Here is a 65,768-nt window from a genome sequence, read left to right as displayed (position 1 = left end):
ACATGAATGGATGACTTCAGTCACATGACTGGATGACTTCAGTCACATGACTGGATGACAGTGAAGATGCCAATGTAGAGGTTGGGGAAATAGTCTCTGAGAATCCAGCTTGAACCAACGCCCTCCTTGTTCTTCAAAAACCCAAACAGCGACCATCAGTCTCCCTCCAATCCTGTACTTGGGTTCAATGTTGCTGTTCCATTTAGCAGCAGTAGGTGTCACTGTGATACCAGGTTCAGTTCAAGAGTCCCAACTCCAGCTCATGTTGGTGACCTCAGTGAGTGGCAGGGGAAAATGGCGCTTCAGTGGATCATGTGGATCAACTCATGTCTGTCCTCACTGCTCCACAGGTCTGTCAAATGTTCTGTAAAATAGTTTGACCCAGCAGAGCTGCTAGATTAGGAGTTGATGGGAGTTGTTGCAGATACCAGTGTCCAAAGTCCAGCTTGAACCCAGTTTGTGCACTTATTTGTCAAGCTAGCAGAGATTCTTTTCACTGCCAAGCTAAAGTGACTTCTGTCAACAAAGGTAAACATACAAAAGGATATTTCTACTGTCAGTTCAAGATTTTTATCAAACTCCTTTTTCATAGCTTCAACCTTCCTCTTGTGTTTGCTTTCTGTTCCCATCTCTGATGTTAACGGGTCAGTTTTGACCCTCGTCTTCAATCAGCTGTCAAATAAACTAAAAACAATTTTCTATCATCCAAGTTGTTTCCCATCTCCTGGTTACCTTGTTAGGCTTCCTTATCCATGGAAATATTGATGGGAATATTTTGTTGTGGGCCTCTGGACCTTTTTTTCGTCAGTAAACCCTCGATTTCAGTTAAAAAATGATCAAATGAACCTCAAGAAAATCATAGAAATAAACAAAATGTTGTGTTTCCTGACCATTACTGAGGGGTGTTAGAACACATCTCTGACATGGATTGGTTTGATTTATTATTCATTTTAATATTATTAACTATTGTATCATCCATGGTGTTATGGGTCAATTTCGACCCTCATATATTTACTTCAAGAAAAAGGCAAAAAAGTCTCTTTTTTTTCAGCAATAGAACTTTAATACAAACACAAAATGAAAAGCAGAAATGGAGTGACTGCAGGAACAGGAGCTCCATGGAGCTCAAAGGAGTGATCACTCTCAACTTTGAGCAGTCCTGTTCAGAGTTTTCCAACAGGGCTTTGAGAGACCAAGAGTTCCCCAGAGCTGCAAGGAGGAACAAGAAGGAGACTTGGAAAAAGAAGGGAGGGAAACCTGTTGATGTGTTATGAACTTAAGTCACATAAAGTTCTCCATTTATTGAGTTTGTATTTTAAAACTTAATTGTGCAGTTCAGTGTTGAACAATAAAGAATGTGTTTATTGGTGATAAAGCATTTCAAGCTTTAAGTAGGAGGAATTGCTTTCTTGATCACCCCTTGACTAAAAACACCTACAAAATAAAACACACCACTGCTGTGGGCACCCACCTCATGGGAGTCAGGCCCCTGGTGGTCATGGCCCCCAGGAGCCCTGGTGGGCGTCCCTGATTTTCATTTCTGAAAGGTGGCAACCTGACAGCAAACAAACCCATCCTCTGAACCAGGAGTCTCAGTTGAGGCTGCATCTGAAACCAAAGACTTTGTATGAATAACTGTCAACCCACATTCTTTGTCTGGACTAAAAGTTAATTAGTTAACAGTTAGCTAAGCTACCTGTGGTCAACTACTGATTTAAAAAAGGTCCAGAGGCCAACAACAAAATTTTCAAATCATCCAATCATGTGACTGAAGTCATCCAGTCACGTGACTAAAGCCATCCAGTCACGTGACTGAAGCCATCCAGTCATGTGACTGAAGTCATCCAGTCATGTCAGTGATGTCACTTGGCAGGACTGTCATTGCCGTCACATTCTAGAAAAGAATCCAGACTCCACATGTGGCTCCCATGATAACTGATGGACCTCTGGTTGGAGGCTGGACGATGATGTTTGGACTTGAAGGAAAACTCCTTGTCCAAATTCCATTGTGTTCAAATTTAAAGTCCCACAATAAGAAGTAGCTGAATCTGACAGGTGAAGGTTTGGAACTACAAGATGGTTGATGTTTTCTTGACTTGATGCTCTGACTGTCAGGGTAGATGACAGCTTCTTTCTGCTGCTGCATCTGAGTGGCTATGATGTGAGGTTTTACCTCCCAAGGTTGTCTGGTTCCAGAGGAAATTTGAAAATTCCAGTCCCCAACCTTGGCTGTTCTGAAACTCTTCTCCTGAATCACTCCTGAGCTGCAGCAAGAAAAAATACCAGTGCCCAACCAGATCAACTTCATGGCTGCTAACAGCCTCAGACACTTGATTTCCATCAATCTGGAGCCAAGAAGGCCCTCACCTGTGGTTCTCCTCCAGGAGGGTCCAGGTTCTGCCATTGTGGCTCCTTGTGCCACTGCCAGAGAGTCTCAGCTGCACACTGCACAACATTTCAAGAGGAGATTTACATTCCTTCAAATGTCCTGACATCTTCTTCCAATGGTTCTGTTCTATCTTTATATTTTAAAATCAATCACACAATGAAAGCTGCCACAGCTGGTTTAAGTGAGAGAACACACTAAGAGATTTGAAACCAGTAAAATATGCTTTTCTGTGTGCAAACTAGTGAGGGGCATGGAAGGATATTTTACCACCAATACAGAACCCAAACTTTAGTCATGTGATGAGATGGCGACTGTGAAGAGTGATTATGAAGTTAATGGACAAAATGTGAATTGAAAGTAAATACATTAAAAAATACTAAATAAACAAATAAATAAAAGAAGGAGCACAAATGACATTTTTCTGCACAAATTTACTGGTATTAGACTGCATTTTTGGTTCATGAGTAGATGAAAGAGTATCACATATATATTATATACATGTGATACATGCACGTGGCTTTGGACGAAAGCTTATAGAAATTGTAGAATTATTTAAATGTACCAAGTGGACTGTTTCAGGTTTCTTGAAGATGCTTCAGCTCTCATCCAAGAGGTGTCTTCAGTTTTCTTCACTGATGGGAGGATTTATAGCTCTGTGGGGGCGGGACCTTCTACAGAGGTGATTGACACATGTGAGCTCTGGGTGTCAGAGTTGTTTTGGTCAGGTTGTGAAAGGGAAGTTGACTCAACTGGTATCTGTGTCAGTTAAAAGCCTCACAGTAATTCCATAATGTAGGAGTAGAAACCAGAGTCGCTCACGACGAGGATGGGATTCGAACCCATGCGTGCAGAGCACAATGGATTAGCAGTCCATCGCCTTAACCACTCGGCCACCTCGTCTGCTGACAGCAACCCTGAGCTTTTAAACACCTGAACTCTTTGGAGCCTATTTTTCAGAAATGGACCCAGCAGGAGCCACTGAACACAACTCTGACATAATCAGGCTTCTTCCCAGCAGCATCGTGCTACAGAAGGCAGAATACAAACCATCGATACATCATCAGAGTGAACACCAGCTGATGTTTACAAGTTTAATTCACCTTTTACTACAAAATGACATCCAAGCTCAGATTCTCTTGTCCTGATTGAACAAGTAAATGTTTAAGAAGATGAGAGTACCAGACTTTTTCATCCAAGGAAACAAGCATCCTATCACTGTCCTATGCAGAGTTTCTTTAAAAAAAAAAAGTGAGACAACCTCAAGATTTTCTGTTTCCTCTTGTTGGATTTTGCCACAGAGAATCAGAGACAATCAAAAGCTTGTTGGACTTTAACGTTGGAGGACTGAACAAGTCATGACATCATCAGTTTTACCTTCACAGGTGCTTCATTTACTTTACTTTCAATTTTACAGAGGTAGAACCTGAAATCAAAGCTGTCTGTCAAAAGAAGTGAAAGCTTCCCAAGCTGTGATGTTCTTGTCTACAAACTGTCTTGTATGGAGCTTCAATCTTTAATAAAAAGAATAAAAAGAAGATAACACTTGTTGTGATTTGGCGGTTTAAAAATAAAACTTACGACTTACATGGAAACTGTCTGGGGGGGGTGGAGCCTCCATCAGGTATGTGTTTGATGTCTGAATTCTGTCTCTGATGTCTGAATTCTGTCTTTGATCTCTGGGTTCTGAGCATTGATCTCCTGCTTCAGTCTTTGATCTCTGACTGATCCTAAACTAATCAAAGGATCACATCAGCATATTGGTTCAGTTTACAGATGGTGATTTTACCTATTTGAAGCCTTATTTTGTGTTTGATGGACATTTTTAAAATCATTAATGACTTTTTGACTGAACATCCTGGACACTGTGGTGCCTGATGAGGAGACAACTTGGGTACAAAGTTGAAGAGGAGGGTTTTTGGAGAGGGGATATTTTTGCAGTGTTCCAAGTCAATAATAACTGTGGAAAAATGTCATCATTTTTCAAAATGTCCTCACGAAGATGGTTTGAAATTCTGTCTCTCCCTCATCCTCAGCTGCTGCAGCACTTTAAAGAAAACCTTTGACTCGTGGATCTAAAAAGATCAGATGTTGTCTCCTCCAGAACATCAACACTTTAACGTTGTTGGCAGGACTCCAACCTGAGCAGGGAGACCCCAATGGATTTCTAGTCCATCGCCTTCACCACTCGGCCACAACAACCACATTCACACACACATTTGTAAAAGATTCACATTTACACAATTCTTTAAAATTGTGTCACAAGCCCATTTGTGTGAGGTCCTATTTTCTCTTTTTCAGCATTCCTTTGTTTCCAGGTCTCTAATAAGTGCAGAATTACAAAGACAAGCAAGCTTGATCCATCCTGGGCAGGTGATATGAGCCATTGACCACTGGCCAGAGACCCTGGCACAGACGTTGGGGATGGATAGAGAGCATTTCTACAATTATATTCTACATTTATAGAATTCTACAATCCTACAATTTCATTGAGCAGACGCTTTTGTCCAAAGCCACTTGCATATTTTTTCGGTGAGTTTGGCTCCTGAGCTCAAGACAGTTGTGACTCATAAAGGACAGCTTCAAATGCAGCTGTGAAGCCTCATTGTCAGCTGGGAGGACCGACAGGTGTCTCCCTCTAGTGGCTCCTCACAGCAACACGAGCCTCATTTCATTCACATGCATCCACCACCTCACGACCAAAGGCCAGTTGGGCCTCCACAGACAGGTGAGTTTCAAGTGTTGGACAAAGGTCTTTAAGATGTTCTTATTAATTCTATAACATCTGAGATTAAAATCTATGGAATTACAACCAACAAGCAGTCAAACACCTGATCAGATGCTCCTTCATGAGGCTGAGAAGAATCAATCTAAACTGGGATGAAGAAAATTAATTGAGAAGAGAAACCTACTGATTGGATGACATGGACCCACCTGATCCATGTCAGCCTTGTTGGAGCAGAAAGAGGTGGATCAGAGGAATCAGTGGATCAAGACTCAGGTGTCAGATGAAGAATCTCTTTATTCACAATTGAGTCAGAGAAATCTTCCAACGTGAACGTGACAGACCATTTTATACCAAAGACAGGCTGTGTGTGTGTGTGTGTGTGTGTGTGTGTGTGTGCGTGTGTCCCTACTGACTGGAAACTGAATAATAACCAGACTTATTTTTGTTATTGACCAAGTCTGGGTGACTCACTAAATTCATAACTGAAGTGATTATTTAATTAATAAACAAGACATTTGTCCAAAAGTCATGATCAAATTCATGTAAAATCTGAGCAACGAGGGTTTGAAAATGTTCAAATGAGCCAAAACAATGTCCTGGGATCCAACCAGGGACCTTTAGATCCACACCAATCTTCCCTGACCTCATAGAAACTGGAACATTTCAACAAATAAATTCAAATTCAACTAAGCAGCAACTCTAGAACAGTCAGAGCACTTGCTAATTCCCCTGTTAGCTCCAGATCAGACAATGCAGGCTCACCTTCACACTTGGTTGTACGACCGTCACCAGTTGAATCTTCTCTGGTTCAACAAACTCTGGGGACTCAAGACACAAATCAGCACCGGTGCAGGTCCAGATCCAGATGTTAGCTGATGGGGACAATGGCTTAAGGGAGCTCCAGGTAGCTGGTTTGAACTGGTCCCTCATCTCTGTGAGTAGAAACCATCTGAGGTGGAGGGTGAAGATCTGCTTTGACCTCCTGATCTCCCAGTAAAGCCAGTATAGATGTTGAGCTTGGAGGAGTTGATGGCCTCCTTCATCTTCTTGTTGGAGATGTTTGCTAAACTCAGCACCACCACAGATCAGAGGAAACTCCACTTGTCAGCTGGACACTGGAGTTTCTAGTGACCTGCAGGATCTTAGTTGTGGTGGCAGCAGGCCTGTTCTAAGAGCTTTGCTCACATTCATGATCAGGCTTCATAATGGTTCTGGACCACTGTGTGATAGGAGCTGATCCTGGGGCAGCAGAAGACAAATATAGAGAAGAAAAGACAAAAGACCGAGAGAAATGAGGGAGAGAATGACAAAAAGATGGGGAACAAGATGAGGGTGAAAGACAAGCAGAGAGAAAGACAGGGGGACAGGGGGATGGAAGACAGACACACAACCAACAACAGCAACAGCAGCAATAATAGTTTTGATATTGTCCTGTTATTGATGTTTTCATGTGAAAGTGGCATATTTAAGATAAAAGACACTGTTAGAACAGAAAGATCCATAAAACCCACCAACCAGAGGTGTGTCTGGTACAGATGTGGAATTATTGGCTCACACAATGTTGAGGCAACTGGGAAGAAGACAAACAAAAGAGGCTTGTTAGATTCAGACATTCATCAAAAATGGTCCTGTCGAACTGTTCAATGTGTCATGACTTCAGAAGCTCAAATCCTCTCTAAGTTCTAGTGAGAGTGGAAGAGATTATAAAATGAGAGAAGCAGGGCCCTCACTCAGAGCTGAAATAGCTCAGTTGGGAGAGCGTTAGACTGAAGATCTAAAGGTCCCTGGTCCGATCCCAGGTTTCAGCAGAGGAACAGCATTGACTTTACTTTCCAGTGGAGGAACTGCAGACATGAAGGAAACGAACATCTTGTCCTGTGCATTCTTATGACATTCAAGACATTTTTGGAGCCTCTTGTTGGATTTTGCCACAGAGAATCAGAACCAATCAAAAGCATGGTGGACTTGAACATGGAGGATTGAACAAGTCAAGAAAGCAGCAGTTTGACCTTCACAGGTGTTTCTTTTCCTGTCTAAATGCTGAAGGAAGAGCCTGAGTAGCTCAGACGGTAGAGCATCAGACTTTTAATCTGAGGGTCCAGGGTTAAAGTCCCTGTTCAGGTGCTATGCTGGTGTTCCAGTGTTTAACAACATGGTACTGGATGAAGTTCATTGTTGAACAAACTGTTATCATCAGAAGTAGAAGTGTTCTCGTCTTGCCACTGTGAGACTGTAGCTGCAGGTCAAATGTGAGATAAAAGTGACTAATAATAATTTCATGTGGCATGCAATTAACGAAAGACCACAAATGACACTGGTCAAGTTAATTTTATTTATATTGCACCAAATCACAACAAAACTTATCTCATGACACTTTACAGGTAGAGCAGGTCCAGTACCAAACTGCTTCAATGAATCTACACCCAACAATTCTCCATCAGCAAGCACATCCTGCAAAAGCGGCGACAAAAACCTTCCTTTTAACAGGCAGGAACATCGAGCAGATCCAGGCTCAATGGGGACGGCCTTCTGCTTTGACCGATTGGGGGGAAAGAGAACAGGAACAAAACAGATAATGGAGGAAGACGGATATGTAGAAGGAAAGAGAGGGACAGAGATAAAGAGAGAGAGAGACTGATGGAAAGACGGTGATGTGAGTAGGTGGAGCTACGGGTGGCAGCTTGAGCCTCTTCAGCTCTGCAGCCTCCTCCAGCAGCACCCAGATCTGGAATGAGAGGAGCCAAAAAGGCTCCAGAAAAGGAGACAAGTTAGTAATACCTATGAGTATAATTAATGTATGACACATATAGGAGGAGAGAGAGGAGTAGAGAGAAGCCCAGTACACTGCATCTGCCATCTTTCTACTTCAAATTAAATAGGTGTCCTGTCAATAAAAGAAAAGAAAGTTGATGTCATCGAGAGAAAAGTACTGCATCTGCCATCTGTCTACTTCAAATTAACCACTGCATGAAATTCCATTCCAAAGCTGCAGAGGGCGCTTCAAGAAAAGGTGTGTGAGGGAAGCTCGCTCATGCTGGTCCCCAAAGACTCAAAGCGGCCCTTTCCTCACAATGAAACAAAAAAGCTTACAGCACCTGGTATTCCCAGGCGGTCTTCCATCCAAGTACTAACCAGGCCCGACCCTGCTAAGCTTCCGAGATCAGACGAGATCGGGCGTGTTCAGAGTGGTATGGCCGTAAGCCCTTGACTCTCAGACACATGGGCTCTATATCCATTTCACTCACTTTACAACCTCAAAAAAAATGTGATGTGCAACAGCCTCACGGTCTTTTTACACACCAAATAGTTGTCCTGTCAATACAAAGAAAAGAATGTTGATGTCATCTAGAGAAAAGTACTGCATCTGCAATCTGTCTACTTAAAATTACACACTGCATGACATTCCATTCGAAAGCTGTGGAGGGCGCTTCAAGAAAAGGTGTGTGAGGGAAGCTCGCTCATGCTGGTCCCCAAACACTCAAAGCTGCCCTTTCCTCACAATGAAACAAAAAAGCTTACAGCACCTGGTATTCCCAGGCGGTCTTCCATCCAAGTACTAACCAGGCCCGACCCTGCTTAGCTTCCACGATCAGACGAGATCGGGCGTGTTCAGAGTGGTATGGCCGTAAGCCCTTGACTCTTACACACATGGGCTCTATATCCATTTCACTCACTTTACAACCTCAGAAAAAAAGTGATGCGCAACAGCCTCAGGGTCTTTTCACACGCCAAATAGGTGTCCTGTCAATAAAAGAAAAGAATGTTGATGTCATCTAGAGAAAAGTACTGCATCTGCCATCTGTCTACTTCAAATTAACCACTGCATGACATTCCATTCCAAAGCTGTGGAGGGCGCTTCAAGAAAAGGTGTGTGAGGGAAGCTCGCTCATGCTGGTCCCCAAACACTCAAAGCTGCCCTTTCCTCACAATGAAACAAAAAAGCTTACAGCACCTGGTATTCCCAGGCGGTCTCCCATCCAAGTACTAACCAGGCCCAACCCTGCTTAGCTTCCGAGATCAGACGAGATCGGGCGTGTTTTTTTTTTTGTCTTTTATTATCAAAAATACATCATACATTTTTACCAACTGTACATTCTTATTTACATGACAAAATTTAACAATTACATAAAAAATAAATTCCTTCAGGAAAGAAATCTTACCAAAAAAAACCCCCACCCTTGATACACCTCGAACTTGATGAAAACACCATCAGAGTTTTTTTTGTTTTTTTTTTGTTTTTTGTTTTTTTTTTTAAATTAAGTTAAATTTAGACAAATAAACCAACACTATGTGCCTACAGCCACTGGAGCAATGCAGGTCATTCCAAAAAAAAAAAATAAAAATTAAAGAGAGACAAAAAAAACTCATGGGACTAAAAAGAACAAATTCCTGTCGTGAAGTGTCACACACACAAATTTTTTTTTTTTAATGAAATTTTATCAAAATGAAATGTTAAACACACCAAAAACATAAACCACCCAATTTGCTCACCCCTTTATTAAATTTGAAAAATACTTTGCTTTATAAAAAAAAAGAGACTACTTAGCTGGGAATTTGAAGAGAAAACATACCATTGTCAATCTTGTTTATTTCAATTTTGCCATTTGCTATGTTGAAAAATGTGTTTTTCCTGCAGAAAGTGTTTTCAAAAATATCCTTGTCCATGTCATGTAAGATTTGTAGGTGCGTCAAGAGTGTTGTGTAAAAAAACCCAAATATGTTTATTTTCTTCTTTTCATAGAGAGCGTAGTTTCTAGTTGTCCATATTGATTTTTTTGCAAAAGTGAGTATGGTATTTATGAGAGTCCTGTTCTGATCCTTTTGTTTCAGTGTTGTACCAAAGAGAAGAGTCCATGTCCATAGTGTTTCATCTGTCAAACTGAAATTGCAGTGCTCTTGCAGTAGCATCCTTATGAAATTCCTGAATTTATCCGATTCCTTGCAGTTGATGAATAGATGCTCCTGGTCTTCCGGTTCTTTATTGCAGATTTGGCATGTCCTACTGTAGTTTTCCTTATTAATCTGGTGTAATTTGATTCCTGTGAAAATTCTCCTGTGTCTGATATTGAATTCTAGCTTGAAAGTATTGCTGTCCATGTAAGGTATGTTAAGGTTTTGCCAGATTTTTCCTATCGGTATTCCCTTGAATAATTGTGCCCAGTGTTTTTCTGCTTTTGGAGTGCGTTTCATTGAGTTAATCCCTATGGTGTACCAGTCCTTTGTTTTCACCTGTGACAGCTCTTTCCCTGTGTACTGTGTGACAAGCTCAAGCGGTGGGAGTTCGGGGTCTGCTCTCGATTTGTCCGTGATGATTAAGTTTCTCCACAGTGAGGTTATGTTTCTGTTGATTTTGTTACCTAGTCCATTTAGGTAATCCTTTCTGCACGGTGTCCCTGTTTTTTTGAGTTGGGTTGTGACTTTCCTGAGACTGAACAGACCCCTTTCCCCCACCACTTGACCGACCCTTGTTATATTATGTTGCTGAAGTGCCCTGCATTTAAGTGTCCTACCATTGTGTGTGAAAAAGGTGCTTTCGAGAAAAGGTAACTGCAGCACATGACTTTTCTGACTGCACTTAGGCCTGAGGTGGGGCAGGAATTTGCCCCATGCCTCTAGCACCTCCTGGTAGAACATCGGTAGCGAGCCATGGCTTTTCCCAGGAAGGAGGTGATAAAGAGGGAGTTTCTCCCCCTCCCCGTACTCAGCCAGGTAGCCCGCCATTGTGTCCTCCCAGGGGTACTGCCTGTTCGAATCGAGAAAATTTCTAACTAATTTGGCCCTGAGTGCATCTTTTTTTGCACTGATGTCAATTAGTCCTAATCCCCCCTCCCTTTTATTAGCAATTATCACCCGATGAGCGATCGAATTTCCCTTTCCCCTCCAAAGGAAGGAGGAGATCGCTTCATTTAGCGAATTTAGTGCCCACTGCGGTAGCTCACAGGCCCCCAAAACATGATTAATTTTTGACAGTATTAAGGCATTGATGACAATTACCTTTCCTCTCAGGCTTAAACCCCTACTTCTCCATAAATTAAGTGTATTTTCTACCTTTTTTACAAGTTCTCTCCACCCTAAGTCCCTGGCTTCCCCTTCATTTTTACCAATGTATACACCCAGTATTTTCCTGTATTCTTTAGTGCTAAAACCCCAATTATTTTTTAAACTATTTTTACCGAATTCCATCATTTCTGACTTATTTCTGTTAACCTTAGCTCCTGATGCTTTTTCATATCTTTCTAGATGTTTTATAATATAATTTAAATTTTCTTCATTTTTAAACATTATATTGATATCATCCGCAAATTGTGCTATTTTAACGACTTTGTCTCTATAAGTTTTTATACCTATAATATTCTTATCATTCATTATACTTAAAGCTAGTGGCTCAGCAACAATACTGTATAAAAGAGCCGAAAGCGGGCATCCTTGCCTTACCGATCTTTTTAATTTGATCTTTTCTGTTAGTTGTCCATTTATCTTTATTTGACTGTATGCGTTATCATATAATAATTTAATCCATCTAATAAAGCCTTCACCGTATCCAAATCTTTTTAAAGTTTTATATAAGAAAAGATGTTCTACTCTGTCGAATGCTTTCTCCAAATCAATTCCGAGCAGATACCCCCCCTGTGCTGCCATTGTCCTGACGGTATCCTTTATTGTAAGGATCGTATCTATGATGTCTCTATCTGGTATGCCGTATGCCTGTGTATTACCAATAATGGTTCCTATTGTAAGTTTAAGCCTGTTTGCCAGTGTTTTGGTCAGTATCTTGTAATCTGTATTGAGTAAACTTATTGGTCTATAGTTTGTTATATCCTGTTTTGAACCTTTATTTTTGTAGATAAGTGAAATTATTCCTGCAGTGAATGTATTGGATGTTCTCTGTTCCCGTTCCATTGAGTGGTACAATGACAGCAACAGGGGAGCTATCTGCTCTTTGAAACAAATATAAAATTCTGCTGTTAAACCATCTACCCCTGGACTTTTGTTTTTATTTAAGCTATCTATTGCCGTCTTTATCTCATTAATAGTAATTTGTGCATCAGACCATTCCTTATCCTCCACTGAAATACTAGTTTGGATATTTGATAACAACTTGTCTACCTCTTCGCTATTGCTATATCCATTATCAAATAATTCTTTATAAAACTCTGTAGTTACTCTTAGTATATTTTCTTGATCGTCATATTCTTTTCCAGTTATATCGTTGATTTTTTCTATTATAGTTTTGTTTTGTTTTTGCTTTTCGAGCCCCAAAAAATATGCGGTGCATTTTTCTCCTTCTACTGAATTTTTAACTCTGCTTCTTATCATTGCACCTCTGCATTTTATTTTTTCTATGTTTCCTAGTTTTGCTTTATATAATTCATAGTTTTCTGTGTTTCTGTTAGGTTCTTTATCAAATAATGCTATTTCATGATTGATTAATTTTCTTAGTCGATTTTCTTCCAGCTCCTCTCTCCACTTTTTCTCTTTACTATAATTTATACTACTTCTTTTAATTCTTTGCTTTAGAATTTCCCACTTTTCTATAAAATTATTTTCTATTTTCATTTCAATTTTTGCATAATCAAGCAGTTTTGTGATTTTTTTAACGTAAGTTGAATCTGCCAGGAGGCTGGAGTTGAGGCACCAGGTACCTCCCCCCCTGAAACCTCCTGCAGCACCCAAGTAACACTCAATTGTTGCGTGATCACTCCATGCGTGATAATTATATTGTATTTTATTGATCTGTTTTGTTGCTTCAGGGGCCGCTAGACATAAATCTATTCTGGCTTGTTTCATTTTTCCCTGCACAACCTGTCTTCTGGAGTACTCTTTCTTGAATGGGTTGTGAATTCTCCATACATCTGTCAAATTGTGAATATTCATTAAATTATATAGCTCAGTTCTGCTTGTGTCATTCTTGTATACATTGTTAATTGATATATCATCCTTAGTTAATGCGATATTGAAATCTCCTATTATTATGGTTCTATGATCTATCCATCTGCTTATACTATTTAGAAACATTTTCCTTTCCTTTTCACAGTTACTGGCATATATGTTAACAATTCTGTATGTTCTATTGTTTATGCAAACATCTATAATAAGTATTCTACCTTTCTTGTCATGATATATTAACTTGCTATTGGTACTTATAGTCTTTTTTACTAAAATAGCTACGCCACAAGATTTACTTGTGCCGTTGCTAAAAAAGACATCTCCTTCCCACATTTTGCTTGCTGCCGCCACGCTATCCCCTTCCCACCTTGTCTCCTGTAAGCAGAGAATGTCACACTTGCTTTTAAGTAAAATGGCGGTCATCCTGCCATAAGTGCGGAGTCCATTGACATTAAGGGAGTGCAGCAGAAACATGGTCAGACCAAAAAAAACCTTTAAACAGCCAATTTTCCCTCAAGATTTTTTACCTCTCCCTCCTTCTTTCTTCTGTTTTTTCTTCATCGCAGCATCTTTTATTGAGGTGTGCTTTTTCCGAATATTTTTGATTGTGGAAAAGTCCATTTCCGAGTCACTGTTTGATCTACTCTGAGGAGGGAAGGTGGAGGGCACATTTAAGGTAGGTACCCTGGTGGATGTGGCTGCCGCCGGCTGCAATTCTCTTGGGGTATCCCCCACCTCCATTGATTCCAGGAGTTGAGAAGGCTCCGGCTCCTTTTCGGACCCGTTTCCTCCTCCATCCTTTCCTCTCTGCTGTGGGCCTGAGTCAGTGCTCATGTCATTCAGACTTGAACCAAGCCTTGTGCCTGGGCTCTGCACCACTTTAGGAGGGCTCTGGGTTCTCTGAGGGGCGTAACCCTCACCAGCAGCCTGCTTGGCGGCGCCACTACCCACCTCGTCATCTTCCTCCTCATCCTCCGTTCCTCCCTCACTTAAACCTTCCATCTCACTGTACAGCTCCTCAGATCCAGATTCCACCACAATATCCTCATCACTATAATTACAATTACATTCATCAATTTTGTTCCAACACACCTCACATTTCTGTATCTTATTAGGTTTCCTGTTGCACTCCCTTGCATAATGCCCCTGGACACCACACTTATGGCAGGAGAACTCAGGACAGTCCCTTAGGATGTGCCCCGGCTGGAGGCACATCCTACACACCCTAGCCTGCCTATCATGTATGACCCTGAAATATTCCGGTCCTATTGCTGTGTCAAACCGTGCTGAATAAGGCAGAGATTGGACCTTGTCTGTAAATTTTACTTTGAGAAACCGCGTCCCATCAGCAATTTGCGTACCCGGCCACATCCTCCTCCTCATAGTTGATGCAGCTGAGACTCCCCACCCTTCTAGCTTTTGTAAAATTTCCTCATCTCTGATGTAAGCTGGTAAGCTTAAAAAAGAAACCATGAGTTCATCATTACACAGATCTTTGACATGCACTGTGTTGTCCCCAATTTTGAAACCATCTAGGATTCTCTCTTTCCCTTTGATGTGTGACATGGTAATTTCATATTTCTGCGGCCCTGTCGCCCTACAGGCTATTAAACCTCCACACAGTGCTCTTATGCATCTCATTAATTCGAGAACTGGGACTTCATCCTGCCCAGTTACCTCGACACTGACCGTCAGTTCTCTGTCATACTTGTGGTCGCCACCCGCAGATTTCGCCGCTCCATGTCGCTGCTGCAGCTGCCTTTCCCCACCAGACGCCGCGTCTCTTTCCGCCGCCAATTCTCTCTCACTCTCCGTCGCCTCTCCAGTAGCTCCTCGCTGCCCAGGTCTTCTCGGAACCACGTCTTCAGCTCTGTTCTTCAGGCCACCAGCTCTCGTTGCCTGTGGACCGGCTCCAGCGCTCCTTCCACACATCTCCTCTGAATCAGCCGCTGCTCGCCGTCTTTCCCCCGCTGTCGCTGCGGAAGCCGCTCTCGCATTTCCCTCCGGCAGTTTTCCTTCCGACTTCTTCATGTTTCGTTTCTGATTGTTTCTTTTAACAAGCAACCATTTTTCATTTTCTTCACCTGTTTGTGCGTTTATGTCAAGTCCGTTTTCCATGCTCGTAATCTGAAATCCGTTTGCAGAGTTCAAATCCATTTGGTCCGTCCGAAAGTTTTCCATTAGGAAAAAAAAAACTCAAATTGACCTCCCCCGATCAGTATAAAAACTGTCGGGGGGAAAAAATGTTCACTCTAAAAACGAACCAAAAATGCACGGAAAATAAGGAAGAACAATGAAAAAGGCTGAAAAAAACGAAAGAAATGGGAAAAGCGGAGTCCGCGACCTCCGTGTGTCGTGCTGTCAGCGTACCGTCTGATTGGCGCATGCGTGTTCAGAGTGGTATGGCCGTAAGCTCTTGACTCTCACACACATGGGCTCTATATCCATTTCACACACTTTACAACCTCAGAAAAAAAGTGATGCGCAACAGCCTCAGGGTCTTTTCACACGCCAAATCGGTGTCCTGTCAATAAAACAAAAGAATGTTGATGTCATCGAGAGAAAAGTACTGCATCTGCCATCTGTCTTCTTCAAATTAACCACTGCATGAAATTCCATTCCAAAGCTGCAGAGGGCCCTTCAAGAAAAGGTGTGTGAGGGAAGCTCGCTCATGCTGGTCCCCAAAGTCTCAAAGCGGCCCTTTCCTCACAATGAAACAAAAAAGCTTACAGCACCTGGTATTCCCAGGCGGTCATCCATCTAAGTACTAACCAGGCCCGACCCTGCTAAGCTTCCGAGATCAGACGAGATCGGGCTTGTTCAGAGTGGTATGGCCGTAAGCCCTTGACTCTCACACACATGGGCTCTATATCCATTTCACTCACTTTACAACCTCAAAAAAAATGTGATGTGCAACAGCCTCACGGCCTTTTTTCACACCAAATAGTTGTCCTGTCAATACAAAGAAAAGAATGTTGATGTCATCTAGAGAAAAGTACTGCATCTGCAATCTGTCTACTTCAAATTACACACTGCATGACATTCCATTCGAAAGCTGTGGAGGGCGCTTCAAGAAAAGGTGTGTGAGGGAAGTTCGCTCATGCTGGACCCCAAACACTCAAAGCTGCCCTTTCCTCACAATGAAACAAAAAAGCTTACAGCACCTGGTATTCCCAGGCGGTCTCCCATCCAAGTACTAACCAGGCCCGACCCTGCTTAGCTTCCGAGATCAGACGAGATCGGGCGTGTTCAGAGTGGTATGGCCGTAAGCCCTTGACTCTCACACACATGGGCTCTATATCCATTTCACTCACGTTACAACCTCAGAAAAAAAGTGAAGCGCAAAAGCCTCAGGGTCTTTTCACACGCCAAATCGGTGTCCTGTCAATAAAAGAAAAGAATGTTGATGTCATCTAGAGAAAAGTACTGCATCTGCCATCTGTCTACTTCAAATTAACCACTGCATGACATTCCATTCCAAAGCTGTGGAGGGCGCTTCAAGAAAAGGTGTGTGAGGGAAGCTCGCTCATGCTGGTCCCCAAACACTCAAAGCTGCCCTTTCCTCACAAAGAAATAAAAAAGCTTACAGCACCTGGTATTCCCAGGCGGTCTCCCATCCAAGTACTAACCAGGCCCATACCTGCTTAGCTTCCGAGATCAGACGAGATCGGGCGTGTTCAGAGTGGTATGGCCGTAAGCTCTTGACTCTCACACACATGGGCTCTATGTCCATTTCACACACTTTACAACCTCAGAAAAAAAGTGATGCGCAACAGCCTCAGGGTCTTTTCACACGCCAAATCGGTGTCCTGTCAATAAAACAAAAGAATGTTGATGTCATCGAGAGAAAAGTACTGCATCTGCCATCTGTCTTCTTCAAATTAACCACTGCATGAAATTCCATTCCAAAGCTGCAGAGGGCCCTTCAAGAAAAGGTGTGTGAGGGAAGCTCGCTCATGCTGGTCCCCAAAGTCTCAAAGCGGCCCTTTCCTCACAATGAAACAAAAAAGCTTACAGCACCTGGTATTCCCAGGCGGTCTTCCATCCAAGTACTAACCAGGCCCGACCCTGCTTAGCTTCCGAGATCAGACGAGATCGGGCGTGTTCAGAGTGGTATGGCCGTAAGCCCTTGACTCTCACACACATGGGCTCTATATCCATTTCACTCACTTTACAACCTCAAAAAAAATGTGATGTGCAACAGCCTCACGGTCTTTTTACACACCAAATAGTTGTCCTGTCAATACAAAGAAAAAAATGTTGATGTCATCTAGAGAAAAGTACTGCATCTGCAATCTGTCTACTTCAAATTACACACTGCATGACATTCCATTCGAAAGCTGTGGAGGGCACTTCAAGAAAAGGTGTGTGAGGGAAGCTCGCTCATGCTGGTCCCCAAACACTCAAAGCTGCACTTTCCTCACAATGAAACAAAAAAGCTTACAGCACCTGGTATTCCCAGGCGGTCTACCATCCAAGTACTAACCAGGCCCATCCCTGCTTAGCTTCCGAGATCAGACGAGATCGGGCGTGTTCAGAGTGGTATGGCCGTAAGCTCTTGACTCTCACACACATGGGCTCTATATCCATTTCACACACTTTACAACCTCAGAAAAAAAGTGATGCGCAACAGCCTCAGGGTCTTTTCACACGCCAAATCGGTGTCCTGTCAATAAAACAAAAGAATGTTGATGTCATTGAGAGAAAAGTACTGCATCTGCCATCTGTCTTCTTCAAATTAACCACTGCATGAAATTCCATTCCAAAGCTGCAGAGGGCCCTTCAAGAAAAGGTGTGTGAGGGAAGCTCGCTCATGCTGGTCCCCAAAGTCTCAAAGCGGCCCTTTCCTCACAATCAAACAAAAAAGCTTACAGCACCTGGTATTCCCAGGCGGTCTTCCATCCAAGTACTAACCAGGCCCGACCCTGCTAAGCTTCCGAGATCAGACGAGATCGGGCGTGTTCAGAGTGGTATGGCAGTAAGCCCTTGACTCTCACACACATGGGCTCTATATCCATTTCACTCACTTTACAACCTCAAAAAAAATGTGATGTGCAACAGACTCACAGTCTTTTTACACACCAAATAGTTGTCCTGTATATACAAAGAAAAGAATGTTGATGTCATCTAGAGAAAAGTACTGCATCTGCAATCTGTCTACTTCAAATTACACACTGCATGACATTCCATCCGAAAGCTGTGTAGGGCGCTTCAAGAAAAGGTGTGTGAGGGAAGCTCGCTCATGCTGGTCCCCAAACACTCAAAGCTGCCCTTTCCTCACAATGAAACAAAAAAGCTTACAGCACCTGGTATTCCCAGGCGGTCTCCCATCCAAGTACTAACCAGGCCCGACCCTGCTTAGCTTCTGAGATCAGACGAGATCGGGCGTGTTTTTTTTTTTTTGTCTTTTATTATCAAAAATACATCATACATTTTTACCAACTGTACATTCTTATTTACATGACAAAATTTAACAATTATATAAAAAAATAAATTCCTTCAGGAAAGAAATCTTACCAAAAAAAACCCCCACCCTTGATACACCTCGAACTTGATGAAAACACCATCAGAGTTTTTTTTTTTTTTTTTTTTTTTTTTTTTTTTTAAATTAAGTTAAATTTAGACAAATAAACCAACACTATGTGCCTACAGCCACTGGAGCAATGCAGGTCATTCCAAAAAAAATAAATAAAAATTAAAGAGAGACAAAAAAAACTCATGGGACTAAAAAGAACAAATTCCTGTCGTGAAGTGTCACACACACAATTTTTTTTTTTTTTTTTTTTTTATTTTAAATGAAATTTTATCAAAATGAAATGTTAAACACACCAAAAACATAAACCACCCAATTTGCTCACCCCTTTATTAAATTTGAAAAATACTTTGCTTTATAAAAAAAAGAGACTACTTAGCTGGGAATTTGAAGAGAAAACATACCATTGTCAATCTTGTTTATTTCAATTTTGCCATTTGCTATGTTGAAAAATGTGTTTTTCCTGCAGAAAGTGTTTTCAAAAATATCCTTGTCCATGTCATGTAAGATTTGTAGGTGTGTCAAGAGTGTTGTGTAAAAAACCCCAAATATGTTTATTTTCTTCTTTTCATAGAGAGCGTAGTTTCTAGTTGTCCATATTGATTTTTTTGCAAAAGTGAGTATGGTATTTATGAGAGTCCTGTTCTGATCCTTTTGTTTCAGTGTTGTACCAAAGAGAAGAGTCCATGTCCATAGTGTTTCATCTGTCAAACTGAAATTGCAGTGCTCTTGCAGTAGCATCCTGATGAAATTCCTGAATTTATCCGATTCCTTGCAGTTGATGAATAGATGCTCCTGGTCTTCCGGTTCTTTATTGCAGATTTGGCATGTCCTACTGTAGTTTTCCTTATTAATCTGGTGTAATTTGATTCCTGTGAAAATTCTCCTGTGTCTGATATTGAATTCTAGCTTGAAAGTATTGCTGTCCATGTAAGGTATGTTAAGGTTTTGCCAGATTTTTCCTATCGGTATTCCCTTGAATAATTGTGCCCAGTGTTTTTCTGCTTTTGGAGTGCGTTTAATTGAGTTAATCCCTATGGTGTACCAGTCCTTTGTTTTCACCTGTGACAGCTCTTTCCCTGTGTACTGTGTGACAAGCTCAAGCGGTGGGAGTTCGGGGTCTGCTCTCGATTTGTCCGTGATGATTAAGTTTCTCCACAGTGAGGTTATGTTTCTGTTGATTTTGTTACCTAGTCCATTTAGGTAATCCTTTCTGCACGGTGTCCCTGTTTTTTTGAGTTGGGTTGTGACTTTCCTGAGACTGAACAGACCCCTTTCCCCCACCACTTGACCGACCCTTGTTATATTATGTTGCTGAAGTGCCCTGCATTTAAGTGTCCTACCATTGTGTGTGAAAAAGGTGCTTTCGAGAAAAGGTAACTGCAGCACATGACTTTTCTGACTGCACTTAGGCCTGAGGTGGGGCAGGAATTTGCCCCATGCCTCTAGCACCTCCTGGTAGAACATCGGTAGCGAGCCATGGCTTTTCCCAGGAAGGAGGTGATAAAGAGGGAGTTTCTCCCCCTCCCCGTACTCAGCCAGGTAGCCCGCCATTGTGTCCTCCCAGGGGTACTGCCTGTTCGAATCGAGAAAATTTCTAACTAATTTGGCCCTGAGTGCATCTTTTTTTGCACTGATGTCAATTAGTCCTAATCCCCCCTCCCTTTTATTAGCAATTATCACCCGATGAGCGATCGAATTTCCCTTTCCCCTCCAAAGGAAGGAGGAGATCGCTTCATTGAGCGAATTTAGTGCCCACTGCGGTAGCTCACAGGCCCCCAAAACATGATTAATTTTTGACAGTATTAAGGCATTGATGACAATTACCTTTCCTCTCAGGCTTAAACCCCTACTTCTCCATAAATTAAGTGTATTTTCTACCTTTTTTACAAGTTCTCTCCACCCTAAGTCCCTGGCTTCCCCTTCATTTTTACCAATGTATACACCCAGTATTTTCCTGTATTCTTTAGTGCTAAAACCCCAATTATTTTTTAAACTATTTTTACCGAATTCCATCATTTCTGACTTATTTCTGTTAACCTTAGCTCCTGATGCTTTTTCATATCTTTCTAGATGTTTTATAATATAATTTAAATTTTCTTCATTTTTAAACATTATATTGATATCATCCGCAAATTGTGCTATTTTAACGACTTTGTCTCTATATGTTTTTATACCTATAATATTCTTATCATTCATTATACTTAAAGCTAGTGGCTCAGCAACAATACTGTATAAAAGAGCTGAAAGCGGGCATCCTTGCCTTACCGATCTTTTTAATTTGATCTTTTCTGTTAGTTGTCCATTTATCTTTATTTGACTGTATGCGTTATCGTATAATAATTTAATCCATTTAATAAAGCCTTCACCGTATCCAAATCTTTTTAAAGTTTTATATAAGAAAAGATGTTCTACTCTGTCGAATGCTTTCTCCAAATCAATTCCGAGCAGATACCCCCCCTGTGCTGCCATTGTCCTGACGGTATCCTTTATTGTAAGGATCGTATCTATGATGTCTCTATCTGGTATGCCGTATGCCTGTGTATTACCAATAATGGTTCCTATTGTAAGTTTAAGCCTGTTTGCCAGTGTTTTGGTCAGTATCTTGTAATCTGTATTGAGTAAACTTATTGGTCTATAGTTTGTTATATCCTGTTTTGAACCTTTATTTTTGTAGATAAGTGAAATTATTCCTGCAGTGAATGTATTGGATGTTCTCTGTTCCCGTTCCATTGAGTGGTACAATGACAGCAACAGGGGAGCTATCTGCTCTTTGAAACAAATATAAAATTCTGCTGTTAAACCATCTACCCCTGGACTTTTGTTTTTATTTAAGCTATCTATTGCCGTCTTTATCTCATTAATAGTAATTTGTGCATCAGACCATTCCTTATCCTCCACTGAAATACTAGTTTGGATATTTGATAACAACTTGTCTACCTCTTCGCTATTGCTATATCCATTATCAAATAATTCTTTATAAAACTCTGTAGTTACTCTTAGTATATTTTCTTGATCGTCATATTCTTTTCCAGTTATATCGTTGATTTTTTCTATTATAGTTTTGTTTTGTTTTTGCTTTTCGAGCCCCAAAAAATATGCGGTGCATTTTTCTCCTTCTACTAAATTTTTAACTCTGCTTCTTATCATTGCACCTCTGCATTTTATTTTTTCTATGTTTCCTAGTTTTGCTTTATATAATTCATAGTTTTCTGTGTTTCTGTTAGGTTCTTTATCAAATAATGCTATTTCATGATTGATTAATTTTCTTAGTCGATTTTCTTCCAGCTCCTCTCTCCACTTTTTCTCTTTACTATAATTTATACTACTTCTTTTAATTCTTTGCTTTAGAATTTCCCACTTTTCTATAAAATTATTTTCTATTTTCATTTCAATTTTTGCATAATCAAGCAGTTTTGTGATTTTTTTAACGTAAGTTGAATCTGCCAGGAGGCTGGAGTTGAGGCACCAGGTACCTCCCCCCCTGAAACCTCCTGCAGCACCCAAGTAACACTCAATTGTTGCGTGATCACTCCATGCGTTATAATTATATTGTATTTTATTGATCTGTTTTGTTGCTTCAGGGGCCGCTAGACATAAATCTATTCTGGCTTGTTTCATTTTTCCCTGCACAACCTGTCTTCTGGAGTACTCTTTCTTGAATGGGTTGTGAATTCTCCATACATCTGTCAAATTGTGAATATTCATTAAATTATATAGCTCAGTTCTGCTTGTGTCATTCTTGTATACATTGTTAATTGATATATCATCCTTAGTTAATGCGATATTGAAATCTCCTATTATTATGGTTCTATGATCTATCCATCTGCTTATACTATTTAGAAACATTTTCCTTTCCTTTTCACAGTTACTGGCATATATGTTAACAATTCTGTATGTTCTATTGTTTATGCAAACATCTATAATAAGTATTCTACCTTTCTTGTCATGATATATTAACTTGCTATTGGTACTTATAGTCTTTTTTACTAAAATAGCTACGCCACAAGATTTACTTGTGCCGTTGCTAAAAAAGACATCTCCTCCCCACATTTTGCTTGCTGCCGCCACGCTATCCCCTTCCCACCTTGTCTCCTGTAAGCAGAGAATGTCACACTTGCTTTTAAGTAAAATGGCGGTCATCCTGCCATAAGTGCGGAGTCCATTGACATTAAGGGAGTGCAGCAGAAACATGGTCAGACCAAAAAAAACCTTTAAACAGCCAATTTTCCCTCAAGATTTTTTACCTCTCCCTCCTTCTTTCTTCTGTTTTTTCTTCATCGCAGCATCTTTTATTGAGGTGTGCTTTTTCCGAATATTTTTTATTGTGGCAAAGTCCATTTCCGAGTCACTGTTTGATCTACTCTGAGGAGGGAAGGTGGAGGGCACATTTAAGGTAGGTACCCTGGTGGATGTGGCTGCCGCCGGCTGCAATTCTCTTGGGGTATCCCCCACCTCCATTGATTCCAGGAGTTGAGAAGGCTCCGGCTCCTTTTCGGACCCGTTTCCTCCTCCATCCTTTCCTCTCTGCTGTGGGCCTGAGTCAGTGCTCATGTCATTCAGACTTGAACCAAGCCTTGTGCCTGGGCTCTGCACCACTTTAGGAGGGCTCTGGGTTCTCTGAGGGGCGTAACCCTCACCAGCAGCCTGCTTGGCGGCGCCACTACCCACCTCGTCATCTTCCTCCTCATCCTCCGTTCCTCCCTCACTTAAACCTTCCATCTCACTGTACAGCTCCTCAGATCCAGATTCCACCACAATATCCTCATCACTATAATTACAATTACATTCATCAATTTTGTTCCAACACACCTCACATTTCTGTATCTTATTAGGTTTCCTGTTGCACTCCCTTGCATAATGCCCCTGGACACCACACTTATGGCAGGAGAACTCAGGACAGTCCCTTAGGATGTGCCCCGGCTGGAGGCACATCCTACACACCCTAGCCTGCCTATCATGTATGACCCTGAAATATTCCGGTCCCATTGCTGTGTCAAACCGTGCTGAATAAGGCAGAGATTGGACTTTATCTGTAAACTTTACTTTGAGAAACCGCGTCCCATCAGCAATTTGCGTACCCGGCCACATCCTCCTCCTTATAGTTGATGCCGCTGAGACTCCCCACCCTTCTAGCTTCTGTAAAATTTCCTCATCTCTGATGTAAGCTGGTAAGCTTAAAAAAGAAACCATGAGTTCATCATTACACAGATCTTTGACATGCACCGTGTTGTCCCCAATTTTGAAACCATCTAGGATTCTCTCTTTCCCTTTGATGTGTGACATGGTAATTTCATATTTCTGCGGCCCTGTCGCCCTACAGGCTATTAAACCTCCACACAGTGCTCTTATGCATCTCATTAATTCGAGAACTGGGACTTCATCCTGCCCAGTTACCTCGACACTGACCGTCAGTTCTCTGTCATACTTGTGGTCGCCACCCGCAGATTTCGCCGCTCCATGTCGCTGCTGCAGCTGCCTTTCCCCACCAGACGCCGCATCTCTTTCCGCCGCCAATTCTCTCTCACTCTCCGCCGCCTCTCCAGTAGCTCCTCGCTGCCCAGGTCTTCTCGGAACCACGTCTTCAGCTCTGTTCTTCAGGTCACCAGCTCTCGTTGCCTGTGGACCGGCTCCAGCGCTCATCTCCTCTGAATCAGCCGCTGCTCGCCGTCTTTCCCCCGCTGTCGCTGCGGAAGCCGCTCTCGCATTTCCCTCCGGCAGTTTTCCTTCCGACTTCTTCATGTTTCGTTTCTGATTGTTTCTTTTAACAAGCAACCATTTTTCATTTTCTTCACCTGTTTGTGCGTTTATGTCAAGTCCGTTTTCCATGCTCGTAATCTGAAGTCCGTTTGCAGAGTTCAAATCCATTTGGTCCGTCCGAAAGTTTTCCATTAGGAAAAAAAAAACTCAAATTGACCTCCCCCGATCAGTATAAAAACTGTCGGGGGGAAAAAATGTTCACTCTAAAAACGAACCAAAAATGCACGGAAAATAAGGAAGAACAATGAAAAAGGCTGAAAAAAACGAAAGAAATGGGAAAAGCGGAGTCCGCGACCTCCGTGTGTCGTGCTGTCAGCGTACCGTCTGATTGGCGCATGCGTGTTCAGAGTGGTATGGCCGTAAGCCCTTGGCTCTGACACACATGGGCTCTATATCCATTTCACACAATTTACAACCTCAGAAAAAAAGTGAAGCGCAACAGCCTCAGGGTCTTTTCACACGCCAAATAGGTGTCCTGTAAATAAAAGAAAAGAATGTTGATGTCATCTAGAGAAAAGTACTGCATCTGCCATCTGTCTACTTCAAATTAACCACTGCATGACATTCCATTCCAAAGCTGTGGAGGGCGCTTCAAGAAAAGGTGTGTGAGGGAAGCTCGCTCATGCTGGTCCCCAAACACTCAAAGCTGCCCTTTCCTCACAAAGAAATAAAAAAGCTTACAGCACCTGGTATTCCCAGGCGGTCTTCCATCCAAGTACTAACCAGGCCCGACCCTGCTTAGCTTCCGAGATCAGACGAGATCGGGCGTGTTCAGAGTGGTATGGCCGTAAACCCTTGACTCTGACACACATGGGCTCTATATCCATTTCACACAATTTACAACCTCAGAAAAAAAGTGATGCGCAACAGCCACAGGGTCTTTTAACACGCCAAATACGTGTCCTGTCAATAAAAGAAAAGAATGTTGATGTCATCGAGAGAAAAGTACTGCATCTGCCATCTGTCTTCTTCAAATTAACCACTGCATGAAATTCCATTCCAAAGCTGCAGAGGGCGCTTCAAGAAAAGGTGTGTGAGGGAAGCTCGCTCATGCTGGTCCCCAAAGACTCAAAGCGGCCCTTTCCTCACAATGAAACAAAAAAGCTTACAGCACCTGGTATTCCCAGGCGGTCTTCCATCCAAGTACTAACCAGGCCCGACCCTGCTAAGCTTCCGAGATCAGACGAGATCGGGCGTGTTCAGAGTGGTATGGCCGTAAGCCCTTGACTCTCACACACATGGGCTCTATATCCATTTCACTCACTTTACAACCTAAAAAAAAATGTGATGTGCAACAGCCTCACGGTCTTTTTACACACCAAATAGTTGTCCTGTCAATACAAAGAAAAAAATGTTGATGTCATCTAGAGAAAAGTACTGCATCTGCAATCTGTCTACTTCAAATTACACACTGCATGACATTCCATTCGAAAGCTGTGGAGGGCACTTCAAGAAAAGGTGTTTGAGGGAAGCTCGCTCATGCTGGTCCCAAAACACTCAAAGCTGCACTTTCCTCACAATGAAACAAAAAAGCTTACAGCACCTGGTATTCCCAGGCGGTCTTCCATCCAAGTACTAACAAGGCCCGACCCTGCTTAGCTTCCGAGATCAGAAGGGATCGGGCGTGTTCAGAGTAGTATGGCCATAAGCCTTTGACTCTGACACACATGGGCTCTATATCCATTTCACACAATTTACAACCTCAGAAAAAAAGTGATGCGCAACAGCCTCAGGGTCTTTTCACACGCCAAATCGGTGTCCTGTCAATAAAAGAAAAGAATGTTGATGTCATCTAGAGAAAAGTACTGCATCTGCCATCTGTCTACTTCAAATTAACCACTGCATGACATTCCATTCCAAAGCTGCGGAGGGCGCTTCAAGAAAAGGTGTGTGAGGGAAGCTCGCTCATGCTGGTCCCCAAACACTCAAAGCTGCCCTTTCCTCACAATGAAACAAAAAAGCTTACAGCACCTGGTATTCCCAGGCGGTCTTCCATCCAAGTACTAACCAGGCCCGACCCTGCTTAGCTTCCGAGATCAGAAGGGATCTGGCGTGTTCAGAGTAGTATGGCCATAAGCCTTTGACTCTGACACACATGGGCTCTATATCCATTTCACACAATTTACAACCTCAGAAAAAAAGTGATGCGCAACAGCCTCAGGGTCTTTTCACACGCCAAATCGGTGTCCTGTCAATAAAACAAAAGAATGTTGATGTCATCGAGAGAAAAGTACTGCATCTGCCATCTGTCTTCTTCAAATTAACCACTGCATGAAATTCCATTCCAAAGCTGCAGAGGGCCCTTCAAGAAAAGGTGTGTGAGGGAAGCTCGCTCATGCTGGTCCCCAAAGTCTCAAAGCGGCCCTTTCCTCACAATGAAACAAAAAAGCTTACAGCACCTGGTATTCCCAGGCGGTCTTCCATCCAAGTACTAACCAGGCCCGACCCTGCTAAGCTTCCGAGATCAGACGAGATCGGGCGTGTTCAGAGTGGTATGGCCGTAAGCCCTTGACTCTCACACACATGGGCTCTATATCCATTTCACTCACTTTACAACCTCAAAAAAAATGTGATGTGCAACAGCCTCACGGTCTTTTTACACACCAAATAGTTGTCCTGTCAATACAAAGAAAAAAATGTTGATGTCATCTAGAGAAAAGTACTGCATCTGCAATCTGTCTACTTCAAATTACACACTGCATGACATTCCATTCGAAAGCTGTGGAGGGCACTTCAAGAAAAGGTGTGTGAGGGAAGCTCGCTCATGCTGGTCCCCAAAGACTCAAAGCTGCCCTTTCCTCACAAAGAAATAAAAAACCTTACAGCACCTGGTATTCCCAGGCGGTCTTCCATCCAAGTACTAACCAGGCCCGACCCTGCTTAGCTTCCGAGATCAGACGAGATCGGGCGTGTTCAGAGTAGTGTGGCCATAAGCCTTTGACTCTGACACACATGGGCTCTATATCCATTTCACACAATTTACAACCTCAGAAAAAAAGTGATGCGCAACAGCCTCAGGGTCTTTTCACACGCCAAATCGGTGTCCTGTCAATAAAAGAAAAGAATGTTGATGTCATCGAGAGAAAAGTACTGCATCTGCCATCTGTCTTCTTCAAATTAACCACTGCATGAAATTCCATTCCAAAGCTGCAGAGGGCGCTTCAAGAAAAGGTGTGTGAGGGAAGCTCGCTCATGCTGGTCCCCAAAGACTCAAAGCGGCCCTTTCCTCACAATGAAACAAAAAAGCTTACAGCACCTGGTATTCCCAGGCGGTCTTCCATCCAAGTACTAACTAGGCCCGACCCTGCTAAGCTTCCGAGATCAGACGAGATCGGGCGTGTTCAGAGTGGTATGGCCGTAAGCCCTTGACTCTCACACACATGGGCTCTATGTCCATTTCACTCACTTTACAACCTCAAAAAAAATGTGATGTGCAACATCCTCACGGTCTTTTTACACACCAAATAGTTGTCCTGTCAATACAAAGAAAAAAATGTTGATGTCATCTAGAGAAAAGTACTGCATCTGCAATCTGTCTACTTCAAATTACACACTGCATGACATTCCATTCGAAAGCTGTGGAGGGCACTTCAAGAAAAGGTGTGTGAGGGAAGCTCGCTCATGCTGGTCCCCAAAGACTAAAAGCTGCCCTTTCCTCACAAAGAAATAAAAAAGCTTACAGCACCTGGTATTCCCAGGCGGTCTTCCATCCAAGTACTAACAAGGCCCGACCCTGCTTAGCTTCCGAGATCAGAAGGGATCGGGCGTGTTCAGAGTAGTATGGCCATAAGCCTTTGACTCTGACAGACATGGGCTCTATATCCATTTCACACAATTTACAACCTCAGAAAAAAAGTGATGCGCAACAGCCTCAGGGTCTTTTCACACGCCAAATCGGTGTCCTGTCAATAAAAGAAAAGAATGTTGATGTCATCTAGAGAAAAGTACTGCATCTGCCATCTGTCTACTTCAAATTAACCACTGCATGACATTCCATTCCAAAGCTGTGGAGGGCGCTTCAAGAAAAGGTGTGTGAGGGAAGCTCGCTCATGCTGGTCCCCAAACACTCAAAGCTGCCCTTTCCTCACAATGAATCAAAAAAGCTTACAGCACCTGGTATTCCCAGGCGGTCTTCCATCCAAGTACTAACCAGGCCCGACCCTGCTTAGCTTCCGAGATCAGAAGGGATCGGGCGTGTTCAGAGTAGTATGGCCATAAGCCTTTGACTCTGACACACATGGGCTCTATATCCATTTCACACAATTTACAACCTCAGAAAAAAAGTGATGCGCAACAGCCTCAGGGTCTTTTCACACGCCAAATACGTGTCCTGTCAATAAAAGAAAAGAATGTTGATGTCATCGAGAGAAAAGTACTGCATCTGCCATCTTTCTTCTTCAAATTAACCACTGCATGAAATTCCATTCCAAAGCTGCAGAGGGCGCTTCAAGAAAAGGTGTGTGAGGGAAGCTCGCTCATGCTGGTCCCCAAAGACTCAAAGCGGCCCTTTCCTCACAATGAAAAAAAAAAGCTTACAGCACCTGGTATTCCCAGGCGGTCTTCCATCCAAGTACTAACCAGGCCCGACCCTGCTAAGCTTCCGAGATCAGACGAGATCGGGCGTGTTCAGAGTGGTATGGCCGTAAGCCCTTGACTCTCACACACATGGGCTCTATATCCATTTCACTCACTTTACAACCTCAAAAAAAATGTGATGTGCAACAGCCTCACGGTCTTTTTACACACCAAATAGTTGTCCTGTCAATACAAAGAAAAAAATGTTGATGTCATCTAGAGAAAAGTACTGCATCTGCAATCTGTCTACTTCAAATTACACACTGCATGACATTCCATTCGAAAGCTGTGGAGGGCGCTTCAAGAAAAGGTGTGTGAGGGAAGCTCGCTCATGCTGGTCCCCAAACACTCAAAGCTGCCCTTTCCTCATAATGAAACAAAAAACCTTACAGCACCTGGTATTCCCAGGCGGTCTCCCATCCAAGTACTAACCAGGCCCTACCCTGCTTAGCTTCCGAGATCAGACGAGATCGGGCGTGGTCAGAGTGGTATGGCCGTAAGCCCTTGACTCTCACACACATGGGCTCTATATCCATTTCACACAATTTACAACCTCAGAAAAAAAGTGAAGCGCAACAGCCTCAGGGTCTTTTCACACGCCAAATAGGTGTCCTGTCAATAAAAGAAAAGAATGTTGATGTCATCTAGAGAAAAGTACTGCATCTGCCATCTGTCTACTTCAAATTACACACTGCATGACATTCCATTCCAAAGCTGCAGAGGGCCCTTCAAGAAAAGGTGTGTGAGGGAAGCTCGCTCATGCTGGTCCCCAAAGACTCAAAGCTGCCCTTTCCTCACAAAGAAATAAAAAAGCTTACAGCACCTGGTATTCCCAGGCGGTCTTCCATTCAAGTACTAACCAGGCCCGAACCTGCTTAGCTTCCGAGATCAGACGAGATCGGGCGTGTTCAGAGTAGTATGGCCATAAGCCTTTGACTCTGACACACATGGGCTCTATATCCATTTCACACAATTTACAACCTCAGAAAAAAAGTGATGCACAACAGCCTCAGGGTCTTTTCACACGCCAAATACGTGTCCTGTCAATAAAAGAAAAGAATGTTGATGTCATTGAGAGAAAAGTACTGCATCTGCCATCTGTCTTCTTCAAATTAACCACTGCATGAAATTCCATTCCAAAGCTGCAGAGGGCCCTTCAAGAAAAGGTGTGTGAGGGAAGCTCGCTCATGCTGGTCCCCAAAGTCTCAAAGCGGCCCTTTCCTCACAATGAAACAAAAAAGCTTACAGCACCTGGTATTCCCAGGCGGTGTTCCATCCAAGTACTCACCAGGCCCGACCCTGCTAAGCTTCCGAGATCAGACGAGATCAGGCGTGTTCAGAGTGGTATGGCCGTAAGCCCTTGACTCTCACACACATGGGCTCTATATCCATTTCACTCACTTTACAACCTCAAAAAAAATGTGATGTGCAACAGCCTCACAGTGATTTTACACACCAAATAGTTGTCCTGTCAATACAAAGAAAAGAATGTTGATGTCATCTAGAGAAAAGTACTGCATCTGCAATCTGTCTACTTCAAATTACACACTGCATGACATTCCATCCGAAAGCTGTGTAGGGCACTTCAAGAAAAGGTGTGTGAGGGAAGCTCGCTCATGCTGGTCCCCAAACACTCAAAGCTGCCCTTTCCTCATAATGAAACAAAAAACCTTACAGCACCTGGTATTCCCAGGCGGTCTCCCATCCAAGTACTAACCAGGCCCGACCCTGCTTAGCTTCCGAGATCAGACGAGATCGGGCGTGTTCAGAGTGGTATGGCCGCAAGCCCTTGACTCTGACACACATGGGCTCTATATCCATTTCACACAATTTACAACCTCAGAAAAAAAGTGAAGCGCAACAGCCTCAGGGTCTTTTCACACGCCAAATAGGTGTCCTGTCAATAAAAGAAAAGAATGTTGATGTCATCTAGAGAAAAGTACTGCATCTGCCATCTGTCTACTTCAAATTACACACTGCATGACATTCCATTCCAAAGCTGCAGAGGGCCCTTCAAGAAAAGGTGTGTGAGGGAAGCTCGCTCATGCTGGTCCCCAAAGACTCAAAGCTGCCCTTTCCTCACAAAGAAATAAAAAAGCTTACAGCACCTGGTATTCCCAGGCGGTCTTCCATCCAAGTACTAACCAGGCCCGAACCTGCTTAGCTTCCGAGATCAGACGAGATCGGGCGTGTTCAGAGTAGTATGGCCATAAGCCTTTGACTCTGACACACATGGGCTCTATATCCATTTCACACAATTTACAACCTCAGAAAAAAAGTGATGCGCAACAGCCTCAGGGTCTTTTCACACACCAAATACGTGTCCTGTCAATAAAAGAAAAGAATGTTGATGTCATCGAGAGAAAAGTACTGCATCTGCCATCTGTCTTCTTCAAATTAACCACTGCATGAAATTCCATTCCAAAGCTGCAGAGGGCGCTTCAAGAAAAGGTGTGTGAGGGAAGCTCGCTCATGCTGGTCCCCAAAGACTCAAAGCGGCCCTTTCCTCACAATGAAACAAAAAAGCTTACAGCACCTGGTATTCCCAGGCGGTCTTCCATCCAAGTACTAACCAGGCCCGACCCTGCTAAGCTTCCGAGATCAGACGAGATCGGGCGTGTTCAGAGTGGTATGGCCGTAAGCCCTTGACTCTCACACACATGGGCTCTATATCCATTTCACTCACTTTACAACCTCAAAAAAAATGTGATGTGCAACAGCCTCACGGTCTTTTTTCACACCAAATAGTTGTCCTGTCAATACAAAGAAAAAAATGTTGATGTCATCTAGAGAAAAGTACTGCATCTGCAATCTGTCTACTTCAAATTACACACTGCATGACATTCCATTCGAAAGCTGTGGAGGGCACTTCAAGAAAAGGTGTGTGAGGGAAGCTCGCTCATGCTGGTCCCCAAAGACTCAAAGCTGCCCTTTCCTCACAAAGAAATAAAAAAGCTTACAGCACCTGGTATTCCCAGGCGGTCTTCCATCCAAGTACTAACCAGGCCCGACCCTGCTTAGCTTCCGAGATCAGACGAGATCGGGCGTGTTCAGAGTAGTATGGCCATAAGCCTTTGACTCTGACACACATGGGCTCTATATCCATTTCACACAATTTACAACCTCAGAAAAAAAGTGATGCGCAACAGCCTCAGGGTCTTTTCACACGCCAAATCGGTGTCATGTCTATAAAAGAAAAGAATGTTGATGTCATTGAGAGAAAAGTACTGCATCTGCCATCTGTCTTCTTCAAATTAACCATTGCATGAAATTCCATTCCAAAGCTGCAGAGGGCGCTTCAAGAAAAGGTGTGTGAGGGAAGCTCGCTCATGCTGGTCCCCAAAGACTCAAAGCGGCCCTTTCCTCACAATGAAACAAAAAAGCTTCCAGCACCTGGTATTCCCAGGCGGTCTCCCATCCAAGTACTAACCAGGCCCGACCCTGCTAAGCTTCCGAGATCAGACGAGATCGGGCGTGTTCAGAGTGGTATGGCCGTAAGCCCTTGACTCTCACACACATGGGCTCTAAATCCATTTCACTCACTTTACAACCTCAAAAAAAATGTAATGTGCAACAGCCTCACGGTCTTTTTACACACCAAATAGTTGTCCTGTCAATATAAAGAAAAGAATGTTGATGTCATCTCGAGAAAAGTACTGCATCTGCAATCTGTCTACTTCAAATAACACTGCATGACATTCCATTCGAAAGCTGTTGAGGGCGCTTCAAGAAAAGGTGTGTGAGGGAAGCTCGCTCATGCTGGTCCCCAAAAACTCAAAGCTGCCCTTTCCTCACAATGAAACAAAAAAGTTTACAGCACCTGGTATTCCCAGGCGGTCTCCCATCCAAGTACTAACCAGGCCCGACCCTGCCTAGCTTCCGAGATCAGACGAGATCGGGCGTGTTCAGAGTGGTATGGCCGTAAGTCCTTGACTCTGACACACATGGGCTCTATATCCATTTCACACACTTTACAACCTCAGAAAAAAAGTGATGCGCAACAGCCTCAGGGTCTTTTCACACGCCAAATACGTGTCCTGTCAATAAAAGAAAAGAATGTTGATGTCATCGAGAGAAAAGTACTGCATCTGCCATCTGTCTTCTTCAAATTAACCACTGCATGACATTCCATTCCAAAGCTGCAGAGGGCCCTTCAAGAAAAGGTGTGTGAGGGAAGCTCGCTCATGCTGGTCCCCAAACACTCAAAGCTGCCCTTTCCTCACAAAGAAATAAAAAAGCTTACAGCACCTGGTATTCCCAGGCGGTCTTCCATCCAAGTACTAACCAGGCCCGACCCTGCTTAGCTTCCGAGATCAGACGAGATCGGGCGTGTTCAGAGTAGTATGGCCATAAGCCTTTGACTGTGACAGACATGGGCTCTATATCCATTTCACACAATTTACAACCTCAGAAAAAAAGTGATGCGCAACAGCCTCAGGGTCTTTTCACACGCCAAATACGTGTCCTGTCAATAAAAGAAAAGAATGTTGATGTCATCGAGAGAAAAGTACTGCATCTGCCATCTGTCTTCTTCAAATTAACCACTGCATGAAATTCCATTCCAAAGCTGCAGAGGGCGCTTCAAGAAAAGGTGTGTGAGGGAAGCTCGCTCATGCTGGTCCCCAAAGACTCAAAGCGGCCCTTTCCTCACAATGAAACAAAAAAGCTTACAGCACCTGGTATTCCCAGGCGGTCTTCCATCCAAGTACTAACCAGGCCCGACCCTGCTAAGCTTCCGAGATCAGACGAGATCGGGCGTGTTCAGAGTGGTATGGCCGTAAGCCCTTGACTCTCACACACATGGGCTCTATATCCATTTCACTCACTTTACAACCTCAAAAAAAATGTGATGTGCAACAGCCTCACGGTCTTTTTACACACCAAATAGTTGTCCTGTCAATACAAAGAAAAAAATGTTGATGTCATCTAGAGAAAAGTACTGCATCTGCAATCTGTCTACTTCAAATTACACACTGCATGACATTCCATTCGAAAGCTGTGGAGGGCGCTTAAAGAAAATGTGTGTGAGGGAAGCTCGCTCATGCTGGTCCCCAAACACTCAAAGCTGCCCTTTCCTCACAATGAAACAAAAAAGCTTACAGCACCTGGTATTCCCAGGCGGTCTCCAATCCAAGTACTAACCAGGCCCAACCCTGCTTAGCTTCCGAGATCAGACGAGATCGGGCGTGTTCAGAGTGGTATGGCCGTAAGCGCTTGACTCTCACACACATGGGCTCTATATCCATTTCACACACTTTACAACCTCAGAAAAAAAGTGATGCGCAACAGCCTCAGGGTCTTTTCACACGCCAAATCGGTGTCCTGTCAATAAAACAAAAGAATGTTGATGTCATCGAGAGAAAAGTACTGCATCTGCCATCTGTCTTCTTCAAATTAACCACTGCATGAAATTCCATTCCAAAGCTGCAGAGGGCCCTTCAAGAAAAGGTGTGTGAGGGAAGCTCGCTCATGCTGGTCCCCAAAGTCTCAAAGCGGCCCTTTCCTCACAATGAAACAAAAAAGCTTACAGCACCTGTTATTCCCAGGCGGTCTTCCATCCAAGTACTAACCAGGCCCGACCCTGCTAAGCTTCTGAGATCAGACGAGATCGGGCGTGTTCAGAGTGGTATGGCCGTAAGCCCTTGACTCTCACACACATGGGCTCTATAACCATTTCACTCACTTTACAACCTCAAAAAAAATGTGATGTGCAAAAGCCTCACAGTCTTTTTACACACCAAATAGTTGTACTGTCAATACAAAGAAAAGAATGTTGATGTCATCTAGAGAAAAGTACTGCATCTGCAATCTGTCTACTTCAAATTACACACTGCATGACATTCCATTCGAAAGCTGTGGAGGGCGCTTAAAGAAAAGGTGTGTGAGGGAAGCTCGCTCATGCTGGTCCCCAAACACTCAAAGCTGCCCTTTCCTCACAATGAAACAAAAAATCTTACAGCACCTGGTAGTCCCAGGCGGTCTCCCATCCAAGTACTAACCAGGCCCGACCCTGCTTAGCTTCCGAGATCAGACGAGATCGGGCGTGTTCAGAGTGGTATGGCCGTAAGCCCTTGACTATTACACACATGGGCTCTATATCCATTTCACTCACTTTACAACCTCAGAAAAAAAGTGAAGCGCAACAGCCTCAGGGTCTTTTCACACGCCAAATAGGTGTCCTGTCAATAAAAGAAAAGAATGTTGATGTCATCTAGAGAAAAGTACTGCATCTGCGATCTGTCTACTTCAAATTAACCACTGCATGACATTCCATTCCAAAGCTGTGGAGGGCGCTTCAAGAAAAGGTGTGTGAGGGAAGCTCGCTCATGCTGGTCCCCAAAGACTCAAAGCGGCCCTTTCCTCACAATGAAACAAAAAAGCTTACAGCACCTGGTATTCCCAGGCGGTCTCCCATCCAAGTACTAACCAGGCCCGACCCTGCTTAGCTTCCGAGATCAGACGAGATCGGGCGTGTTCAGAGTAGTATGGCCATAAGCCTTTGACTCTGACACACATGGGCTCTATATCCATTTCACACAATTTACAACCTCAGAAAAAAAGTGATGCGCAACAGCCTCAGGGTCTTTTCACACGCCAAATCGGTGTCCTGTCAATAAAACAAAAGAATGTTGATGTCATCGAGAGAAAAGTACTGCATCTGCCATCTGTCTACTTCAAATTAACCACTGCATGACATTCCATTCCAAAGCTGTGGAGGGCGCTTCAAGAAAAGGTGTGTGAGGGAAGCTCGCTCATGCTGGTCCCCAAAGACTCAAAGCTGCCCTTTCCTCACAAAGAAATAAAAAAGCTTACAGCACCTGGTATTCCCAGGCGGTCTTCCATCCAAGTACTAACCAGGCCCGACCCTGCTTAGCTTCCGAGATCAGACGAGATCGGGCGTGTTCAGAGTGGTATGGCCGTAAGCCCTTGACTCTCACACACATGGGCTCTATATCCATTTCACACAATTTACAACCTCAGAAAAAAAGTGATGCGCAACAGCCTCAGGGTCTTTTAACACGCCAAATACGTGTCCTGTCAATAAAAGAAAAGAATGTTGATGTCATCGAGAGAAAAGTACTGCATCTGCCATCTGTCTTCTTCAAATTAACCACTGCAAGAGATTCCATTCCAAAGCTGCAGAGGGCGCTTCAAGAAAAGGTGTGTGAGGGAAGCTCGCTCATGCTGGTCCCCAAAGACTCAAAGCGGCCCTTTCCTCACAATGAAACAAAAAAGCTTACAGCACCTGGTATTCCCAGGCGGTCTTCCATCCAAGTACTAACCAGGCCCGACCCTGCTAAGCTTCCGAGATCAGACGAGATCGGGCGTGTTCAGAGAGGTATGGCCGTAAGCTCTTGACTGTCACACACATGGGCTCTATATCCATTTCACACACTTTACAACCTCAGAAAAAAAGTGATGCGCAAAAGCCTCACGGTCTTTTTACACACCAAATAGTTGTCCTGTCAATACAAAGAAAAGAATGTTGATGTCATCTAGAGAAAAGTACTGCATCTTCAATCTGTCTACTTCAAATTACACACTGCATGACATTCCATTCGAAAGCTGTGGAGGGCGCTTCAAGAAAAGGTGTGTGAGGGAAGTTCGCTCATGCTGGTCCCCAAACACTCAAAGCTGCCCTTTCCTCACAATGAAACAAAAAAGCTTACAGCACCTGGTATTCCCAGGCGGTCTCCCATCCAAGTACTAACCAGGCCCGACGCTGCTTAGCTTCCGAGATCAGACGAGATCGGGCGTGTTCAGAGTGGTATGGCCGTAAGCCCTTGACTCTTACACACATGGGCTCTATATCCATTTCACTCACTTTACAACCTCAGAAAAAAAGTGAAGCGCAAAAGCCTCAGGGTCTTTTCACACGCCAAATAGGTGTCCTGTCAATAAAAGAAAAAAATGTTGATGTCATCTAGAGAAAAGTACTGCATCTGCCATCTGTCTACTTCAAATTACACACTGCATGACATTCCATTCGAAAGCTGTGGAGGGCACTTCAAGAAAAGGTGTGTGAGGGAAGCTCGCTCATGCTGGTCCCCAAAGACTCAAAGCTGCCCTTTCCTCACAAAGAAATAAAAAAGCTTACAGCACCTGGTATTCCCAGGCGGTCTTCCATCCAAGTACTAACCAGGCCCGACCCTGCTTAGCTTCCGAGATCAGACGAGATCGGGCGTGTTCAGAGTAGTATGGCCATAAGCCTTTGACTCTGACACACATGGGCTCTATATCCATTTCACACAATTTACAACCTCAGAAAAAAAGTGATGCGCAACAGCCTCAGGGTCTTTTCACACGCCAAATCGGTGTCCTGTCAATAACAGAAAAGAATGTTGATGTCATCGAGAGAAAAGTACTGCATCTGCCATCTGTCTTCTTCAAATTAACCACTGCATGAAATTCCATTCCAAAGCTGCAGAGGGCGCTTCAAGAAAAGGTGTGTGAGGGAAGCTCGCTCATGCTGGTCCCCAAAGACTCAAAGCTGCCCTTTCCTCACAATGAACCAAAAAAGCTTACAACACCTGGTATTCCCAGGCGGTCTCCCATCCAAGTACTAACCAGGCCCAACCCTGCTTAGCTTCCGAGATCAGACGAGATCGGGCGTGTTCAGAGAGGTATGGCCGTAAGCTCTTGACTCTCACACACATGGGCTCTATATCCATTTCACACACTTTACAACCTCAGAAAAAAAGTGATGCGCAACAGCCTCAGGGTCTTTTCACACGCCAAATAGGTGTCCTGTCAATAAAACAAAAGAATGTTGATGTCATCGAGAGAAAAGTACTGCATCTGCCATCTGTCTTCTTCAAATTAACCACTGCATGAAATTCCATTCCAAAGCTGCAGAGGGCCCTTCAAGAAAAGGTGTGTGAGGGAAGCTCGCTCATGCTGGTCCCCAAAGTCTCAAAGCGGCCCTTTCCTCACAATGAAACAAAAAAGCTTACAGCACCTGGTATTCCCAGGCGGTCTTCCATCCAAGTACTAACCAGGCCCGACCCTGCTAAGCTTCCGAGATCAGACGAGATCGGGCGTGTTCAGAGTGGTATGGCCGTAAGCCCTTGACTCTCACACACATGGGCTCTATATCCATTTCACTCACTTTACAACCTCAAAAAAAATGTGATGTGCAACAGCCTCACAGTCTTTTTACACACCAAATAGTTGTCCTGTCAATACAAAGAAAAGAATGTTGATGTCATCTAGAGAAAAATACTGCATCTGCCATCTGTCTACTTCAAATTACACGCTGCATGACATTCCATTTCAAAGCTGCAGAAAGGCGCTTCAAGAAAAGGTGTGTGAAGGAAGCTCGCTCATGCTGGTCCCCAAACACTCAAAGCTGCCCTTTCCTCACAATGAAAGCAAAAAGCTTACAGCAACTGGTATTTCCAGGCGGTCTCCCATCCAAGTACTATCCAGGCCCGACCCTGCTTAGCTTCCGCGATCAGACGAGTTCAGAATGGTATGGCCGTAAGCCCTTGACTCTCACACACATGGGCTCTATATCCATTTCACTCACTTTACAACCTCAAAAAAATGTGATGTGCAAAAGCCTCTCGGTCTTTTTACACACCAAATAGTTGTCCTGTCAATACAAAGAAAAGAATGTTGATGTCATCTAGAGAAAAGTACTGCATCTGCAGTCTGTCTACTTCAAATTACACACTGCATGACATTCCATTCCAAAGCTGCGGAGGGCGCTTCAAGAAAAGGTGTGTGAGGGAAGCTCGCTCATGCTGGTCCCCAAAGACTCAAAGCTGCCCTTTCCTCACAAAGAAATAAAAAAGCTTACAGCACCTGGTATTCCCAGGCGGTCTTCCATCCAAGTACTAACCAGTCCCGACCCTGCTTAGCTTCCGAGATCAGACGAGATCGGGCGTGTTCAGAGTGGTATGGCCGTAAGCCCTTGACTCTGAAACACATGGGCTCTATATCCATTTCACACACTTTACAACCTCAGAAAAAAAGTGATGCGCAAAAGCCTCAGGGTCTTTTCACACGCCAAATCGGTGTCCTGTCAATAAAAGAAAAGAATGTTGATGTCATCGAGAGAAAAGTACTGCACCTGCCATCTGTCTTCTTCAAATTAACCACTGCATGACATTCCATTCCAAAGCTGCAGAGGGCGCTTCAAGAAAAGGTGTGTGAGGGAAGCTCGCTCATGCTGGTCCCCAAAGACTCAAAGCGGCCCTTTCCTCACAATGAAACAAAAAAGCTTACAGCACCTGGTATTCCCAGGCGGTCTCCCATCCAAGTACTAACCAGGCCCGACACTGCTTAGCTTCCGAGATCAGACGAGAACGGGCGTGTTCAGAGTGGTATGGCCGTAAGCCCTTGACTCTTACACACATGGGCTCTATATCCATTTCACTCACTTTACAACCTCAGAAAAAAAGTGAAGCGCAACAGCCTCAGGGTCTTTTCACACGCCAAATAGGTGTACTGTCAATAAAAGAAAAGAATGTTGATGTCATCTAGAGAAAAGTACTGCATCTGCCATCTGTCTACTTCAAATTAACCACTGCATGACATTCCATTCCAAAGCTGTGGAGGGCGCTTCAAGAAAAGGTGTGTGAGGGAAGCTCGCTCATGCTGGTCCCCAAACACTCAAAGCTGCCCTTTCCTCACAATGAAACCAAAAAGCTTACAGCAACTGGTATTTCCAGGCGGTCTCCCATCCAAGTACTATCCAGGCCCGACCCTGCTTAGCTTCCGCGATCAGACGAGTTCAGAATGGTATGGCCGTAAGCGCTTGACTCTCACACACATGGGCTCTATATCCATTTCACTCACTTTACAACCTCAAAAAAATGTGATGTGCAACAGCCTCACGGTCTTTTTACACACCAAATAGTTGTCCTGTCAATACAAAGAAAAGAATGTTGATGTCATCTAGAGAAAAGTACTGCATCTGCAGTCTGTCTACTTCAAATTACACACTGCATGACATTCCATTCGAAAGCTGTGGAGGGCGCTTCAAGAAAAGGTGTGTGAGGGAAGCTCACTCATGCTGGTCCCCAAAGACTCAAAGCTGCCCTTTCCTCACAAAGAAATAAAAAAGCTTACAGCACCTGGTATTCCCAGGCGGTCTTCCATCCAAGTACTAACCAGGCCCGACCCTGCTTAGCTTCCGAGATCAGACGAGATCGGGTGTGTTCAGAGTGGTATGGCCGTAAGCCCTTGACTCTGACACACATGGGCTCTATATCCATTTCACACACTTTACAACCTCAGAAAAAAAGTGATGCGCAACAGCCTCAGGGTCTTTTCACACGCCAAATCGGTGTCATGTCAATAAAAGAAAAGAATGTTGATGTCATCGAGAGAAAAGTACTGCATCTGCCATCTGTCTTCTTCAAATTAACCACTGCATGAAATTCCATTCCAAAGCTGCAGAGGGCGCTTCAAGAAAAGGTGTGTGAGGGAAGCTCGCTCATGCTGGTCCCCAAAGACTCAAAGCGGCCCTTTCCTCACAATGAAACAATAAGGTTTCAGCACCTGGTATTCCCAGGCGGTCTTCCATCCAAGTACTAACCAGGCCCGACCCTGCTAAGCTTCCGAGATCAGACGAGATCGGGCGTGTTCAGAGTGGTATGGCCGTAAGCCCTTGACTCTCACACACATGGGCTCTATATCCATTTCACTCACTTTACAACCTCAAAAAAAATGTGATGTGCAACAGCCTCACGGTCTTTTTACACACCAAATAGTTGTCCTGTCAATACAAAGAAAAGAATGTTGATGTCATCTAGAGAAAAGTACTGCATCTGCAATCTGTCTACTTCAAATTACACACTGCATGACATTCCATTCGAAAGCTGTGGAGGGCGCTTCAAGAAAAGTTGTGTGAGGGAAGCTCGCTCATGCTGGTCCCCAAACACTCAAAGCTGCCCTTTCCTCACAATGAAACAAAAAAGCTTACAGCACCTGGTATTCCCAGGCGGTCTCCCATCCAAGTACTAACCAGGCCCGAACCCTGCTTAGCTTCCGAGATCAGACGAGATCGGGCGTGTTCAGAGTGGTATGGCCGTAAGCCCTTGACTCTCACACACATGGGCTCTATATCCATTTCACACACTTTACAACCTCAGAAAAAAAGTGATGCGCAAAAGCCTCAGGGTCTTTTCACACGCCAAATCGGTGTCCTGTCAATAAAACAAAAGAATGTTGATGTCATCGAGAGAAAAGAACTGCATCTGCCATCTGTCTTCTTCAAATTAACCACTGCATGAAATTCCATTCCAAAGCTGCAGAGGGCGCTTCAAGAAAAGGTGTGTGAGGGAAGCTCGCTCATGCTGGTCCCCAAAGTCTCAAAGCGGCCCTTTCCTCACAATGAAACAAAAAAGCTTACAGCACCTGGTATTCCCAGGCGGTCTCCCATCCAAGTACTAACCAGGCCCGAACCTGCTTAGCTTCCGAGATCAGAAGAGATCGGGCGTGTTCAGAGTGGTATGGCCGTAAGCCCTTGATTCTTACACACCTGGGCTCTATATCCATTTCACTCACTTTACAACCTTAGAAAAAAAGTGACGTGCAACAGCCTCACGGTCTTTTCACACGCCAAATAGGTGTCCTGTCGATAAAAGAAAAGAATGTTGATGTCATCTAGAGAAAAGTACTGCATCTGCCATCTGTCTACTTCAAATTAAACGCTGCATGACATTCCATTTCAAAGCTGCAGAATGGCGCTTCAAGAAAAGGTGTGTGAAGGAAGCTCGCTCATGCTGGTCCCCAAACACTCAAAGCTGCCCTTTCCTCACAATGAAACCAAAAAGCTTACAGCAACTGGTATTTCCAGGCGGTCTCCCATCCAAGTACTATCCAGGCCCGACCCTGCTTAACTTCCGCGATCAGACGAGTTCAGAATGGTATGGCCGTAAGCCCTTGACTCTCACACACATGGGCTCTATATCCATTTCACTCACTTTACAACCTCAAAAAAATGTGATGTGCAACAGCCTCACGGTCTTTTTACACACCAAATAGTTGTCCTGTCAATACAAAGAAAAGAATGTTGATGTCATCTCGAGAAAAGTACTGCATCTGCAATCTGTCTACTTCAAATTACACACTGCATGACATTCCATTCGAAAGCTGTGGAGGGCGCTTCAAGAAAAGGTGTGTGAGGGAAGCTCGCTCATGCTGGTCCCCAAACACTCAAAGCTGCCCTTTCCTCACAATGAAACAAAAAAGCTTACAGCACCTGGTATTCCCAGGCGGTCTCCCATCCAAGTACTAACCAGGCCCGACCCTGCTTAGCTTCCGAGATCAGACGAGATCGGGCGTGTTCAGAGTGGTATGGCCGTAAGCCCTTTACTCTTACACACATGGGCTCTATATCCATTTCACACACTTTACAACCTCAGGAAAAAAGTGACATGCAACAGCCTCAGGGTCTTTTCACACGCCAAATAGGTTTCCTGTCAATACAACGAAAAGAATGTTAATGTCATCGAGAGAAAAGTACTGCATCTGTCATCTGTCTACTTCAAATTACACGCTGCATGACATTCAATTTCAAACCTGCGGAAAAACGCTTCAAGAAAAGGTGTGTGAGGGAAGCTCGCTCATGCTGGTCCCCAAAGACTCAAAGCTGCCCTTTCCTCACAATGAAACAAAAAAGCTTACAGCACCTCGTATTCCCAGGCGGTCTTCCATCCAAGTACTAACCAGGCCCAACCCTGCTCAGCTTCCGAGATCAGGCGAGATCGGGCGTGTTCAGAGTGGTATGGCCGTAAGCCCTTGACTGTGACACACATGGGCTCTATATCCATTTCACACACTTTACAACCTCAGAAAAAAAGTGATGCGCAACAGCCTCAGGGTTTTTTCACACGCCAAATAGGTGTCCTGTCAATACAACGAAAAGAATGTTAATGTCATCGAGAGAAAACTACTGCATCTGCCATCTGTCTACTTCAAATTACACGCTGCATGACATTCAATTTCAAAGCTGCGAAAGGCGCTTCAAGAAAAGGTGTGTGAGGGAAGCTCGCTCATGCTGGTCCCCAAAGACTCAAAGCTGCCCTTTCCTCAAGCTGAAGTTAAAAGAATTGCAAATTAATCCTTCACAGGTACTTGTTCACAGAGATGGATGAAATAAAAATTGAATATATTCTAGTATTATAAAAATACAATGAACTAAATTATTAACAATGAGTAAGAGGATTTTCAAAACAAAACAAACAGTTGTCTTTCTTGGTTCTGAACTTTCATTTCACTGAAAATAAAAATCTTTTTTAGTTGGATAGTTTCACATAAAATACCCTCAAGTCATCCTTTACACCTCAATTGTAAGGAAAAAAAGTTTCCTCTACAAAAGATAACCCTTTTGTTTTTTAAAAATATACATCATATTTAATCCCTTTCAGAATCCTTAAGTTACCTTCTAAACCGGTATTCTTTAATTTACAACAACTAAAACTCAATATTTTACCTGTGGGCACACACACATTCATATGAAACACCTTAAATTTAATTTTTACCTGTTTCAGGCCTGTTTATTGAAGCTCGTGTGCGGTCGGGGCTTCACAACTGTAATGGCCGCTTCACTCGCAGCTGAGCACACAATAAAAGCAAGTGCATGTGTATGTTAGTCCTCAAAAATCCAGGGTTTTATTAGAAGGGGGAGAACGGGAATGGAGGATGAGAGTCTGAATGGTAATGGCAATGGCGGTGGAAGTCACAATCCAAACACTCACACGCAATGGCGGGACAGCGAAAGTCACGAAGAAGAAAACACAGCAGGACAGGGCACAGCAGAACAGCAGAGCCATCGGATGGAAACCCGTCTCTCTCTCTCCAATGTCCGTCTCCTTCAAGCATATTATCTTAATTTAGCCACAATTATCAAACATTATCTCGTGTCGAATTCGCATTACCTTTACTTTCGCTCCAAACATATTACAACGCTAAAGCTACGATCTGCAGGCACATTAGCACGGAATGCTATCCCTAGCTAGCACGTCGCTAACCATGTACACATCCAGTCTCTTTTCACTATAACAGTTAGATAAAGCGCAAATACAGGCATAAATATTCACCTCTCGAAGGTCACACAGAAGTTTATATCAGGACCACCAGTCGTCGACCTCCAAAATAAACTTAAATGCTCTCCACACAAACGATGCCTCCCCTCTTAACTCTCTGATCATTGCCTCTGTTTCTCTCCCCATGCGCGCTAACTACTCACCTCACAAACCTGCGCCACTAGTCCCACCCCTTACACAGTAACTTTCCTCTCATTGGCTTTTGCGGTCTTAATACACCCAAAGATAAGACAGGAATGAAATGATTGACAGGTAACAATTGAGGTTACATATAAACACGGCTTCTTCCCCTCTCCTTATTCTCAGATCACTGATCTTTTACAGACTCAGAGAACTTAAAGACCTTTATATGAATTTATTTTTTAACTGTAAATAGTTTTACTTTTTAAATGTTACATATTATATTTATGCTTTTAACCTGCTCACATTATAACCAATTTTAAAGATCATGAACTCTATTTATTTTTGAACTTTTTAACACATCTCTTTATGCTTTTTATGCGATGTAATTTATTTGATTTTTGTACAGGGCTACGTGTTGTATGATAACAAGAGTGTATATTGTTTACAATGTGTTACAGTCAATGGGTGGCACGGTGGTACCGTTGTTAACAGTGTCGCCTCAAAGCAAGTTCAAGTCCTGGCTCGAGCACAGGTTCTTTCTGTGTGGTGTGTGCATGTTCTCTCCGTGCCTGCGTGGGTATTCTGTCTGCAATGGACTGGCTACCTGTCCAGGGTGAAACCTGCCTCTCACCTGAAAGCCACTGGGAAAGGCTCCAGCCTCCCCCTGCAACCCTGAACAGAAATAAGCTGGGATGCATGGAAGTATAGAAAGCGGATACAATGAAGCGCATACAAATTTTTCGAATGCATGAAAAAGTCTCACCTTTTGTTTTTTTCATATTGGTTAGTTTGGAAGCATGGAATTTCTGACAAAGCCTAAGTTTGTATTGTTTATTCACTGATTTTTCTGACAATTTACAAACAAAGCTTTCAAAACTGAGAGGACAAGCAGTGGTGTTTAAGATCAACACCCAACATGGGGCTTGAACCAACAACCCTGAGACTAAGAGTCTCATGCTCGACTGACTGAGCTAATCAGGTTACGTCAATGTAAGTCCCATAGCATGAAGCGGTCAGAGTGAGAGACTCACAGTCCTGTGAGTGATCACCCACCCATCTATCCATCCATCCATCCATCCATCCATCCGTCCATCCATCCATCCATCCATCCATTTTTCCGCTTATCCTGTTAAGTGTCACAGGGTGGGGCTGGAGCCTATCCCAGAGGGGACATTACCTTGGACAGGTCAGTGGTCCATCGCAGTCCACCGCAGCCAACAAATATTGACAGACAACCATTCACACTCACAGCCATACCTACGGTCAATTTAGAGTTGCATTTCCATTTGCATGTCTTTGGACTGTGGAAGGAAGCTGGAGTACCTGGAGAGAACCAGCACAGGGAAAACATGCAGACACTCTCAGGATTTATTCCAATGAAGCGCCTAAAAAAGGAGTGTTGGAACTCACTCAGATGAATGAGACATTATAAGCCATCAAATATATACATGTAGATGTAGTGTTGGAGATCCAAAAAAACAGGGAGAAAAGAGAAGAGAAGAAGAAGAAGAAAAAAACAGCTTCTTTGACCAGATAACATAGTTGTCTATTTCAATGTTTGAGGTCTGAAAAAATAACTGATTAACTGTGAAATGTGATGGACAGGCAAGTACTTACTAGGATCAGGGCAGCTGGAAAATAGGCTCCTGCATCTGTAGGCAATATCAGAGACAAAGAAAAATCAACACAAATGAGCAGGCACTTGAACGATGCTAAAACCACTCTTTTTTAAACAAATACAACCACAGCTCCTGATCTATGGCCTTAAGTACACTGTAATCATGCCATCAGACAGACTCATGCCAGAGCAGTAGCCTAGCACAAGATGGAGGAACGTAATTGCATGTAAACACAGTCAGTGTGCACTCATCTTAATATGAACCGACTTAACTGTTGTGTGACACGTATATTGTGTGTACTGTAAAATGGTTCAGAAAGCTTCATGAATTCACAGGCAAAATACAGATGTCGCACACATTAATTTGTGGAGGCTCGAGATGTAAAAAGTAAAGTCAACTCTCTGTGTTTTTTGGACTAATTTGCAAGCATTTTCAACATTTTGGCTAGCTGCTAAATCTGGCTAGCATGATGTGCACCGAGTGTAATTATCAATGCAAATGTGGCAGGATGAGAGGTCCCATCCTAGCAGTGAGACTGGTTGGTGATGCCTGACTTGGCTTGTACCATCATTAGCCAACCAGTGTGAGGCGCTGCTCTATAAATAGGGGCAGCATCTACCTGGTCAATCTCTTGCTCTTGGGGTCCGCGGTCCTCCCACTTCCTGGTCACCTCGCTTCCGCCTCTGATCGCCTCACGTCTGCCTTCTCGCCACCGTCTTTGCTGGTATGTAGCAGTAGCTCCCTGTAGCTCGTGTTGCATGCTGATCATGCACGTTTTTCATATTCACGTGTTTAATTGTAGGCGTCCGGCTTTTGGGACACGGTCCCTTAATCGCCGCTAGTGGGGAAACACCCCCCCCCCCCCCCCCCCCGCCGATCTGACGTGCAGAGGCTGTTTGCCACAGCATACTAGCTGTGAAACCCTTTGCTCTGCATGCGTGCGATCTACACCTGATTGGCACAGCTGGTGAGCCGTGACACTGAGGAAGAACTAGCTGCTGCTTTGCTACCGGGCGCTGTCTTGCCAGACTATCCTGCTTTGCCAGATGCTCCTGCTTTGCTCTGGCTGCTGTTTGCTACAGACTACCCTGCTTTGCTCTGGCTGCTGTTTTGCTACAGACTACCCTGCTTTGCTCTGGCTGCTGTTTTGCTACAGACTACCCTGCTTTGCTCTGGCTGCTGTTTGGCTACAGACTACCCAGCTTTGTTACAGGCTCCTGCTCTATTAGCCTGCTCTGCTACTAGCCTGTTCTGCGACCTACTGGCCATCTACACATGTTTTGCTTGTTTGTTTGTTCACTGTTTACTGTGTTCACTGGAGTGCTCTGCTTCTGTGTTAATGAATTGGAATCCGCTGTGTGTTGAACTGGAGGTTGTTGCAGTAATTCACCTTGTTTAACCAGGGTCTGCCAGATCCTGATGTCCACCGTGTGGCGCCACTGAACTGTACTTCATGGTGCTCTGAAGGTTTGGATCTGCATTGTTTCCCATTCCTCCGCTTGGGCTTCAGGGTGTAGCAAGCTGCTGGACGGCTATCCGTTAGCTCCCTGGTCTAGCAATGGAGAAATGAACTCGTTTCTGGTTATTTTGGGTTGTATTTTTCCTTGCTAATTTGTTTTTAATAATTAAATCTTGTTTCTCAAATTAATTTTTAAATTGTGGTTTGAGTTTGGTTCTGGTTTGTGTTTTTTTTTTTTTTTTAGTTTTGGTGTTAAATTATAATTCTTGTCATTTCGTTTCAGGTACTGGGAGCTCACAGTCCTGGCGTCGCTTTTCCTCTTGTGTGCTGTGCACCCCTGTTTTGCTTTAATCATGCGTTTTTAAATGTGATGTCCCAATTGATCAGGGTGTCTTCTGCCTTGGGATCCCTCACCCCCACTGGTAAGCTCCAGACTTGTTTAGATTCATTCTTGTTCTCTTTTTAATCTGCTGGCCTGTTTACAATAAAATATTTTTGTCATGGAACCACGTCTCCTGCCAATTAGTAAATGAACCTGTGAGTGCGTTTTGGTCAGTACGTTAACTATTTCCTTGGGCGAAATTCCCAAGGTGGCGTTGTCCGGCTTTGGTCACTATTATATTTTAATAAGTGCACCCCCCACTCGTGTGTCGCCACACAAACTGGAAACTTCACTTGGCCTCCACTGGCCTACAGACTTTGCGCCAGTGTCTACAATAAATGCAATCGCTACTCACCAAATGACTGTGATTTAGATGGATGATAACCAAGGCTCTGGCCTCACGTGCAGATCAGGAGATTCTCCTTGCGTCCATCAGGCAAAGATACTGCATGATACTGTTTTATTTACAGTGAAGTACTGTATTTTAGCATTACAGCATAGTTCTGTTAAACAGTCATGGGGTGTAATTTAACAGATTCCTATTAGAATTAACAGCAAAGTACTGTATTTTTATAAACAGGGTGATACTGTTGAAATCTTGTAGTACACTGCAAGCAATTGCTGTAAATGTACAAGTCCCACCGCTTTCATAAAATTCATCACTGGATTCAGGACGACCCCTGCTACTCGGCCCCGGTGGGCGGGAGGAGGCTCAGGCCCAAACAACACTGACTGCAGCTTTAATTTAATCCGAGGTTGATGTAATACTCTGAGAAATCAGTGGTATTTATTTCATGATTTTCATAGGAATAAGTTAAGAATAAAATGCCAGTTCATGGTTAAGCTAAAATTTACATTAGTATTATGAAGAAGATATTAAAATAATAAAATTTGTTTAAAATTAGTAACTTTAAAAAACATCATTTCATGGGGTGTGAATGTCTTTCAAAAATGTTAAAGTAATTCTATTACGTTCGGTTACGTGCGTGAGTTCATGACCTTTAGTGTTTACACTTCCGGGAGAAACAAGCGCGAGGAAGGAGCATCGTGTGAATGGCGTAACGTTATCGGAGTTTGGAGACTGTGTGTTGTCGGAGAGGAGTTTTTATCGGTAACGGACTGAACTGTAATTGACCGACGTGATCGGAGTGCGTGAGTCGGATTCTCCGCCACCGATTGTGTTTTGAGCACCAGGCAAGTCCAGTTACAGAAGCTAGCGGGAGCTAGGCTAACGCTGTCCACGCTGAATGGAGACGCCGCTGCACGGACGGGACAGGAGCTTCGGATAGTCGCCTCGGGAGAGAGTCGTTAATGGAGGACGCGTCACTGCTGCCGAAGGAGTCGGAGGATGTGCCGCTGCTGCCGAATCACGGAGGTCTGTTGCTGCGGGCTGCTGCGAGCGGGACGGTTGCTGCCACAACGAGCGAGGGATTCATCGGCTGCGGTCCGGTATTGTTGACTTCACCGACACACGGGGGGATCTGGTAAAGGTTTCCATCATGAGCTCCAACTAAAGCGCGCCAACGAAAGTAAACATGAGTGCACTCGAAATAAAATTAGACAGTTGAAAAAAAGACAAACAATATACCCCGGGGTTCTTTTTTATTTTCTATAGTCTTGTTTATTCAAGGTTTGAATGTGTTTTTCTGCAAGCTTTTAATAAATTTTCTAAACTGAAATCTTGTGTTGGTTTCATTGAATTTGTGTGTTGTTACTGAAGCTTTACAGCAGAGTTTAAAGGTCAAGTGTACTCCCCATAGCCTCCATTTGAATATTTAAGAGTGAGAATCATACATTGCCCTAGATTGATATTAATTATTCCAGATGGGACTTTTACCATACAAGATATTTGAAATGAGTTAAAGTGTTCCCTGTAAGCCTAAGGTGGGTTTTAATATTGGAGCCGGTGGTAAAAGGGTTACATTTAGAAATCTAAACCCCTGCTACCATGAGCACACATGGAAATAAAGACTCAACTGACCGCTCGGTCTACTTCAGCTAGCACACTGAACAATACTGTTGTTTACTTGCTAGCTGATAAGTGAGCAGCTGATGTTTGCAATAACATTGAAATAAACTAAAAATAGAGTCAATAACTCAAATCCTATCACCACCAAAGGAGCCACGTCTTTCACACTTCAATCTCATAGCGACTCCTCAGGATTTCTTCTTCTCTCCATTGCATTTTGTAGGAGGCTCCTGCCGGTCCACACTGCCTTCCCCCTAACAGATTCAGCTACTGAGACTAAAGTTCGTTAGTGAGCTCAATGCATAAAAGTGACGTAATATTTGTTGAAAACTAAATAGGCGTGAAGCTGTAACCTCACATGAACACTCGAAGTCTAGATTTCAGCTGCATGTGAAGAAATCAGCATAAAATCCTTGTGTTGGTGTTTAAACCTGGACTACCAGAACCAGGCTAAGAGGTGTTTGTCTGTTAGCTGTGAAGCAAACTGAAACATGAAGGCTTTGAGGGTTTGTTCTCAACATAAAGAAAGATTCAATGCTCAAACTGCCAACTCTGTAAAAAAAAAAAAAAAACATTTTTACAAATTTCAGTTTATTTCTTCATGAAGATCTTAATGAGGCAATCAGCACCAGAGCACTAAAGTTAAAATTAGTAACACTGTCACTAACGATGGATTTATTTGACCCAATGTAGTTTTCCTGATCAAATATAGTTTTCATCAAAATATATTATTTTTTTTATAATTAATTATTTCCTAATATGCAACGTCACATAAATGAAAAAATGGAGGACCCTATAAAATGACCTGACGTCAGTGTTCAAATGTGAAGTCATTTTTGGAATGAAGAAGAGTTCATCCAGCTTTTTTTGCCTCGTGTCTCTGAACCAGTTCATTTGTTGTGTCCACGCAGAGAGAGAGAGGATAAATGTGATCGTGGAGAAGTCCTTTTGTTCTTCAACTGGTCCAACTTGATGGTGAGTCTCCTTTTATCAAGGATTACTGAATGCTTGTGTTATTCATGGCATTGTTAACACTTTATAAACCCTTCATTCAGAGCTGTAAAGAACCTTTAACCTCATATCCCAGACATCAAAGTGGGCCACTAACTAGTGAGAGGAAGCTATGCTATGCTGCTACATTCTGAAGAGGTAAAGTAGCAGGTTCTGAGAGTGATGGCTAACCTGGATGTGTTCATCTCCTACTTTAATATCAGCGTCCCAACTTGGAGCTCTGACCACCTCCAGCTTTTTGTTCCTGTTTCTGCTTCAGTCAACAGGGAACTCAAACCTGCAATAGAATCATCAACAACAATGGAATAGAAAACAGAGGAAGACAAAATATCATAAACTTACAAAGCTGAGAAATGTTGATGAAGAATAAATGCACACATTATGATTGAGGCCAGAAAGTAAAACTCCACACCAAATGTATTTTGACATGTAGGGATAATGAACTTGAATGTGTTGAAATAGCAGATAAATGAATCCACTATCACACAACAAGATGATGACCCACTATCACCAGATGGCGTCACAGATCCTGATGCTCTGAGCAGGAAACACCGAGCAAAACATGACTAAAAAGCTCCTGCTGTTCCCTCCATGAAAAACTGTGGCACTGATGAGAAGAAGGATCCCAGCATCCTCTGAGGATCCATCGCCTCACCATTCGGTAGAAGGATGATAGGGTCGGCACCAGGAGAAACCCTTGTGTCTCCGATGCAGGAAAGGTGGAGCACTGAAGAGGACACATTGTGGCGTCCTGAAGAGGACATTTGGTGGAGCCTGAGACAGCAAACATCATGCCGCCCTTCATCAGAAGAACCACAGCACCAGAAGAAAGAATCCTGGCAGTGACGACAGGGAGGATCAGGGTGTCCTCCTCACCACCACCTTTAAACCTTCAAATGAACTTTCAAAAGCTTCAGAGTGGTGAATGATTTTTTTAAACCTTTTTTTTTTGTTTTTCCTTTAATTCTCATTTGTACGATTGTCTGATTCATTAGAAATAAACACTGTCTGCTAGGTTTAAGTTGACTGTGATTCTCTTTTTGCATGCAAGTTGAAAGTTATGCCAATAAAAACCACAAGTATTTGAAGACCAAAGGAAGAACCCCCAAGGTCAGGACCCTGAGATCAAAGTGAGCACTCTGATCTCAGAGGTTTGGGATATTTCACATCCCATGGCCCTTCAAATAAGAGCCCTGTGTCACTGTCTACAAGTTTTAAACCGTATTTGTTTGTGAAAATTAAAACCAGACGACCACTGTGGTCCTGTTTACACGGTAAGTAAAGCCCAGATGCCATGGTGGACCTGTTAGCACCCTGGACTTTGAATCCAGTGACCTGAGTCCAAGTCTCAGTTCCAGCAGGTTTCCTGCAGCCTTCAGAAGAGCTGCTATGTTTCTCTGTAGTTAACTCAGTGATGCTCTCAGCAGGTTGAGGGCACCACCAACAAGGGAGGTTATGAACCTCTGACTTGTAGGAAGAAGGTAGGAGATCTCCAACAGGATCCTTCTTTCCTCTGTCCTCCTTGGATCTCATGGATCATCACAGTCAAGTGGAGACCCAAGCTCCTGGATGGATGTGGCACTCAGGAATTGCTGAGTTTTCCAGTGGATTTTGTTCCATCCATGGTTCAGGAGCAGGATTCCTCCTGGTTAACCTTGTATCTGTGGACCCCAACTGTGTGGTTTTGAGAATTTTTCATGTCATGTCAAGAAATCAGGCTGGTGGGTTTTTCAATGAGAGAAATTCTGGTAACTTAATTATGTGGCATGTTTGTTGAAGCAGTAATTAACTGATGAATTAAGGAAGGCCTGGCCAGTCTTTGCTCACAGGTCATACGATGTAGTTAGAAGGTCCTGAATTAATCTGGAGTTCCATGATTTCCTTGTGGTTCATGTTCCTTTTGGCAATGTAGTCTGGAACAAGAGCAAGATGAACCTCCAAATAGCAACAGTTTGGATTGCAGGTGATGTCAAGTTGTATTTTGAGGAAACTCCTCCTTGTGTTTGGTTCCATGGTGAAATGGTGAGCACTCTGGACTCTGAATAAGTGGTCAGAGTTCAAGTCTCAGGGGGACCTTCCTGTCTGGAATGTGTCCCATGGAACAAACTGATAAAGAGATATTATGTGGTTCTAATGTTCTGGTTCATTTCTTTTCCGGAAAAATGAAAATCATCTCTTACTGCCATGAACACAGACTGTGTGTTTAATGTTAACAATAAATACAACAACTCAGGAGCCAGTAGCTCCAGTGGAAAAATTCTACTTTGTCAATGAATTAATTCATTTGATATTGAAGTCTGCGACTTTAAGTTTCTGTCAGGATGGCCGAGCGCTGCGTTCAGGTCGCAGTCTCTCCTGGAGGTGTGGGTTCAAATCCCACTTTTAACAAAGGATGTTTTCTCCACATTCCTATGCATCCACAATGGAAAATTCCAAACCAAGTTGAAGCTGCTCTCCACTGATGGGAGTGAGTGGTCGTCTGCCAAAGTGGGTTGAACTGGCAGCAGAGGAGGCAAACGAGTTTCCCTGTGACGTTCCAACATCGGCCTGGTTTCCTCCAACATGGAGCAGCCACCAAAATCTAACTACAAATGTTGGATCAAAGTCTACTGAAGAAATGCATTTTCTTTCAATTCACATTTTGTCCATTAATTTCATAATCAGAGTCACCATCTCATCACATGACTAAAGTTTGGGTTCTGTATTGGTGGTAAAATATCCTTCCATGCCCCTCACTAGTTTGCACACAGAAAAGCATATTTTACTGGTTTCAAATCTCTTAGTGTGTTCTCTCACTTAAACCAGCTGTGGCAGCTTTCATTGTGTGATTGATTTTAAAATATAAATATGGAACAGAATCATTGGAATAAGATGTCAGGACATTTGAAGGAATGTAAATCTCCTGTTGAAATGTTGCAGTGTGCAGCTGAGGCTCTCTGGCAGTGGCACAAGGAGCCACAATGGCAGAACCTGGACCCTCCTGGAGGAGAACCACAGGTGAGGGCCTTCTTGGCTCCAGATTGATGGAAATCAAGTGTCTGAGGCTGTTAGCAGCCATAAAGTTGATCTGGTTGGGCACTGGTATTTTTTCTTGCTGCAGCTCAGGAGTGATTCAGGAGAAGAGTTTCAGAACAGCCAAGGTTGGGGACTGAAATTTTCAAATTTCCCCTGGAACCAGACAACCTTGGGAGGTAAAACCTCACATCATAGCCACTCAGATGCAGCAGCAGAAAGAAGCTGTCATCTACCCTGACAGTCAGGGCATCAAGTCAAGAAAACATCAACCATCTTGGAGTTCCAAACCTTCACCTGTCAGATTCAGCTACTTCTTGTTGTGGGACTTTAAATTTGAACACAATGGAATTTGGACAAGGAGTTTTCCTTCAAGTCCAAACATCATCGTCCAGCCTCCAACCAGAGGTCCATCAGTTATCATGGGAGCCACATGTGGATTCTTTTCTAGAATGTGACGGCAATGACAGTCCTGCCAAGTGACATCACTGACATGAATGGATGACTTCAGTCACATGACTGGATGACTTCAGTCACCTGACTGGATGACAGTGTAGATGCCAATGTAGAGGTTGGGGAAACAGTCTCTGAGAATCCAGCTTGAACCAACGCCCTCCTTGTTTTTCAAAAACCCAAACAGCGACCATCAGTCTCCCTCTAATCCTGTACTTGGGTTCAATGTTGCTGTTCCATTTTGCAGCAGTAGGTGTCGCTGTGATACCAGGTTCAGTTCAAGAGTCCCAACTCCAGCTCATGTTGGTGACCTCAGTGGCAGGGTGAAATGATGCTTCAGTGGATCATGTTGATCAACTCATGTCTGTCCTCACTGCTCCAGAGGTCTGTCAAATGTTCTGTAAAATAGTTTGAGCACAGCAGAGATGCTAGATTAGGAGTTGAAGGGAGTTGTTGCAGATACCAGTGTCCAAAGTCCAGCTTGAACCCAGTTTGTGCCACTTATTTGTCAAGCTAGCAGAGATTCTTTTTGACAAGAATTTTTCCTTTCGTTTTAGTTATCGTCAGTCATCGAAGACTGGATTCAGTTAAATTCCCATCTTAGCCTTTTAGTTTAGAAAAGTTTTAGTTTAAATTTAGTCTTTTGTCTTAAGTTTTAGTCTCATTTTAGTCTGAAGCAATGTTTCATTTTCCTGAGATGTTGCAAAGGGATATGTGATGTTCTATAAAACTCCATACAAAGCAAACATGAAACTGTCATTTAAACTGAGATTGAAGCACATTGCTCTTGTCAATAAGGATCATGATCATAATAATGAAACGTCAGAAGCCTGTTAGAAAAAGTGCAAGTTCTTGTTTATTTTCTGTATTTGACTGACAAGCCACAAGAGTAAAGCTCCAGCTGCGGGATGGCGGGCCTTCATGTGTCTTTTCAAACTGGTCGTGTTTTTTCCACTAATCTAAGATCCACAACGCTCCCCATCCTTGTCAGGAACAACACACTCCGTCTTCTGTTCAGCAGGATGATAACAGAAATGCGTCCATAAATCCGCTCGTCTTTTTCTTCCAACTTTCCACGCTGCCGCCACAGGTGAAGGTCTGCTGCTCGTCTACACAGCGTCTCTGCAACGTGCACTGAAACACCACGGAGGGCGGGGCAGGTGTGGGGTTGGGGCCGCCAATCAAAAAGTCGGACTGAGAGTTCAAATTTGTTTTGAGATGATTTATTGGTTCAAAAGAAAAGAAATCAAGGCATTCAGGATGGTTGTAACCCTGAGAGTCTGACCGGCCGCCGTCATCCTTTTCATCACGTTTTTACTCGTCAGCTTATAGTGAACAGCGATTTTGTTTTAATTTTCATTGTCAGTACTTATTAGTATAGTATAGTCCATCCACTGTCATCTTCCACTTATTCCTACACATTAAGGGTAGCGGGGGGGCTGGAGCCTATCCCAGCGTCAACGGGCGAGAGGCGGGGTTCACCCTGGACAGGTCGCCAGTCCATCGCAGGGCCAACATAGAGAGACCTTTTTTTAGTCAGTAAACCCTCGATTTCAGTTAAAAAAATGATAAAATGAACCTCAAGAAAATCATAGAAATAAACAAAAGGTTGTTGTGTTTCCTGACCATTACTGAGGGGTGTTAGAACACATCTCTGACATGGATTGGTTTTATTTATTATTCATTTTAATATTATTAACTATTGTAACATCCATGGTGTTATGGGTCAGTTTTGACCCTCATATATTGACCTCAACAAAAAGGAAAAAAGTCTCTTTTTCAGCAAATGAACTTTAATACAAACACAAAATTAAAAGCAGAACAAGCCAGAACCCAAAATATGGATTTGCAAGGTCAAACAAACAACAACCAGTCAAGCAGATCAAACCAACAGAAACCAACTACTGGTTCAAAACCAGTAAAAAACAAAAACAGAGGAAAAGTCTCTGTGTGAAAGAACATGCATGTGTATGTGTGTGTGTTTAGATGTGTGTGTGTCAAAAACTGACACACTTCATTTTTTTGACAACATGAGCCAACAGTGGTGGTGTCTGTCAAAGAGGTGGAGCTCTGTCCTTCACCTGCAAGATTTCAGCAGGCAGCTCAGGTCTAGTTTTCTTCACTGTGCCACCATGATAAGTTTCCTCCTGAGAAGTTCTTGTCCAAGGTCATAGCTGGTAAAAGAATTGTCACAGTGATACTGGGACCCTGCAGTCCAGTCGTCATATCCAGGACCACACTGGACATGGCCGTCTTTGTTTGTTTTGTTGTTGTGCAGGTCGATGGGAAAACGAGGCCAAATGAGAATCCCCTGAAGCTCCCATGACTGGGAGAGGAGCTGCTGTCAGTGGGTTGCTGACAGTGCACTTCTGACTTCAGGTTTGGCTCGAATTGTTGCTTTGTGGTCTTATTTTGATCACTGGGTCAAAACCGATACTTACTCTTTTATAATTTAGTGACAAAAATGTTTTTGCTTTATTTTGTTGAACTGGAGGTTCCTGACAAAGTCAAAAAGCAATAAACAAATTGATGTGCTTCTTTGATGCATTTAAAACCTCCAAACAGGTCACACAGGAGGAAGGTTAAATCATGTGACCATCATTCTAACAGCTGTTGACCTTGTTTGAACTATTTGATGGTGCTAAATATTGACAGCTTGCTAACATTAACTAGCTAACGTTAGCTAGCTAGCTAATATTATTTTCTAACTTCAGGCCTAAATTTGGGATTGATTGTGAAAATTGTTCACCTCACCTTTGTCAGCACCAGGTTTTGTCTTGATGATGTCATTGTAACTGCCTTTCTGATTCTAAAATATAATGAATCCAAGAATAAAAATGTAAAACTGCCCCTCCATGGAAATATCATATTTAATATATTGCAATATTCTTTTCCAGTATACTTCACTATATTTTTGTTTTATCAGAGAGACTTTAATGTCTGTCTTTGGTTTCTAAACTCTGACTCTCCTGTTATTGGTGCTGACTGAATTCTACCACCTGACAGACTGGGAAGGCTCATATTTGTGATGGATCCATAAATATAGGAAGGTCTTGTTTCAATGAATTGGTGTGAAATAACTTGTTATTTTGTTTGTGGTTGTCATGGTGACTCGTGGTGTCGGGGCTCCACTGATGTTGGCATTTTGTCGTGGTTGTGCACGTGTGCAACTCAAGGTGAACGTACTCACAGTTGATGGAAGCAACTCAGATCAGCTGTTCTGGAACCAGATACTCAGAGTTTCCCATCTCAGAGTGTCAACTCAGGAGTGATTGAGGAGAAGAGTTTCAGAACAGCCACAGTTGGGGGACTTCCATCCAGCCATCCATTTTCTTTACCTGTAAGGGAGTTCAGGGATCTGGAGCTGCTTCGTTCAGGTGGATCCAGAACACAAGATGGGTGTCAGTCAGGACACCAGAAGGAGACCAGCATCTGGAAGGTGAAGATGCTTTAATCTGACACCGTTGTGTCAACAGTTCTGAAATAAGAACAAAAATAAACAGTATTATTTCCACCTCATACTCCTGCATATATTCAAGTGAACAGGGAACACAAATTCATGCACAACTTCTCCTGTGTGTTCATCCACAGTCACTAAATAACAACCAAACCAAACAAAAGGGGGTTTGCTAGCGTGGCCTGCTGAGGTAGAAAGGAGCTGTACAAATTGAGTCCTTTTACCATTTCTTTCCTGGCTGCTTCTGGCAGCGCTGTCGTCACTTCCTGTGACCGTGGGAGGAAAGGGGTCCCCCTTCAGAATAAGTTTAATATCATTATGTTACTTCCTCTTCAACATGCCTTTAGCAGACCAACTCCCTGAATAGCACAGTGAGGTAGTGTGGCCGAGCGGTTTAAGGTGCTGGCTGAAGACTCCAGTCTCTGAGGAGAAACAACTTCTTGCATGTTGGTGCCCCATCACACACAACAGGTGCACTTGTACTCTTTTCACCTCTGACCCACAAACATTCCACCAGTGAACGTCCAGAAATTGAAGCATAAACAGTTCAGCAACAATGAATTCTTCAAATCCTCCTCTGAAATAAGAGATGAATCTTTACCTGCTGAGGCCTGCTTCAGAGAAAATTATGAAACCTTCAACACTCACATTCCTGTTCTTGTCACAATCCTGCTCTCCTCAATTAAGGCCTGTTCAATAAATGGTAGAGCAGAGTGGAGCAGAGGAAGCGTGCTGGGCCAAGAACCCAGAGGTTGATGGAACAAAACCATTCTCTGCTGAAAGAAAGGAGCAAAATAAACCTGATTGTTTTGAAATGTGAGTCTGTTAAAAAGAGGTAGAAATGGTGATGTAGTCAGTTGTCCCTTTTGTTTTATTACAGAGACCTCATTGTTAATTAAATAATTTTAATTCTTTACTTGAAGTTTCATGCTGTTTCGACTGAAAAAGGCGAGTTCCTGGAGAAGATCTTCCAGGGCGTCCAGGTTAAAGCGGTGCCCCAGCTGGCACCAGGTGCTGACCCAGGTCCTGCATGTGAGATACTGTCAGTTCTGTTCTGCCCTGCTCACAACCACAGGCTGGTGTTGAGGCCTGCAGCAACCAGGGCCCCAGTCACCAAGTGTATAAAGGCTGGTCATTGTGGCAGTGGGAGGAGTAAAAATGAAGACAGACCAATGTGAGCAGGACGTGACTGCAAAAGTAAGAAGAACTTGACCATGTTTCCTACAGTACCCAGGAGGCTTGGTAGTTGTTGAAGGAAGCTCCAAAAGCAAAGAGCAGACAGTAGGATATAAAAAGAAAAGATCCAGGCACTAAAACTACAAGTAGAAACAAGATGAAATACTAAAAGCTTTGGAAAGATACTCCAAGGTTGTATATACATTATTATATATACTACTATTCTCATTGACTCCTAAAGAGGGAAAGGAAGAATTAGAATGTGGATCAGATCAGCTGATTTCAGTGTTAAGTCCATCCCTCCATCCTCTTTCTATTCTTATCCTTTAAGGGTCACGAGGGGGGGGGGGTCCCAGGTGACATTGGGCAAGAGGCAGGGTTCACCCTGGACAGGTCACCAGTCCATCAGGAGAAATGCGGTGGTCGGTATCATGCAACCTAAACTAAAACATTAGTCAGATCAAATTCAGGTTAAAGCAAGAGTCTCCAGATCAAAGTGAGAATTCCTGATGATGTCATCAGGGCTTTGACATTAACTAGAATTCTGTCTTTGATCTCAAGACATGAAAGAAACACAATTGAGGAAAGTATAAGAGAGCACATTCAGCTTCATTAGAAACTCTTGAACTGTTGAACAGTAGAATTTGTTTGAAACAGTTTACAACACTTAGTGACAGGATTGAAGAGGGAAGATTTTTCTACTTTAAATTTAATTCTAACTTCCAAGTCAAGTCAAGTCAATTTTATTTATAAATGCCAAATCACAACAGAAGTTATCTCATGACACTTTACAAGTTTATCTCATGAGATCGGTACCCTGGAAGGTATCACCTTGATGCTTGATGTTCCTGCCTGTTAAAAGGTTTTGTCACCACTGTTGCAGGATGTGCTTGCTGATGGAGAATTGTTGGGTGTAGATTCATTGAAGGAGTTTGGTACTGGACCTGCTCTACTAGTGAAGAGTCATGAGATAAGTTTTGTTGTGATTTGGCGCAATATAAATAAAATTAACTTGACCAGTGTTATTTGTGGTCTTTTGTTAATTTCATGCCACATGAAATTCTTATTGGTCACTTTTCTTGCAACAGTCTCACAGTGGCAAGACAAGAACACTTCTACTTTTGATGATGACAGTTCATTCACCACTAAACTTCATCCAATACCATGTTGTCAAACACTGGAACATCCACAGCGCTTGAACAGGGACTTGAACCCTGGACCCTCAGATTAAAAGTCTGATGCTCTACCGTCTGAGCTACTCAGGCTCTTTCTACAGCATTTAGACAGAAAAAGAAACACCTGTGAAGGTCAAACTGCTGCTTTCTTGACTTGTTCAATCCTCCATGTTAAAGTCCAACATGCTCTTGATTGGCTCTGATTCTCTGTGGCAAAATCCAACAAGAGGCTCCAAAAATGTCTTGAATGTCATAAGAATGCACAGGACAAGATGGTAGCTTCCTTCATGTCTGCAGTTCCTCCACTGGAAAGTAAAGTCAATGCTCTTCCTCTGCTGAAACCTGGGATCGGACCAGGGACCTTTAGATCTTCAGTCTAACGCTCTCCCAACTGAGCTGTTTCAGCTCTGAGTGAAGGCCCTGCTTCTCTCATTTTATAATCTCTTCCACTCTCACTAGAACTTAGAGAGGATTTGAGCTTCTGAAGTCATGACACATTGAACAGTTCTACAGGACCATTTTTGATGAATGTCTGAATCACACAAGCCTTTTTTGTTTGTCTTCTTCCCAGTTGCCTCAACATTGTGTGAGCCAATAATTCCACATCTGTACCAGACACACCTCTTGTTGGTGGGTTTTCTGGATCTTTCTGTTCTAACAGTGTCTTTTGTCTTAATTATGCCACTTTCACATGAAAACATCAATAACAGGACAATATCAATACTATTATTGCTGCTGTTGCTGTTGTTGGTTGTCTGTCTGTCTTCCATCCCCCTGTCCCTCTGTCTTTCTCTCTGCTTGTCTTTCACCCTCATCTTGTTCCCCATCTTTTTGTCATTCTCTCCCTCCTTTCTCTCTGTCTTTTGTCTTTTCTTCTCTATATTTGTCTTCTGCTGCCCCAGGATCAGCTCCTATCACTCAGTGGTCCAGAACCATTCTGAAGCCTGATCATGAATGTGAGCAAAGCTCTTGGAACAGGCCTGCTGCCACCACAACTAAGATCCTGCAGGTCACTAGAAACTCCAGTGTCCAGCTGACAAGTGGACTTTCCTCTGATCTATGGTGGTGCTGAGTTTAGCAAACATCTCCAACAAGAAGATGAAGGAGGCCATCAACTCCTCCAAGCTCAACATCTATACTGGCTTTACTGGGAGATCAGGAGGTCAAAGCAGATCTTCACCCTCCACCTCAGATGGTTTCTACTCACAGAGATGAGGGACCAGTTCAAACCAGTTACCTGGAGCTCCCTTAAGCCATTGTCCCGTCTCTCCCCCCCCCCCCCCACACACACACACAGCCTGTCTTTGGTATAAAATGGTCTGTCAGGTTCTCTCACGTTGGAAGATTTCTCTGACTCCATTGTGAATAAAGAGATTCTTCATCTGACACCTGAGTCTTGATCCACTGATTCCTCTGATCCACCTCTTTCTGCTCCAACAAGGCTGACATGGATCAGGTGGGTCCATGTCATCCAATCAGTAGGTTTCTCTTCTCAATTAATTTTCTACATCCCAGTTTAGATTGATTCTTCTCAGCCTCATGAAGGAGCATCTGATCAGGTGTTTGACTACTTGTTAGTTGTAATTCCATAGATTTTAATCTCAGATGTTATAGAATTAATAAGAACATCTTAAAGACCTTTGTCCAACACTTGAAACTCACCTGTCTGTCGAGGCCCAACTGGCCTTTGGTAGTGAGGTGGTGGATGCATGTGAATGGAATGAGGCTCGTGTTGCTGTGAGGAGCCACTAGAGGGAGACACCTGTCGTTCCTCCCAGCTGACAATGAGGCTTCACAGCTGCATTTGAAGCTGTCCTTTATTAGTCACAACTGTCTTGAGCTCAGGAGCCAAACTCACCAACAACACTTCATCCTGGTCATGTGGTCTGTTTGTCAGGAGATTCCAAATCCAAAATTGTTGACACACAAGAGAAGAAAACACGTCAAAGTTTGTTCATTTTTATGAATCAAACTGAAAATGAACAGAAGAATGACAATGAAAATGGATTCAAAAATAATAAATAACAATAAATAATGAATAAATACTCCGAATTTACTGGCATTTGACTGCATTTTGTGGTTAATACGTAGATAAAAGAGTAACATATATATTCTATATATGTGATATACGTACATGGCTTGGGACAAAAGCATTTGCTCAATGAAATTGTAGGATATTAGAATTCTATAAATATAGAATATAATTGTATAAATGCTCTCTATCACCACCCCAATGTCTGTGCCAGGGTCTCTGGCCAGTGGTCAATGGCTCCTATCACCTGCCCAGGACGGATCAAGCTTGCTTGTCTTTGTAATTCTGCACTTATTAGAGACCTGGAAACAAAGGAATGCTGAAAAAGAGAAAATAGGACCTCACACAAATGGGCTTGTGACAGAAATTAAGATAATTTTGTGAATATCCATCCTCTACAAATGTGTGTCAATGTGGTTGTTGTGGCTGAGTGGTGAAGGCGATGGACTAGAAATCCATTAGGGTCTCCCTGCTCAGTTTGGAGTCCTGCCAACAATGTTAAGCTGTTGATGTTCTATGTCAGGGTGAACGTCATACCTGTGCCTGATTCAGTGTGGTGGCTCATACCTGAATTTATCCAAACCAGCTAACTTCTTAACGCCAATCTACACAGTTTCAATCATACAAACCTCAAACTGCAGTAAGAAATTTTCAATTCTCTCATCCACCAACAATCCTCATCAATAAAATCTGGAAGATGGAACCGCAGAAAGTCTGCGGGAGAACGTAGACGAGTGCTGCCACCGACCCGTCATGGGGAAGACCGGTAACGTGGCTAAACATCAGGAGTCATGAGTTTGCTCAAAAATAATGACTTGGAGTGAGTTCAATGAGTTTATAGCCAACAATTCTCCATCAGCAAGCACATCCTGCAAAAGCAATGATGACAATTTTCCTTTTAAAAAGCAGGAACGTTGCGCAGATCCAGGATCAGTGGGAACGGCTGTTTGCTTTAAACGGTTGGGGGGGAAGAGTCGATTTATTGTCGAGTCAATGTTATTTATATTGTGACAAATTACAAAAAAAGTTCTCTCAAGACACTTGACAGGTAAAGCAGGTCTAGAACAACACTCCTTCAATGAATTCACGTATGTGAAGATATTCAACTGATGTGACAAATTCTCATGACAATGAGTCCAGAGAGCCTGTCAGTGTTGACATTCCCCTGGTGTCAGTGAAATCATGTCAACGAACCTGGGGCCTGTAGTTGGTGTCCATCCTTGATATCCTCCAAACAGGTCATCAAACTTGGTCCTCGTCAGCTTGAAGGACAGCTGGAAACGGCCTTCGTCCAGGCACAGTTTTTGGAGAAAGCGAGTTAAGAAGTTTAGAGTTCCAAGAAGCTTCTTCAGTTCGTTCAGTTTGGTCCTGTAGAACTGTTCAATGTGTCATGACTTCAGAAGCTCAAATCCTATCTAAGTTCTAGTGAGAGTTGAAGAGATTATAAAATGAGAGAAGCAGGGCCCTCACTCAGAGCTGAAATAGCTCAGTTGGGAGAGCGTTAGACTGAAGATCTAAAGGTCCCTGGTCCGACCCCAGGTTTCAGCAGAGGAACAGCATTGACTTTACTTTCCAGTGGAGGAACTGCAGACATGAAGGAAACGAACATCTTGTCCTGTGTATTCTTATGACATTCAAGACATTTTTGGAGCCTCTTGTTGGATTTTGCCACAGAGAATCAGAGCCAATCAAGAGCATGGTGGACTTTAACATGGAGGATTGAAGAAGTCAAGAAAGCAGCAGTTTGACCTTCACAGGTGTTTCTTTTCCTGTCTAAATGCTGTAGAAAGAGCCTGAGTAGCTCAGATGGTAGAGCATCAGACTTTTAATCTGAGGGTACAGGGTTCAAGTCCCTGTTCATGTGCTGTGGATGTTCCACTCAGAATTCAGAGTAAGGACCAGGAGGGTGGGACACAATAATAGATAGGAGTAAATGTGGAGTCTGCATTCTTTTCTAGAATGTGAAGGCAATGACAGTCCTGCCAAGTGACATCACTGACATGAATGGATGACTTCAGTCACATGACTGGATGACTTCAGTCACATGACTGGATGACAGTGTAGATTCCAATGTAGAGGTTGGGGAAATAGTCTCTGAGAATCCAGCTTGAACCAACGCCCTCCTTTTTCTTCAAAAACCCAAACAGCGACCATCAGTCTCCCTCCAATCCTGTACTTGGGGTCAATGTTGCTGTTCCATTTTGCAGCAGTAGGTGTCGCTGTGATACCAGGTTCAGTTCAAGATTCCCAACTCCAGCTCATGTTGGTGACCTCAGTGGCAGGGGAAAATGGCACTTCAGTGGATCATGTGGATCAACTCATGTCTGTCCTCACTGCTCCACAGGTCTGTCAAATGTTCTGTAAAATAGTTTGAGCACAGCAGAGATGCTAGATTAGGAGTTGATGGGAGTTGTTGCAGATACCAGTGTCCAAAGTCCAGCTTGAACCCAGTTTGTGCCACTTATTTGTCAAGCTAGCTGAGATTCTTTTCACTGCCAAGCTAAAGTGACTTCTGTCAACAAAGGTAAACATACAAAAGGATATTTCTACTGTCAGTTCAAGATTTTTATCAAACTCCTTTTTCATAGCTTCAACCTTCCTCTTGTGTTAGCTTTCTGTTCCCATCTCTTAAGTTAACGGGTCAGTTTTGACCCACATCTTCAATCAGCTGTCAAATAAACTAAAAACAATTTTCTATCATCCAAGTTTTTTCCCAAGTTTTTTCAGTTAAAAAATGATCAAATGAACCTCAAGAAAATAATAGAAATATACAAATGTTGTTGTGTTTGCTGACCATGACTGAGGGGTGTTAGAACACATCTCTGACATGGATTGGTTTTATTTATTGTTTCATTTTAATATTATTAACTATTGTAACATCCATGGTGTTATGGGTCAGTTTAGACCCACATATATTTACTTCAACAAAAAGGAAAAAAAGTGTCTTTTTCAGCAACAGAATTTTAATACAAACACAAAATGAAAAGCAGAACAGGCCAGAACCCAAAATATGGATTTGCAAGGTCAAACAAACAACAACCAGTCAAGCAAATCAAACCAACAGAAACCAACTACTGGTTCTAAAACCAGTAAAAAACAAAAACAGAGGAAAAGTCTCTGTGTGTAAGAACATGCATGTGTATGTGTGTGTGTGTTTAGATGCGTGTGTGTCAAAACCTGACACTTTTTTTTTTGGACAACATGAGCCAACAGTGGTGGTGTCTGTAAAAGAGGTGGGGCTCGGTCCTTCACCTGCAAGATTTCAGCAAGCAGCTCAGGTCTAGTTTTCTTCACTGTGCCACCATGAAAAGTTTCCTCCTGAGAAGTTCTTGTCCAAGGTCATAGCTGGTAAAAGAATTGTCACAGTGATACTGGGACCCTGCAGGGGGGGGGGGGGCCCTGGGCTCTGGTGCCGGGGATTCGCGCCGGTCCCCCGGTGGGGTCCTGCGGTGGGGTCCTGCTGTGGGGGGGCTGTGGTCGCCAGGTCACCGGGCACTGGCGGGGCGTGCTGGGGCCTGCCCTGGCGGCTGGGGCATATTTGCCCCCAGACGATGGGAGGAGGGTGGGGAAGGAAGGTTAGGTGGGGTTTGACTGGGAGGGGGGTCGGGGGGGGAGGGGGAGGGGGGTCGGGAGGGAGGGAGGTAAGGGGCTGGAGAGTGAGGTAGAGGTGGATTGCTTGGCGCCCGGGACTTGCTGGCCTGGGGCCCTGTGTGGGTCGCACCCACATTTGGGAGGGGTTTGCTAACCTCGGCCCATCCTCGGGCGGGCTGGGCCCTGGCGCGGTGTCCTGGACTGCCGCCACTCCGGACAAAGGGAGGATGCTGGGGGACGTCTGAGGGATGGGGGCTGACCTCCTTGATGCTGATCGAACTGGGGGCACTGACCACGGGCTGCTGGCTGGGGGTTCTGCTGTGCACTGGGGGCCTGGGCCCTCCCTGCCCTTGCACTGCACGGTGGTGGGCCCTCTGCCCA

The 65,768-nt window shown here is 43.4% G+C and overlaps 47 non-coding genes and 4 pseudogenes across 47 annotated transcripts; 2 read left to right on the top strand and 49 right to left on the bottom strand.

The window, feature by feature from the left end:
- Positions 1-3,207: 3,207 nt before the first annotated feature.
- On the bottom strand, positions 3,208-3,289 carry trnas-gcu (transfer RNA serine (anticodon GCU)). The gene has a single exon. It is a non-coding gene; the product is annotated as a tRNA-Ser (tRNA).
- A 3,560-nt stretch (positions 3,290-6,849) lies between these two features.
- trnaf-gaa (transfer RNA phenylalanine (anticodon GAA)) lies at positions 6,850-6,922 on the top strand. Its single transcript has one exon. It is a non-coding gene; the product is annotated as a tRNA-Phe (tRNA).
- Positions 6,923-8,197: 1,275 nt separating this feature from the next.
- LOC147267121 (5S ribosomal RNA) lies at positions 8,198-8,316 on the bottom strand. Its single transcript, XR_015114132.1, has one exon. It is a non-coding gene; the product is annotated as a 5S ribosomal RNA (ribosomal RNA).
- Positions 8,317-8,626: 310 nt separating this feature from the next.
- LOC147267120 (5S ribosomal RNA) lies at positions 8,627-8,745 on the bottom strand. Its single transcript, XR_015114895.1, has one exon. It is a non-coding gene; the product is annotated as a 5S ribosomal RNA (ribosomal RNA).
- Positions 8,746-15,724: 6,979 nt separating this feature from the next.
- LOC147267119 (5S ribosomal RNA) lies at positions 15,725-15,843 on the bottom strand. The gene has a single exon (XR_015115035.1). It is a non-coding gene; the product is annotated as a 5S ribosomal RNA (ribosomal RNA).
- A 310-nt stretch (positions 15,844-16,153) lies between these two features.
- Positions 16,154-16,272, bottom strand: LOC147267118 (5S ribosomal RNA). The gene has a single exon (XR_015114715.1). It is a non-coding gene; the product is annotated as a 5S ribosomal RNA (ribosomal RNA).
- Positions 16,273-16,581: 309 nt separating this feature from the next.
- Positions 16,582-16,700, bottom strand: LOC147267117 (5S ribosomal RNA). Its single transcript, XR_015113058.1, has one exon. It is a non-coding gene; the product is annotated as a 5S ribosomal RNA (ribosomal RNA).
- A 309-nt stretch (positions 16,701-17,009) lies between these two features.
- On the bottom strand, positions 17,010-17,128 carry LOC147267116 (5S ribosomal RNA). Its single transcript, XR_015112735.1, has one exon. It is a non-coding gene; the product is annotated as a 5S ribosomal RNA (ribosomal RNA).
- A 310-nt stretch (positions 17,129-17,438) lies between these two features.
- LOC147267115 (5S ribosomal RNA) lies at positions 17,439-17,557 on the bottom strand. Its single transcript, XR_015112817.1, has one exon. It is a non-coding gene; the product is annotated as a 5S ribosomal RNA (ribosomal RNA).
- Positions 17,558-17,866: 309 nt separating this feature from the next.
- LOC147267114 (5S ribosomal RNA) lies at positions 17,867-17,985 on the bottom strand. The gene has a single exon (XR_015115015.1). It is a non-coding gene; the product is annotated as a 5S ribosomal RNA (ribosomal RNA).
- A 6,983-nt stretch (positions 17,986-24,968) lies between these two features.
- On the bottom strand, positions 24,969-25,087 carry LOC147267113 (5S ribosomal RNA). The gene has a single exon (XR_015112983.1). It is a non-coding gene; the product is annotated as a 5S ribosomal RNA (ribosomal RNA).
- A 309-nt stretch (positions 25,088-25,396) lies between these two features.
- LOC147267112 (5S ribosomal RNA) lies at positions 25,397-25,515 on the bottom strand. Its single transcript, XR_015114131.1, has one exon. It is a non-coding gene; the product is annotated as a 5S ribosomal RNA (ribosomal RNA).
- Positions 25,516-25,825: 310 nt separating this feature from the next.
- LOC147267111 (5S ribosomal RNA) lies at positions 25,826-25,944 on the bottom strand. Its single transcript, XR_015115030.1, has one exon. It is a non-coding gene; the product is annotated as a 5S ribosomal RNA (ribosomal RNA).
- Positions 25,945-26,253: 309 nt separating this feature from the next.
- LOC147267110 (5S ribosomal RNA) lies at positions 26,254-26,372 on the bottom strand. Its single transcript, XR_015114862.1, has one exon. It is a non-coding gene; the product is annotated as a 5S ribosomal RNA (ribosomal RNA).
- Positions 26,373-26,681: 309 nt separating this feature from the next.
- On the bottom strand, positions 26,682-26,800 carry LOC147267109 (5S ribosomal RNA). Its single transcript, XR_015114130.1, has one exon. It is a non-coding gene; the product is annotated as a 5S ribosomal RNA (ribosomal RNA).
- Positions 26,801-27,110: 310 nt separating this feature from the next.
- Positions 27,111-27,229, bottom strand: LOC147267108 (5S ribosomal RNA). Its single transcript, XR_015115326.1, has one exon. It is a non-coding gene; the product is annotated as a 5S ribosomal RNA (ribosomal RNA).
- Positions 27,230-27,538: 309 nt separating this feature from the next.
- On the bottom strand, positions 27,539-27,657 carry LOC147267107 (5S ribosomal RNA). The gene has a single exon (XR_015115143.1). It is a non-coding gene; the product is annotated as a 5S ribosomal RNA (ribosomal RNA).
- Positions 27,658-27,967: 310 nt separating this feature from the next.
- LOC147267106 (5S ribosomal RNA) lies at positions 27,968-28,086 on the bottom strand. Its single transcript, XR_015115029.1, has one exon. It is a non-coding gene; the product is annotated as a 5S ribosomal RNA (ribosomal RNA).
- Positions 28,087-28,395: 309 nt separating this feature from the next.
- Positions 28,396-28,514, bottom strand: LOC147267105 (5S ribosomal RNA). The gene has a single exon (XR_015113401.1). It is a non-coding gene; the product is annotated as a 5S ribosomal RNA (ribosomal RNA).
- A 309-nt stretch (positions 28,515-28,823) lies between these two features.
- Positions 28,824-28,942, bottom strand: LOC147267104 (5S ribosomal RNA). The gene has a single exon (XR_015114129.1). It is a non-coding gene; the product is annotated as a 5S ribosomal RNA (ribosomal RNA).
- A 310-nt stretch (positions 28,943-29,252) lies between these two features.
- LOC147267103 (5S ribosomal RNA) lies at positions 29,253-29,371 on the bottom strand. The gene has a single exon (XR_015113011.1). It is a non-coding gene; the product is annotated as a 5S ribosomal RNA (ribosomal RNA).
- A 309-nt stretch (positions 29,372-29,680) lies between these two features.
- Positions 29,681-29,799, bottom strand: LOC147267102 (5S ribosomal RNA). Its single transcript, XR_015115127.1, has one exon. It is a non-coding gene; the product is annotated as a 5S ribosomal RNA (ribosomal RNA).
- Positions 29,800-30,108: 309 nt separating this feature from the next.
- Positions 30,109-30,227, bottom strand: LOC147267101 (5S ribosomal RNA; annotated as a pseudogene).
- Positions 30,228-30,537: 310 nt separating this feature from the next.
- Positions 30,538-30,656, bottom strand: LOC147267100 (5S ribosomal RNA). Its single transcript, XR_015113235.1, has one exon. It is a non-coding gene; the product is annotated as a 5S ribosomal RNA (ribosomal RNA).
- A 309-nt stretch (positions 30,657-30,965) lies between these two features.
- On the bottom strand, positions 30,966-31,084 carry LOC147267099 (5S ribosomal RNA). Its single transcript, XR_015114803.1, has one exon. It is a non-coding gene; the product is annotated as a 5S ribosomal RNA (ribosomal RNA).
- A 309-nt stretch (positions 31,085-31,393) lies between these two features.
- Positions 31,394-31,512, bottom strand: LOC147267098 (5S ribosomal RNA). Its single transcript, XR_015114128.1, has one exon. It is a non-coding gene; the product is annotated as a 5S ribosomal RNA (ribosomal RNA).
- A 310-nt stretch (positions 31,513-31,822) lies between these two features.
- On the bottom strand, positions 31,823-31,941 carry LOC147267097 (5S ribosomal RNA). Its single transcript, XR_015113455.1, has one exon. It is a non-coding gene; the product is annotated as a 5S ribosomal RNA (ribosomal RNA).
- A 309-nt stretch (positions 31,942-32,250) lies between these two features.
- LOC147267096 (5S ribosomal RNA) lies at positions 32,251-32,369 on the bottom strand. The gene has a single exon (XR_015114689.1). It is a non-coding gene; the product is annotated as a 5S ribosomal RNA (ribosomal RNA).
- Positions 32,370-32,677: 308 nt separating this feature from the next.
- On the bottom strand, positions 32,678-32,796 carry LOC147267095 (5S ribosomal RNA). Its single transcript, XR_015115085.1, has one exon. It is a non-coding gene; the product is annotated as a 5S ribosomal RNA (ribosomal RNA).
- Positions 32,797-33,105: 309 nt separating this feature from the next.
- On the bottom strand, positions 33,106-33,224 carry LOC147267094 (5S ribosomal RNA). The gene has a single exon (XR_015113454.1). It is a non-coding gene; the product is annotated as a 5S ribosomal RNA (ribosomal RNA).
- A 309-nt stretch (positions 33,225-33,533) lies between these two features.
- Positions 33,534-33,652, bottom strand: LOC147267093 (5S ribosomal RNA). The gene has a single exon (XR_015114127.1). It is a non-coding gene; the product is annotated as a 5S ribosomal RNA (ribosomal RNA).
- A 310-nt stretch (positions 33,653-33,962) lies between these two features.
- LOC147267092 (5S ribosomal RNA) lies at positions 33,963-34,081 on the bottom strand. The gene has a single exon (XR_015113205.1). It is a non-coding gene; the product is annotated as a 5S ribosomal RNA (ribosomal RNA).
- Positions 34,082-34,390: 309 nt separating this feature from the next.
- Positions 34,391-34,509, bottom strand: LOC147267091 (5S ribosomal RNA; annotated as a pseudogene).
- A 310-nt stretch (positions 34,510-34,819) lies between these two features.
- On the bottom strand, positions 34,820-34,938 carry LOC147267090 (5S ribosomal RNA). The gene has a single exon (XR_015114437.1). It is a non-coding gene; the product is annotated as a 5S ribosomal RNA (ribosomal RNA).
- A 309-nt stretch (positions 34,939-35,247) lies between these two features.
- LOC147267089 (5S ribosomal RNA) lies at positions 35,248-35,366 on the bottom strand. Its single transcript, XR_015112917.1, has one exon. It is a non-coding gene; the product is annotated as a 5S ribosomal RNA (ribosomal RNA).
- Positions 35,367-35,675: 309 nt separating this feature from the next.
- Positions 35,676-35,794, bottom strand: LOC147267088 (5S ribosomal RNA). The gene has a single exon (XR_015112733.1). It is a non-coding gene; the product is annotated as a 5S ribosomal RNA (ribosomal RNA).
- A 309-nt stretch (positions 35,795-36,103) lies between these two features.
- Positions 36,104-36,222, bottom strand: LOC147267087 (5S ribosomal RNA). The gene has a single exon (XR_015114382.1). It is a non-coding gene; the product is annotated as a 5S ribosomal RNA (ribosomal RNA).
- A 310-nt stretch (positions 36,223-36,532) lies between these two features.
- LOC147267086 (5S ribosomal RNA) lies at positions 36,533-36,651 on the bottom strand. The gene has a single exon (XR_015115513.1). It is a non-coding gene; the product is annotated as a 5S ribosomal RNA (ribosomal RNA).
- A 309-nt stretch (positions 36,652-36,960) lies between these two features.
- Positions 36,961-37,079, bottom strand: LOC147267085 (5S ribosomal RNA). Its single transcript, XR_015113453.1, has one exon. It is a non-coding gene; the product is annotated as a 5S ribosomal RNA (ribosomal RNA).
- Positions 37,080-37,388: 309 nt separating this feature from the next.
- On the bottom strand, positions 37,389-37,507 carry LOC147267084 (5S ribosomal RNA). Its single transcript, XR_015112751.1, has one exon. It is a non-coding gene; the product is annotated as a 5S ribosomal RNA (ribosomal RNA).
- A 309-nt stretch (positions 37,508-37,816) lies between these two features.
- LOC147267083 (5S ribosomal RNA) lies at positions 37,817-37,935 on the bottom strand. The gene has a single exon (XR_015114126.1). It is a non-coding gene; the product is annotated as a 5S ribosomal RNA (ribosomal RNA).
- Positions 37,936-38,664: 729 nt separating this feature from the next.
- Positions 38,665-38,783, bottom strand: LOC147267082 (5S ribosomal RNA). Its single transcript, XR_015114306.1, has one exon. It is a non-coding gene; the product is annotated as a 5S ribosomal RNA (ribosomal RNA).
- A 309-nt stretch (positions 38,784-39,092) lies between these two features.
- Positions 39,093-39,211, bottom strand: LOC147267081 (5S ribosomal RNA). The gene has a single exon (XR_015113226.1). It is a non-coding gene; the product is annotated as a 5S ribosomal RNA (ribosomal RNA).
- Positions 39,212-39,938: 727 nt separating this feature from the next.
- LOC147267080 (5S ribosomal RNA) lies at positions 39,939-40,057 on the bottom strand. The gene has a single exon (XR_015115198.1). It is a non-coding gene; the product is annotated as a 5S ribosomal RNA (ribosomal RNA).
- A 308-nt stretch (positions 40,058-40,365) lies between these two features.
- On the bottom strand, positions 40,366-40,484 carry LOC147267079 (5S ribosomal RNA; annotated as a pseudogene).
- Positions 40,485-40,794: 310 nt separating this feature from the next.
- On the bottom strand, positions 40,795-40,914 carry LOC147267078 (5S ribosomal RNA). Its single transcript, XR_015113152.1, has one exon. It is a non-coding gene; the product is annotated as a 5S ribosomal RNA (ribosomal RNA).
- Positions 40,915-41,223: 309 nt separating this feature from the next.
- On the bottom strand, positions 41,224-41,342 carry LOC147267077 (5S ribosomal RNA). Its single transcript, XR_015113275.1, has one exon. It is a non-coding gene; the product is annotated as a 5S ribosomal RNA (ribosomal RNA).
- A 728-nt stretch (positions 41,343-42,070) lies between these two features.
- On the bottom strand, positions 42,071-42,189 carry LOC147267076 (5S ribosomal RNA). Its single transcript, XR_015114704.1, has one exon. It is a non-coding gene; the product is annotated as a 5S ribosomal RNA (ribosomal RNA).
- Positions 42,190-42,500: 311 nt separating this feature from the next.
- Positions 42,501-42,619, bottom strand: LOC147267075 (5S ribosomal RNA; annotated as a pseudogene).
- A 17,162-nt stretch (positions 42,620-59,781) lies between these two features.
- Positions 59,782-59,854, bottom strand: trnak-uuu (transfer RNA lysine (anticodon UUU)). Its single transcript has one exon. It is a non-coding gene; the product is annotated as a tRNA-Lys (tRNA).
- Positions 59,855-63,271: 3,417 nt separating this feature from the next.
- trnaf-gaa (transfer RNA phenylalanine (anticodon GAA)) lies at positions 63,272-63,344 on the top strand. Its single transcript has one exon. It is a non-coding gene; the product is annotated as a tRNA-Phe (tRNA).
- The last annotated feature ends 2,424 nt before the right edge of the window (positions 63,345-65,768 follow it).

This window comes from Aulostomus chinensis, chromosome 4 (assembly GCF_037954235.1).
Source record: "Aulostomus chinensis isolate RoL2024-O1b breed Wild chromosome 4, RoL_Achi_v1.0, whole genome shotgun sequence".
Taxonomy (NCBI): Eukaryota; Metazoa; Chordata; class Actinopteri; order Syngnathiformes; family Aulostomidae; genus Aulostomus; species Aulostomus chinensis.
The sequence above is the reverse complement of the archived record's forward strand: the minus strand, read 5'-3'. Positions and strand labels throughout refer to the sequence as shown.